A 63,495-nucleotide genomic window follows, 5' to 3' on the forward strand; every position below is an offset into this window, starting at 1 on the left:
TTATTATTATTATTATTATAATACAGCGAGCACTGCTGGGGGCGGAGAGGCCAGTCGGAGGAGGGCTGGACGCTGGACGCTGGACGGCGGGCGGGAGGGGTGGACTTACGACGCCTCGCCGGGCCCGGGTCCTGCTGCGACCGCGCACGGCCGTGCGGCATCTCTGTCGGTCCATCGTCCTGCCGAGACAAGCAGAGTCACAGAGGGGAGGGGAGGGGGCGGAGCCACACAGCTGGGCGGCTTGTTCCCCACCCCCGCCCCCCTCTGTGTATAGAAGAGCCTCCTGTCCTGACTGGAGGACCTCACCCAGCTGTGGCTGGAGAGAAGCCAGGGTATCGGCTTCAACCACAGGGCTGGGCGGCTTGTTCCCCACCCCCACCACCCTCTGTGTACAGTAGAGCCTCCTGTCCTGACAGGAGGAGCTCACCCAGCTGTGTCTGGAGAGGAGCCAGGTTATCAGCTTTGTTCCACAGCCCCGCCACCCTCTGTGTAGAGAAGAGCCTCCTGTCCTGACTGGAGGAGCTCACCCAGCTCTGTCTGGAGAGGAGCCAGGGTATCAGCTTTGTTCCACACCCCCGCCACCCTCTGTGTACAGAAGAGCCTCCTGTCCTGACTGGAGGAGCTCACCCAGCTGTGTCTGGAGAGAAGCCAGGGTATCGGCTTCAACCACAGGGCTGGGCAGCTTGTTCCCCACCCCCACCACTCTCTGAGTAGAGGTGCACCTCCTCTCAATATCTTTTTACAGCACGATCACACCCATAAGAGTTGAGTAACGGTAAAAAAAACAACTTATTTCTCCACTTATTTTGTTATTTCTCACTTTTGACTGACTTACCGATTTCACGGGGATTATGAAGAGCGTTTCTGAAGATGAAACTAACGATCTAAGTCGAAGTAACTTTATTGGAAGAAACACGTGTTTAGAAAGGACTATATAGCGCTTTCCTCCTCTTCTCTCTTCACTCCTCTGAGCTCATGGGGCTCCGGCGCCGCCCCCGCTAGAATCCGCCGCTCTGTGACGTCAGGCGGCTCATTGTGACGCCACCGTGACGTCACCCCCGACGCACTCACGGCTCGGCCGCGAAACAAAAATGGCCGCCATTTTTCACGGTTGTTGTTTTTTTTGGGTGGACATTTTATTTTTCCCAACTCTCGGCGGCCAGCCGGGTGTCCCTGTACGACCCCGGTAGTCGCCACCTCGGACAGGCAGGGGAAACGGGTCCAGCTGTTTCCGGCCCAAGGCTTACAAAAGCTGCACTTGAATTTAAAGACAAAATCACGTCGAGGGCGCATTCAGCACCCCCACGTCCAACACGGGTTTCCGTGGGGTTTGGTTCAGTGAAATTAGACCCCCCCCGCCGACCCCCAAATCAAAGAAAGACCAAACTCCACCCCCCTCTAGCGCCCAAGGGCGGAAATTTCGGGCCACGCCACGTCCAAAAAAAAAAAAACGGGCTTCGCAGACGAGGAAAACCGGGCACGTCGACCTCTCTACAACACCACCCGGCTGTTTCTGTTTCAAACCGTGAGAAAAAAATAAATTAAATTTCGCCCCTCACCGACCGCCGCGCAAAAAAACACAACTTCACGCTACAGAAACGGCCTGTGTGAGGGGGGGCACGGGAAAAAAATAAAACCTGCGTGTTTTCGGCAGAGTAAGCTCAGCGGGGAAACTCCCTGAATCTCGGGGTTGCTTCTTGAACCCCGAAAACGACCTTTTTTCTCTCTCTCGTTTTCTTGGTGTCTGGGACGTACATAACCCCCCCGTGGAGCCACAGCGCCCCCGTGTGGCTTAGAGGACCACCACTCGCAGGGCTGAGCTTTTACTGCCGTGTCCCGCTTTCACTCTGGCGATGAAGGAGGGAATCAAGGAGGAGAATTAATATTGTGATCCACCAGTCCATCACAGGACACACACACACCCTGGACAGGACACCAGTCTTTCACAGGATACCAGTCCATCACAGTACACACACACCCTGGACAGGACACCAGTCCTTCACAGGATACCAGTCCATCACAGGACACACACACCCTGGACAGAACACCAGTCCATCAAAGGACACACACACCCTAGACAGAACACCAGTCCATCAAAGGACACACATACAAACCCTGGACAGGACAGAAGTCCATCACAGGACACACACACACTCACACACCCTGGACAGGACACCAGTCCATCACAGGACACACACACACCCTGGACAGGACAGCAGTCCATCACTGGACACACACACCCTCACACACCCTGGACAGGACACCAGTCCATCACAGGATGTTCAGTGCCTCTCTCTAATAAAGTAGAAATGCGACATTAAACTCCGTTCGAAACGGGAGAAATCACCAGGACACGATACACCTTGCTCCGGACGATGGGAGAAGACCTGTACCTTCACGAGTCCGGGTTGTGAAAACTTCTTCTGACAGTTCAAAACGTTTCGAAGAGACTACAGCGCTACCCTGTTTTCCATTTCTATCGTGTGTTATTATACAGTCATAAGTATCTGTACTGATCACAGAGTCCCCCTCTCACTGCCAGGACAGGAGCCCAGTGCAGCACGAATAATAATAATAATTAATTCGTCTGGACTCTCCCCTCAGAGCTCTTCCCAGGTCAGGGGGATCCCCTCCAGCCCCCCCAGTGTGCAGCCCCCACCTGGATGATGCTCCAGTCCGCTCAGCACACAGCAGAGGGAACAGAGGGATGGAGCCAGTTCAGAGAGGGGGGTGAGTAGGAGGCCATGATGGGTCAAGACCAGGGGGGGAATCAGGCCAGGACACTGGGGTAACACCCCTACTCTTCTCCAGAGACACCCCGGGATTGTTAACGAGCACAGAGAGTTGGTTTGACCTCCCATCCGAAGGACGGCGCCTGTTTACAGTCCAGTGTCCCCCGTCACTATACTGGGGCATCAGGACCCACACAGACCGCAGGGTGAGAGCGCCCCCTGCTGGCCCCACTCACACCTCTCCCAGCAGCAGCCTTGGGGGGGGGGAGGGAAAAAACCAAAAGCTAAACAGATTTAAAAAAAAAAAAATTTATTGATGCTTAACAAAAGAACAAAAATTACAAGCTTCAGTCCAGACTGGGGTCTGGGGTCCCTCAGCTTCAGTCCAGTCCAGTTTGGGGCCCCTCAGCTTCAGTCCAGTCCAGTCTGGGGCCCCTCAGCTCCAGTGCAGCACAGACTGGGTTCCCTCAGCTTCGGTCCAGCACAGTCTGGTGTCCCTCAGCTTCGGTCCAGCACAGTCTGGGGTCCCTCAGCTTCAGTCCAGACTGGGGTCCCTCAGCTTAGGTCCAGCACAGTCTGGGGTCCCTCAGCTCCAGTCCAGTCCAGTCTGGTGTCTCTCAGCTCCGGTGCAGTCCAGTCTGGTGTCTCTCAGCTCCGGTCCAGTCCAGTCTGGTGTCCCTAGGCTCCAGTCCAGTCCAGTCTGGTGTCCCTCAGCTCCTGTCCAGTTCAGTCTGGGGCCCCTCAGCTTCAGTGCAGTCCAGTCTGGCGTCCCTCAGCTCCACTCCAGTCCAGTCCAGTCCAGTCCAGATCTTAGCTGGCACAGAACCAGGAAAGGAATCTGGAAAGAATATTGTTATTGCAGGTGTGAGGGACACAGACACAGACGTCACCATGACATCAAACAGCAAGAGGAGACTCCTCCTTGAATCACAGACATGACCAGGCGGCGCCCCCCTGTCTGCTCACCTGCACCTCCTCTTCCTCTACTTGTCCTTCCCGGCATCCTGCTCCTCCTCTCCCTCGCTCTTCCTCTCCTGACCCACGGTCTCCGCCACCTCCATCAGCTCGTCCTGATCATCTGTCTCCACCGACACGCAGCTCAGGGACTTTAAAAAGACGCACCAGTGCTTCTGAAGCAGAGACAGGAGAGTCACGTTAAGAGTCGGACTGGACACTCCAGGACATGAACACTGCACTGAGAGAGAGAGAGGGGTTCATACAGACACATGACTGGACACTCCAGTACATGAACACTGCACTGAGAGAGAGAGGGGTTCATACAGACACACTGACTGGACACTCCAGTACATGAACACTGCACTGAGAGAGAGAGAGGGGTTCATACAGACACACTGACTGGACACTGACTGGACACTGGACAGGAGTAAAGAGAGGATCAGAGCATTACCCACCTTATTTTTCTTCTGTCTCACAGGAGGTGGTGATTGGACCTCCTCCAGCTGGAGTCCGAGGAGGGAGAGAGGGGGCAGGAGAGGGACAGCACAGGGAGAGAAAGAGAGAGACAGGTGAGTCAAGTGTCCCAAGAGTACAGAGACTCTGCTGAGATCACACTCGCAGTGAGTGACACCGACACTAACCAGCCTCAGGACAGCACTGCTAGAGCACCACAACCCAGACTCAACCACATCACAGCACAGATCAAACAGCAATATCTCACACACTGGGACACACACACACAAACACAACATAAACTGGAATGCTACAGAACCTTAAACAGAGAATACACACTAGCTGAATATTTGACCAAAATAAAAAATAACAAACAGAAACAGACCCTGACGAAGTACAGGCTCAGTGACCACAACCTGGCCATAGAAACTGGGCGACACAGGCAGACCTGGCTGCCCAGAGAGGACAGGCTGTGCTCCCACTGCCAGCGGGGAGAAATAGAGACAGAGGTGCACTTCCTACTGCACTGTGACAGATACTCTGGGATTAGAGAAACATTCTTCCCGAAATTCAGAAATCTAATCCCAGAGTTCCCACACCTGCCAGAATCACAACGGGTCCCAATCCTACTGGGAGAGGGAGGAGTGAACTGTTGATCTGGCAGCCCAGTATGTGATCTCCTGTCACAGCCTGAGGAACAGTGAGTCTGTCTCCCAATAATGCTCCAGCCGCCTACAGTATATGTCAATATTTTATAATATGTCTTTGTTGTAAATGTCTGTAACGTGTCTGCTTTACGCAGAGAGTGGCGGGGGTTGGATGTCAAGGCCTGACGATACCGTATTACGCAGAGAGTGGAGGGGTGGGATGTCAGGGCCATACGACACTTCTTTATTCAGAGAGTGGAGGGGGTGGGATGTCAGGGCTAGATGACACTGCTTTACACAGAGAGTGGAGAGGTGGGTGTCAAGGCTATACGACAGTGCTTTCCGCAGAGAGTGGTGGGGGTGTGATGTCAGGGCCATACAACAGTGCTTTACACAGAGAGTGGTGGGGGTGGGATGTCAGGGCAATATGACACTGCTTTACACAGAGAGTGGCGGGGCTAGGATGTCAGGGCCATATGACACTGCTTTACACAGAGAGTGGTGGGGGTGGGATGTCAGAGCTTGACGACACTGCTTTATGCAGAGAGTGGAGGGGTGGGATGTCAGGGCTATACGACAGTGCTTTCGACAGAGAGTGGTGGGGGTGTGATGTCAGGGCCATATGACACTTCTTTACGCAGGGAGTGGCAGGGGTGGGATGTCAGGCCCTGACGATACTACTTTACACAGTTAGTGGTGGGGGTGGGATTTCAGGGCCATACGACACTTCTTTACGCAGAGAGTGGCAGGGCTTGACGACACTGCTTTATGCAAAAAATGGAGGGGTGGGTGTCAGGGCTATATGACAGTGCTTTCCGCAGAGAGTGGTGGCGGTGTGATGTCAGGGCCATACAGCAGTGCTTTACACAGAGAGTGGTGGGGGTGGGATGTCAGGGCCATATGACACTGCTTTACACAGAGAGTGGCGGGGGTGGGATATCAGGGCCTGACAACACAGCTTAACGCAGAGTGTGGAGGGGTGGGTGTCAGGGTTATACGGCAGTGCTTTACGCAGAGAGTGGTGGGGGAGGGATGTCAGGGCTTGACAACACTGCTTTATGTAGAGAGTGGAGGGGAGGGTTTCAGGGCCATAAGACACTGCTTTATGCAGAGAGTGGAGGGATTGGTGTCAGGGCCATATGACACTACTTTACACAGAGAGTGGCGGGAGTGGGATGTCAGGCCCTGACGATACTACTTTACGTAGACAGTGGCGGGGGTGGGATGTCAGGGCCTGACGATACTTATTTACGCAGAGAGTGGCAGGGGTGGGATGTCAGGGCCTGAAGATACTGCTTTTCGCAGAGAGCGGAGGAGGTGGGATACAACCTCTCAGTGGAGCCAGCAGGGGGCACTCACCCTGCGCTCTGTGTGGGTCTTAATGCCCCAGTGTAGTGACGGGGGACACGATCTGGCCCACCAGCGACGAGCAGGTTACCAGATCTAGACAAAGGGGGCAACTCTTAGTCGTATGAGCTTAGTCACACATCGCAGCGATTAAAAAAACAAAACAAACATATTATGTCTGTTACTAACGACTTTTTTTTCCTACATTGAAAGTCTCTTTCCCGGGTGATTTTCTAGCGCGACTGGGGCTCTTCATTTCTCCTCGGTGTCTCATCGCGGGCGGATTTGAAACAGACCACAGAAGATGGTCACACACTATATTATTATTGAGAGACAGGCTCACTGTACCTCAGGCTGGGACAGTAGATCACACTGTATTATTATTATTAAGATTATTGAGAGTCTGGCTCACTGTTCCCCAGGCTGGGACAGGAGATCCCACACTGTATTATTATTATTGAGAGACAGGCTTACTCTCTGTTCCTCAAGCTCAGACAGGACATCACATACTGTATTATTATTGATTGACAGGCTCACTGTTCCTCAGGCTGGGACAGGAGATCACACACTGTATTATTATTATTTAGAGACAGGCTCACTGTCTGTTCCTCAGAGTTGGACAGGAGATCCCACACTGAATTATTATTTTAGAGAGACAGGCTCACTGTATGTTCCCCAGGCTGGGTCAGGAGCTCACACAGTATTATTATAATTATTGAGAGACAGTCTCACTGTCTGTTCCTCAGTCTGGGACAGGAGATCACACACTGTATTATTATTATTGAGAGACAGGCTCACTGTCTGTTCCCCAGGCTGGGACAGGAGATAACACTGTATTATTATTGAGAGACAAACTCACTGTCTGTTCCTCAGGCTGGGACAGTAGATCACACTGTATTATTATTATTGAGAGTCTGGCTCACTGTTCCCCAGGCTGGGACAAGAGATCCCACACTGTATTATTATTATTTAGAGACAGACTCACTGTCTTTTCCTCGGTCTGGGACAGATGGTCACACACTGTATAATTATTGAGACAGGCTCACTGTCTGTTCCTCAATCTGGGACAGTAGATCACATTGTATTATTATTATTAATATTATTGAGAGTCTGGCACACTGTTCCCCAGGCTGGGACAGGAGATCCCACACTGTATTATTATTATTTTGAGACAGGCTCACTGTTTGTTCCTCAGGCTGGGACAGGAGATCACACACTGTATTATTTTTATTGAGAGAGAGGCTCACTGTCTGTTCATCAGACTGAGACAGGAGATCCCACACTGAATTATTATTATTGAGAGACAGGCTTACTCTCTGTTCCTCAGGCGAAGACAGGACATCACATACTGTATTATTATTGATTGACAGGCTCATTGTTCCTCAGGCTGGGACAGGAGATCAGACACTGTATTATTATTATAGTGAGACAGGCTCACTGTATATTCCCCAGGCTGGGACAGGAGGTCATACATTATATTATTATAATAGAGAGACAGGCTCACTGTATGTTCCACAAGCTGAGACAGGAATTCACACTGTATTATTATTATTGAGAGACAGGCTCACTGTCTGTTCCTCAGGCTGGGACAGAGGATCACACACTGTATTATTATTGAGAGACAGGCTCACTCTCTGTTCCTCAGGCTGGGACAGGAGATCACACATTGGCTTGTTATTGAGAGGCAGGCTCACTGTCTGTTCCTCAGGCTGGGACAGGAGATCACACGCTGTATTATTATTATTGAGAGACAGGCTCACTGTCTGTTTCTCAGGCTGGGACAGGAGATCACACACTGTATTACTATTATTGACAGATAGGCTCACTGTGTCTTCACTTGGGCTTGAACAGGAGATCACACACTGGATTATTATTATTGAGAGAGGCTCACAGTCTGTTCCTCAGGCTGAGACAGGAAATCACACACTATTATTATTACTGAGAGACAGGCTCACAGTCTGTTCCTCAGGCTGGGACAGGAGATCACACACTCTATTATTATTATTGAGAGACAGGCTCACAGTCTGTTCCTCAGGCTGGGACAGTAAATCACACACTCTATTATTATTATTGAGAGACAGGCTCACTGTCTGTTCCTCAGGCTAGGGTAGGATATTACACACTGTATTATTAGTATTGAGAGAAAGCCTCAGTGTTCCCCAGGCCGGGAAAGGAGATAACACATTGTATTTTTATTATTGAGAGACAGGCTCACTGTTCCTCAGGCTGGGACAGGAGATCCCACACTGTATTATTATTATTGAGAGACAGGCTCACTGTCTGTTCCTCAGGCTGGGACAGGAGATCACAAACTGTATTATTATTATAGAGAGACTTGCTCTTTCCTGACTGTTCCTTAGGCTGGGACAGCAGATCATAATCTGCTTTATTATTATTGAGAGACTGGCTCACTCCTGTCTGTTCCTCAGGCTGGGACAGGAGATCACACACTGTATTATTATTATTGAGAGACGGGCTCACTGTCTGTTCCTCTGACTGGGGCAGGAAATGACACACTGTATAATTAGTATTGAGAGACAGGCTCAGTGTTCCCCAGGCTGAGACAGGAGATCACACACTGTATTATTATTATTGAGTATCTGGTTCACTGTTCCCCAGGCTGGGACAGGAAATCACACACTGTATTATTATTATTGAGAGACAGGCTCACTGTCTGTTCCTCAGGCTGGGGCAGGATATCACACACTGTATTATTAGTATTGAGATACAGACTCACTGTCTGTTCCTCCTGCTGGGACTGGAGAACACACACTGTTCTATTATAACTGAGGGACATGCTCACTGTTTGTCCTTCAGACTGGGACAGGACATTCCATACTAGGTTATCATTATTGAGAGACAGGCTCGCTGTCTGTTCCTCAGGCTAGTACAGGAGATCACGCACTGTATTATTATTATTTAGATACAGGCTCACTGTGTGTTCCTCTGGCTGGGACAGTAGATCACACTGTATTATAATTATTGAGAGGCTGACTCACTGTTTCCCAAGCTGGGACAGGGGATCACACACTGTATTATTATTGAGAGACAGGCTCACTGTCTGTTCCTCTGGCTGGGGCAGGGAATCACACACTGTATTATTATTATTGAGAGACAGGCTCACTGTCTGTTCCTCAGGCTGGGACAGGAGATCACACACTGTATTATTATTGAGAGACAGGCTCACTGTCTGTTCCTCTGGCTGGGGCAGGGAATCACACACTGTATTATTAGCATTATTAAGAGACAGGCTCGCTGTCTGCTCCTCAGGCTGGGACAGGATATCACACACTGTTGTAGTGTTCTCTCACGAGGCACCAGTTCTGTAGGGGTTTGGGCATTTACTGGGACAATTATTTTTGTGGCAGTAAATCACAAAATTGATTATTTTAATGGTTTAGAATCCAACCATGCGACATAACTCAAACAATGCACACACAGGTACTAATACACGAGGATACATTTGTTAATATATAGAATATGCATGCAAACCTAACAGATCTTATCGTAAGGCTTAACAGAATACAAAAGATATAAATTCATTCAGTTACAAAGAGTTACACATATCAAGAGGACATAAGTATATCATTCATTTAGACCGTTTCGTAATTGAACTTGTTTACAACGTCTACATGAGATACTCAAAACAAGAACATAACCCTTAGGAATTAAATTGATATCAACTGGTTGGGAGCAGTAATGCAATAAGGTTCAATACTCACTGCCAGTGGGTCCCTTTTCTCACCGTTTCCGTAGTGCAGCGGTTATCACGTTTGCCTCACACGCGAAAAATCCCCGGTTCGAAACCGGACGGGAACAGCCTCTTTCTGTACGCTCCTGTACTTCACAGAGGTCTTGAGCGACCGGTCACATGTTCCTTTCCTTCTGAGTGACGTTCCTGCAACACTCTCCCGCTCCTCTTGGTGCGCTCATGCCGCAACACAGGAAGGCTGGAGCAGGTGGCTGTGGGCTTTGCGCACTGCCGAAATAGCTCAGCTGGGAGAGCGTTAGACTGAAGCTCTGAAGGTCCCTGGTTTGATCCCAGGTTTCGGCATTTTGTTTCATCGCGCCCTTTGTTCCTCTCTCCAGCGCCCCCTGCCTACAGTGACGCGTCCCTTTCTCAGCCCGAAACGCAAGCGAGACACCAGCAGCAGTCCCTGCAGGTTTCCGTAGTGTAGAGGCTATCACGTTCACCTAACACGCGAAAGGTCCCCGGTTCGAGACCGGGCGGAAACAGACATCTTTTGTCGCCAGGCACAAAAGGGGATTGGGGATTCGCCTAGCGCTGTGATCGAACAGACCCACTGGACCCACCTCTTAGTGTGGCGGGATCTGCACAGTGCATGTCATAGCGCATCCTGCTTTCACTTCAAGGCGCGTCCTGATGCACCCCAGTCTCCCGCGTGACAGGTGGGGACAGGTGACAGGTCCTATACTAACGAGGAAGACATCGCTCTCTCCGACCCCCGGCATCGTGTCCCGACCCACCGTGCTGGAAGCCGACGCGTGCTGTGATTCCTTTACGGAGCAGAAATGACAACCGAGGAGCCGAGAGATCATTTCAGCATTTCGCGTCTGAACGGAAAACACAAACGACCAACTCGGAATGACTTGCCTTTGACGCTTCTCAAAGCGTTCTTTGTGCATCGAACAGACCCACTCACCTCTTAGTGTGGCGGGATCTGCACAGTGCATGTCGCAGCGCTTCCTGCTTTCACTTCAATGTGCTTCCTGATGTCGAGTCGACTGCCGTGCGGAGGCTCTGAAAGCGAGAGCAATGAAAAGGTGCACGACGCTGTGAAAGAAAACAGAGAAGTGAAAGGCAGTCATTTCTCTAAGGAGGTGAAAGAAAAGCTACTCCCCGTCGGGGAATCGAACCCCGGTCTCCCGCGTGACAGGCGGGGATACTTGCCACTATACTAACGAGAAAGACATCGCTCTCTCCAACCCCCGGCATCGTGTCCCGACCCAGCATGCTGGAAGCCGACGCGTGCTGTGATCCCTTTACGGAGCAGAAATGACAACCGAGGAGCCGAGAGATCATGTCAGCATTTCGCGTCTGAACGGAAAACACAAACGACCAACTCGGAATGACTTGCCTTTGACGCTTTTCAAAGTGTTCTTTGTGCACGACGACTGCGCCGCCTAGCAGATACAAAGGGGTTGTACAACTTTGAACTAGCAAATGGAAGAGGGCTAAGCCCCCTCTCTTTTAGCCCAGGTTCGATCTGTCTCCCAGAATCACCAGGGCGCACACACACACACACCCGTGCCGTTGAAGTGCTCTGCTTCATTTCTAAGTGCAACTCAACATTCACTCCTACCCGAGTGCAGAAAAGACAGCATCCACAGCAACAACAGCTCAGGTCTCTGCACAGGAGCTAAGCTGCCCTCATCTCCTCTGCTCTGCGGCTCCTGCGGAGTGGAGTCCTGCCTGGAGCCGTGTTTGCAGGCGGCGGCTCCCCGCGCCCTGTCTGGGCGTCGTGTCCAAGAGCTCCTGGGAGGAAGAGCGAGCCCTCCCACTCGGGGGCTTTTCCACGGTCTGTGTGAGGAGGGGCGGGTGTGTCCAGTAGCTTATCGAGCGGAAGCCTGGGGCGGCGGAGAGCTGTGATCGTGCAGACCTTGAGGTGTCACCTCTTTGTCTGCTTTCCCGCCCCCCCTCCGCCCAAGCTCTGCTCCAAAGTAGCCCGGCAACCCCTCACACCTGCACGTGTCACAACCTAAGGTGCGGTCATGAGACACCCATGGCGTGTCGTTCTGTTCTTGCTAATTGTTTCAGGAGTCCATGCGAGGAAGATGCGCTGGACAGAGCTCAGAGGGCGCAGCTTGGTGGCTTTCCTTCTGAGTGACGTTCCTGCAACACTCTCCCGCTACTCTTGGTGCGCTCATGCCACAACACAGGAAGGCTGGAGCAGGTGGCTGTGGGCTTTGCGCACTGCCGAAATAGCTCAGTTGGGAGAGCGTTAGACTGAAGATCTAAAGGTCCCTGGTTCGATCCCGGGTTTCGGCATTTTGTTTCATCGCGCCCTTTGTTCCTCTCTCAAGCGCCACCTACCTAAAGTGACGCGTCCCTTTCTCAGCCCGAAACGCAAGCGAGACACCAGCAGCAGTCCCTACAGGTTTCCGTAGTGTAGCGGCTATCACGTTCACCTAACACGCGAAAGGTCCCCGGTTCGAGACCGGGTGGAAACAGCCTCGTTTTGCACGCTCCTGTACTTCACAGAGGTCTTGAGCGACCGGTCATTTGTTCCCAATGTATTTCCGGTGCCTTCGTGCACTCTTGTACCAAACGCACGTTCCTTCTGTACGCGGAGCCGATCATTTGCAATTGGGCTGTGCCGGCAAACCAGGACGAGCTCTGTCGGCTCAAAAGCAGCGCAGGACCTGCAAGAACAACAGAAAGATTAGCATCCAGCGGTGGCCTCTTAGTGAGCCTAAGAGCTCATCAAGAATCGGCTCCAGCAACAGGGCTGGGCGCATTGTTCCATTCTCCGCCCACTCTCGGTGTAAACAAGTCCCTCCTGGTCTCTGCTTGAAATGCACTTTCCTGCGTTTGCTTTGGTGTAACTGGCTTCCCCTGCATGGGCGAATGTGAAGAAGATCCTTAGTAAGTCATTGAAGAAAACCGAGAAGAGGTCGGAGTGGCCTCTGTCGTTCATGAACGATCAGTCAGGCAGTACTCCTCTGTAAAGCGCCGTTCGTTCACATCGATTGGCTTTTTTTTGCCTTCATTTGTGCGAGTAGAAAAGCAGACGCCCCTAATCTGCCGTGATCCGAATTCGAACCGGGATTGTTGCGGCCACAACGCAAAGTACTGACCACTATACGATCACAGCGAGTTACCGAGACACACGCGGCAGGGCGGAAAGGGCTGTGCTCTCTTCGTGTGACATAATTCGTCCTGACGTTGCATTTCAACTGATCCCCAGTATACATCGACCCTTCGACACTCTGAGTGACAACTCTCTTGCGTGTTTTCTCATATTTATGTAGTTTGCTTGGTGGCGCAGTCGTCGTGCACAAAGAACGCTTTGAAAAGCGTCAAAAGCAAGTCATTCCAAGTTGGTCGTTTGTGTTTTCCGTTCAGACGCGAAATGCTGAAATAATCTCTCGGCTCCTCGGTTGTCATTTCTGCTACATAGAGGAATCACAGCACGCGTGTTAAAAGAAGACTGTGATATTCGGTGCGTCTTGGATTAGACGAGATTAAAGAGTGAGTAGTTTTGTTTTTCTGTGATGTAATGGGACCAATGAAGAATGTGGCATTCAGACTAATGTGGAGTATTTGTTTCCTTAGGGAAATTGGCACTACCATATACTGGGGCATTAGGACCCGTATGGACCGCAGGGTGAGCGCCCAGCGACAGAAACCAGACGGTACAGTGTGTCGGGCTCGGCCGCGAGCAGGACAATGACTTCACTGAAATGTTTAACTGATAAAACCCAAATGAACCAAACCTGTATAAATTAGTGGTGGAAAGGAGTCTTTTTATATAGCAAAAGGTCCCTGATCCTTTGGTAAGAACGATGGGTATATAACCCATTGTCCTCAATATTAGAAATGAATCCTTGAGCACTGCTGTTGTACCAACGGTCCATAAAAGCCTAACATTACCCTTTCTTGCATAAATTGTAGAACATGCCGTCACATTTCAGTTGCACCTCAGTAGCAGTTTGATCTATTATCACCCTACTCCCCACCTCATAACCTTCACTCTTCTAATTCTGGTCTCCTAATTGTCCCCAAAGCCCGTCTACACTGTATGAGTGACAAGGCCTTCTCCTGTTATGCCCCCAAGCTCTGGAACTCTCTCCCCAAGGATAGCAGAGTCACCTTCCCTAAACTCCTTCAAATTCAGACTCAACACCTTCTTCTGTAGAAGAGCCTTTACTGAACTGGTTCCATTCTTTACCCCTCTGCTTCTACTTTCCTTAGTACCACCATCCATGGTCTCCTCTGTCTATTGGAATTGTTTTATCCTGTGTATTCTTATTGTAATTCTGTCAAGTGCTTTGAGAAGCCACCTTTGGAACCATTATATAAAATAGTTTAGCCTAAATCCTTGAAGCTTTAATAGGGCAGTGCAGTAGGGCTAATAATTGACAGTGTTAGTGGGCCAGCAGGATTTGTGCAAATTATAGGTAGTCACAACGGGAGACTAGAATTCACTTGAAATTCATGACATGGGACACTGAAACAGTGGAGAGGCTTTGTGTAGTAAGCGTTCAGTCTCAATCTACACAGTCTGTACTGCTGGTAGAGGTGGTTGTGAACACTTGTCTTCCGGATCAAGTACTGGGATCTCCAGTTTCAATCCTAATACTTCCCGTGACTGTCCAATACTGTGAAACCAATACCCATAAGACAAGACCTCCAAGATTCTAACGGTACCTTTATTCACTGATGTTTGGGCACCAGAATTGTTCCTCTGCTAAGGAAGGGAAGGCCTACTTTACACCAAGCCCCTGTTGACAATCCCTTCCTTGTGTTTCTTTTAGTCAGTTTGTGCAGCCTAGAATAGGACATCAGATCTCACTCTTACGGGGCACTACAGTAGCAACTCACACTCCATAAGCACTACCCCTCTAGGAAACAGGAGGACTGCCAGTATATTGAACACCTCTGTCTCTCCCCCAGTAAAAAAGTCACAATGACCTGCCCAAGGAATAGTGCGGCTATCTTCCCCCAGTACAATGCTTTATTACTCCAGCCATTTTCAGTCCTCATTGGCAGCAATATGGGAAGCATTCTTGAAAGGGGAACCCCCACAAATACTTCCCTTGAATTCCTCCACCCCATTCAAACCTATAAACCATAAAGAAACAAGGGCAGGCAGAAGGGTCTTTCACAGCTTTATTGAGATGTTGCCATTACAAGGCAGGTGGAGGCAGGAGAGTCACAAGGGCCAGGCTGGAGCCTTCATTCAGGCACCTGGGGAGGAAGGAGAACAATCCAGCTACACTGCAGGACACCACCCCTACAGGAGCTCCTCCTGCCAGACCCTACCTGTCCACTGGCCAACATCTCCAAAGTCATCTGCTCCCTCCACATCCTCACTGGTGCTCTCAGCATCTTCACTGGAGCTCCGAGGGTCTCCTTCCTCATCCTCAGTCCAGTCAGCTCCCACATCCAGAGGAGCTTCTACTGGTGCCACAGCCACCCGACTGCTGGTCACCAGGCTCCTGGTACCTGTGGACAAGCAGCACCCAGGAGTGAGGGATCTGCTATACCCAGAGACCCACAGTGATGCTACTCATCTAAACAGTCCCTTTGTCCAGCACAGGATCATTCCTCAGTTGTCCAAGCATGGTTGTCTCTTGGGCAGAGATGCATCCACAAGGGATAGAGAACCAGACCCACCTTCATTCCGACTGCCAGCACACCTGGACTCACAGCAGGCACAGACCTCATGGTCACCATACAGCTCCTCCCACCTGGAGGAGAGGAGGAGGACAGGTGAGGCCTAAACCTGGCATGTCCCAGAGCACCCTCAGCAGGCTCCTTGCAGAAGTACCTCTTAGCCTCCCTGTTGTAGGTGCAGGACTTGGTTCCTGGTGTTGCTTTAGCAGGAGCCACAGCCATGACACAGTGCATGTACAGCTCAGTCACTTCATGCTGCAAGAGGGAAGGTCACAGCATTAAGGGATCAAGGCCAATAGAGGGACAGAGAAGGACCTTCTGCCATCAGTGAAGGCAAGCTGGCAGCTCTAGGCACTACAGCTGCCACAGTCTGGTTCACATCTAGATCATGGATGGAAAAGCAGACAATGGATCAGTAGAGCAAGAAGGCTGAGCAGCCTTTGAGAGCAGTACCTTCCTGGACAGCTTCTTCTGGAAGAGGAAGGCATCAATTGTGAAGCGGAGCACATCCTTCTGCTTGGAGGGGACAAACCTGGACAGGCAGCCATCTGCCTTGCTGTCCACCATGCACCTGGGGACAAGGACAAGGATGAACCCCTGCAGGCTCTCAGGGCTCCTGCCCACCTCCCCTCCCAGAAGGGGCCGTACCCCAAGTTGTCGATCACGGGGAAACGGGGCTGGGAGTGCTGGTCTGGTTTCTCCGTTACGTAACACGAGTGGATGTACAGCCTCTGCTCTGCTGTGGCAAAGTAGGCAGTGGCCTGGAAGTACATGGGCTGACCCAGGAAGTACTCATCCTTAGGAGAGAGCCGGACCCAGCGGGCTGGAGAGAGAGAGAGGCAGCATTACACCTGCACACAGCACCCCCTGCAGGCAGGAGGAGCCACTCACTCAAGGAGCTTATAGTTGGTGGTGAGCAGCACAAAGCTGTGTTTGTTCTTCAGGTCCTTGAAGAAGGTCCTTCTCCTGGCCCACGTGGGGACATAGCCAACCTTGTAGGAGTAGTGGAACCTGCAGAACAGAGGGGATGAGGGGCATCTGGACACTTTCCTAGCGGCTTCTCAGCAGCAGAGCCCTGCCTACCTGTTGTAGGAGCACTTGACCGGCACAGAGAAGGGAATGAAGCGATGCACAGGTGCACTGGAGGAGGGCGGGGCATAGCGGAGAGTGTTGGAGTACACCAGGCGGCCCTGGACAACCTGCAGGGTCACAGAGGAAGGGATATTCCCAGGAAAGGCAACCCCGACACTGGCCCTACAGCTCACGTCGATACACTGCCTGTAGATGAAGACCCCCTTACCGATCGCTCGGTGCTGCACTCGTGAAGCCCGTAGATGAAGTAGAAGTAACGGCGTGTGGTTCGGCTGACGCTGCAGTTGCCCAAGGTCACCTCCGATGGCCGACAGCTGAAGCCGAACAGGAGCCGACTGACCCTCACGTACATCCTGCTGGAGTCGCACCACACGGCCACTCCTCGGGTGCCCCCGATGGCCGGGCGAGCCGGCTGCCGCCCTCGCTGGGGAGGAAACAGAACGCTCTTGATATAGGCGGGTAAGGGGCGGCTGCCGGCTTCGGGCTTCATCTTCTCCTTGTCGAAGTAGGGCGAGTACGCGTCTCTGGACACGGGAAGGCGGCGAAAGTCGGGAGCCAAGGACTGCGAGTCGTTCTCGCTTGCAGACAGGTCTTCGGAGGGCGCATCTGCCAGGTTCAAGTCCTCCAACTGGGCTGCGTCTTCAGGAGCCGGGAGGTCGGCCTGGAGCGCCAATTCCCGAGAGTCCCAGCCAGCCGGCCCGGCGGAGACCAGTGCGGGGAGCCCGGCCCCTGCGCACAGGCACAGCACAAAAAGAAAAGAGCGCATCACCAAATTAACGTCCCGCTAAATTGCTACAGGAGTAAAATAAATAAACCACCAAACTGTGTTGAAGCAAGAGAGCATAAAGTATGAACGCGGTGACTAGGTTTTTATACTGGCAGGACCTGCTACCACACCTGGTCACACTACCGCTCAATCAACACAATCAATTACATACAGAGACCCGGATTGTTCTCAGCGTCTAATTAAAACCTGCTTCCAGTCTGAGGCGGGACTCCGTGAAGCAGCCTGCACACTTTCCCGTGTGTATCTGAGCTCAGCGGAAGAGTTCCACGTAATTTCGACAGAATTAAATCACCCACAGGTGTAAAATTTGCTCAGATTAATTTATTGTTCAATTAGTTTCTAATTTACGAGGACAGTGTGTTAAACTCGCTGTCAGACAGAGTACGGAACATGCGACACGTCCGTCCACACTTTCTTTTATCGAGGGGGCTGATCTATCAACACGTACCGCAATGAAAATAATTTTACTATTTTTCATGTGTAATTGCATGTCATATTAAAATGTGTAATACAAGCATTTCTTTGTTTTTCAGTAAAGAAATACTGATCAGCTTTTGACATGATCTGATAATAATTTGTCTGATTTTCCAGAGATTGCTTTTGCTTCGCAGCACTGAGAACCAATGGAAGCTCGTTTCCGCCAGGGAGTAAAAAAATGCACTATGGTATCTCAGAATTGTGACTTAATATCTCAGAATTGCGACCTAAAAACTCTAAAAACTTTGACTTTAGATCTCACATTTGCGACTTCGAAATAGCCCATATTTCATTGTCGAAGTTCTGAGTTACCAAGTCGCAATTTTGAGTTACTTAGTCGGAATTCTGCGATACCATAGCGCGTTTTTTTAACTCCCTGGCAGAAACGGGCTTTCATACATTTCAATTAGTCTGATCAGTGTAGGACAAGTTAATGTAGAACCATTGCTATGTCTGTCTCTTGTTTGTATATAAATGAATGTCTTTGACAACTTAATGTTAGTTTTTAATTTAGTTTTACGATGTAGGTCATGCGTTAACATATGCAGAAGCATACAAAATGTCTCCCTCCTGATTCAGCTCATGCTCCATAGGAGAGAAGTGATTCCTCCTGCTTCTCGTACAATCATATTGGAACAGAAGCCCGTGTCACCCGGCTCTGATTCAAGAGCGACTCGCATCTTCAGCCCTTTTTTTATTCGTGATCCTAATTTTCTTTAGTTATGATCAATATTGAACTTTTTCTAAATAAAACGACAATAATCAAACATACAAAGTATTAGGAGTTGACAGGGTGCCCCTTTGGAATAGTCGTCAGAAAATTTGAGAAAAGGAAAGTTACCTAAGCTCTCACACACAGCATTAGAGATTGGAATCTGATTGTAAAAAAAAAAACTACCTGTCTCCCCTTCATTTAACGGTGCTGTTGTTTTTATTTTACATGTTGTTAGCATTTTAATGAATTGTTAAAAGATTGATACACAAATCGCTAAATAAGACCATTCATATTCCTGAATTTTAAATCCTTGTGTTTATCTGTGTCCAAGTGCCTGGTGCAGCTATTTTGAAAGCAGAGTCTATGATTTATTGCGGAAGCGCATTTTTGCCACCCAGGAAAAAAATCTTAATTAATAAATACCAAATTATCTCCTAATTACGAGATAGCAACGATGTCATTTGTGTGTATGAACAACCTGTTACATTTGCAATGGCAGTACCTACAGGCTATCGAAAGGTTTGCTGGCACTGTGGGTTTAGTTTTCCTGACAATGTGCATGCTGAGAAATGCGCACGGACTGACTTTCTTCTCGCAATGAAAATGTTACCGTTTGTACCTCATGTAAACACAGTTCTAACCATTAGCACACTCATATATATCCTGAATCAAGAACGAATGTGACCTAGAATCCATTGTACCGCTTCAAACTGAAAGTCAGATATGTAGTCTCAAAACTACATAACTCAGGATTTTTTTCCCTTGATGGCAGCATTGGCTTCTGTTATTTAGATTCAACACTGAAGAGGTTGGTTTTGTGTTTTTAGCTATTGAACATAACTGGTAAGTTTAAGTCAGTTCTTGTAACTCTTTCCGCTCGAAAGCGCTGTATTAATACCGGCGCACCTGTCTCCACAGGAAATTTATTGCTGTTCCAAAACCAATGTACTGCAGCTTGTGGCCACGTGTTCCTGCTGTCAGCATGTGATACCATGTTCTTCCACCGCTATATATTACTGCTCTAGTACAGGAGTAAAAAAAGAAACAAATGCAAACACCGTTTAGAAAAAACACACACGTCTCAGGTCTTAACTATGACAAGGATGGGATATGAACCTAGACGCGCAGAGCACAGTGGATTAGCAATCCAAAAAGTGACTCCTGTTTAATTTTCTTTTCGCTTGCTCGATTTGTAGTACGCACCTCAATCCTTACAACCGGCAAACAAAAGGGCTTCATGTGCCACAGCATTCTGCTGCAGGTACGGTTTGCACCATGTATTGGGCGAACCCGAATGAAATATTTCAAATATGTGAAGAATTTCATGAAACCTGAAAAAAGAAGATCACAGCCAATGTCAACAATTCGGAGCCTGTAGGCAGCTTCAACAGAACAAAACGATCTGAAGCCGCAATTCTTTCATAGTGTATTGTGACACTCTACGCTGTTGCTATATCTGCTGCCGTTGCTTAAAACTCTACTCAGCGGGCAAATTAGTTGTACAAGGAATAGACTACTTTGAGCCGTCCAAATTCCATTATGTGAATTTAAGCTTTTTTTTATTAATAACAGCATTAGTAATACAATGCGTGCTCAGAAACGTTACTTATTAGCTTATGAAGCAATAGTGTTTCGACAATTTGCGGTCTTCAAAAAGTAAACGCTGAAGTTTTTATACTTCCTTGTGAGCAGATCACCTTTGATTTAGAAAAGGAAAACTTACTCCCCTGTTGCTTTCATTGCAATATCTGAATCGAGACCCAAGCGCTAAGAAAGCTGAAAAACGCAGAAGTCATAAACCCGATTTTAATTTAGATACACATTTTCTAATGCAGCCTTCATTACAAGACACTCTATTTCTCGAAAGCGTGTTATGTAAAAAAGAGGAAAACGAAAATATATGGATGACAATATTTAAAAGATGAAGATTTTACTTTTGAGAAATTGTCATTTTATGTATCTAGACGCTTTTCACCGCTGTTTTTAGAACTTTGCTGTGCTTCCTGAATCCTTTTCAGTGTTATAAACCGGGTCTGGAGATAGCGATCACTTTGTAGAGCAGTTGATAGGCTGGAGCTGTTCAGACTACTCTTGTTATTTCTCAAACGCTTCCATCATTTTTCTTTCATGCTAGGACGCGAGTGTGTACATGTGTCTGGTTTTCGTTTCACTGATTCTCATTGAAGATTTGGGAATTAACGAAGAAAGAATCAGTAACCAGGAAGGCAGAAGCTTTGGTTCTCAACGATCTTGAAGACACGCCCATGTAGAGCAGCGTGTGATGATTTGTACTACAAAAGACCAAGTGCTCAGTGACGTCTGCGTTTACCGTTGAAACTTTTCATCTCAGGTGCAAAAGCAGTTGTGTTAAACATAGCTGAGTGGCGCAGCAGAAGCGTGCTGGGTCCATAACCCAAAGATCGATGGATCAAAGCCATCCTCTGCTATACACGTTTAATGCATGACTGATAAGCACACCATCAGTTTAATGATGTGCATTGAAACTGATTTCTTCTCTCGTGTGTGCAAACTTCACACTTACGGTGCTCTTTAATCTTTACAAATATGCAGATGCCCAAATGTTTCTTTGGTTGTTCTGACATCTTTTATAGATTCCTCAAATCCTTCAAATGAACATCCATATCAGCACAGTTATGTTTATATCTTTTAAAATTAAAGTACATACAACAAAAATATCAATGTTCATTTGTACTGTGCTCATTTAATAATGATTGTCAAGTTCTCCAACAACTCTGTGTTATAATTTTAAAATATTTTTGCTAAGGATACAGAACGGGTGTATAAGGCATTCTAACTACAGCCAGCTGAAGATAAAATTCCACACGTGAAAATGGTTTCACGCACATTTCCTGCAAAGTTCAAGAGGGCTTTTATGAGGGATTATGTTTACATCGAAACAATCCGAAGCGCGTCCCTGATCACCAGCCCTTTGTATAACAGCTGTACAAAGACACATGCATAAGGAAATGTTGTGCATAAGGAAATGTTGTGTTTAGCAGAAGTGAGTTAACATGATCCGTGACCTAATTTACCAGAACAAATACTCACCCAGCAAGGTCTGCTTTACTACAAGAGAGAAGTAGAGTGAAAGACGTGATCATTTCACGCCGTTGTGGAACAAAACGCTTTTTTCTTGGAATTCTAAATCAATTAGAAATTCAGAGCGACACATAAAGGCTTTGTCTGCTTAAAAGTGATGATTTTTAAAAACTGATAAAAATGTAGAAAACACGTTTCTCACGTAGAAATTTAAGATGGGGGTGGGGTATTACTAGGAGCGGCGCTGAACTCACCATGGTGCAATTCATTTACGTGACGGGCTGGTGGTTTAATGGATAACGCGTCTGATTTCGGTTTATTAGATTGTCGATTCGACTTCTACCGGGGTTGTGTGATTTAAATCAGGCTCCTCAGAAATAGATGTCTGTTATGTAAATGAACCGCACCTGAAAGCAAACGTTGGGTCTGGTTTCCTTTCTTTCCTGTATGAAATAGCAAATCGTTACAAAAAAAAAAAACACCAACTAATGTCCAATGGCGTTAGTCATTTAAGTAAACATGAATATACTGTAAGGTCTTGGTACATGGGAGTGGATTTCAACCACAATTAAAAAAGGGCAAATTATAATTACAGGCTTCAGACACTTTTTCAAACAAAAGAGACCAAACACTCCCTAACTTTCAGGTTTGCTTGAACCTGTAACAAGAAGGAGGTCTGAAACTTCCATTCTCTGATGTCACTGTCTCTAAAGCCGGGCGTGATGTTTCGCGGATATGCAGTGTGCCTTTTCTCTTGTCGTGTTCATGATGATTCGCTGCATAAGCTCCTGATTGGGTGTTCTGTACTGCGCTGTTATTTCGTTCAGATTACCTATGTGGTGTACAGATAAAACCCGACTGCGTGGTGTAATTTCCGGGTTCGGCACCAGCAGCACCTGCAAACTCCTCAGCTGACCTCGACGTGATTTGAACACGCAACCTTCTGATCTGGAGTCAGACGCGCTACCATTGCGCCACGAGGTCACTTGCGATAAGTGCTTTTAATTCCCCCAAAGAGAACAATCAGCGTCCCTGAAAAAGATTTTTTTTATTCTCTCCTGTGAGGAGCGCCGCTCTTCCAACGAGAGACTCTTCTTCCCAGACCACAGAATATTCTTTCCGCCCGGCTCTCTCACAGAGAGCAGACACACCGTCTCCACTGATGTGTTTACTACATCTATAGATCTGACCCCCTACAGTCCCGATATTCCTGGACAGGATATTTACCACCAGCCTCGTGAACGTCTCATCTTGACCTCTCCCAGGAGGAGCACAATTAACACAGAATCCTCTCTCCATTTAGCAAAAAACACAAAACACTGTTTACCTGTCAAGACAGAAAACCGGGCTGTTCCAGGTGAGGCTTGAACTCACAACCGCAGCATAACTCCACTGATCACGTCATTTTACAAAGCCTGAACCGGGAAAGCGACTGGAAATCGAGCACTTATGGCGTTGTTTTAATACTTGCCTACTCTTTCAATTTTTCGGTCAAATCTTTTATTTGGGAGTACTTTCAATTGATGTTAATCCTTGTCCTGATGCACGATTCTGGGCCATGGTGCATCTTGAATAATGTTCTTATAGGCTTCAGTTTGGAAAAGTGCGCTCTTCAGAAGCTACAGAAACCGCTAATGGTTACATAACACAATGCAAAAGGAACGTCCGGGTTTGAAAAAGAATATTACTTGCTATGAATACAAACACTGTTACAGCAGGCGTGTTAGGGCTATTTTAGCTTAGATCATCAATTCATCTTACATTTCTTCTCCATCTATATCAACAGCGTCATCGCTACTGAGCGCTAAAGGCAGGTCCTGGCAATACAATCTTCTTTAGAAAACATTTTTAAAACTATTTCCACTATCATACGGAAAGATTCCGATTGCACGCAACTAATAAATTATCTTTTCCAGGGACGTTGTAGCTAGATGCAAATTACAATCGAAAATATCAGTATCAGCTTTCATATTTTCTTTTGGATCTACAGGACGATCAGCATGAGCCATCAAAGAGCCTGTAGCGGCAAGAAGTTTAAAAGCGCACAAGTGGTCTGTCTTTGGTCAAAGGAATTGCTGGAGCAGTAGGACACAGAGCAATATCTAGCAGCTGTAGACGATGTTCGGGGAAGAGATAATTCTGTTTTCAGCACAGGGAGTGAGAATGAGCTCAGTCCGGCTCCCAGCAGAATCCATTCTGGTTTGGTTACTGTCAGACTGTGCGTCTGAGGCTCTTTGGATCACAACGTGAAAAAAAAGAACAAAAAACATTTGCTCACATCTTGTGATTTCCACGAGAGGACGAGAAGATATCACTTTAAAAAAATCAGACCTGAAGATTTGGATCCGGGACCTCATACTTGTCAAATGATTAAAATAATATTTATGAAAATATCAGGTTGTGTTTCTGCAACATATCGTGCACAGTATGCCATTTTGTTTCTAAAAATACAGTAGATTGTACTTAATAAAAATGTACAATTCACCGCTGGTATAAACAGATGTGTGCTGTGTTTGCCTTTGTAAGCATTTGTTTAAAAAATAAGTTCACAATACGATAAAAAAACACAGAAAGCACAAACGTAATAATATCATGATACAAAATCAATACCAAATCATAAAGCCAATTAAGTACCTATCCTTTGAAAACAGTGACATTTGTATCTACTTTTGAATTACAAATCAGACAGCGTAGTCCCTTAATTCAAAGATAAGATATTTGCCAAAACAAGACAACCAGATGTTAGCTGAATTCGGAACAAGAGCCTCTGCTTCATCGTTTATTGAGCTTTTGATCAACGTCTGAGTGAAAAAGATTAGCTATTTTAACTATTTGATTAAAGTTCACAAAAGCACCTTTCTTCGAGCTGGAGTCGAAACAGCGACTTAAGGATTCCTAACTGTTTCTAATACAGTCAGCTGCGCTACCAACTGAGCTATCGAAGGGATTTAAAATGGTCCTCTCTGGCACATATTGCCCAATGTAGTGAAACATTCCGGGTACTTAAATTCCAGTTCGACATCGTTTCCTTAGTCTTGTTTACCTTGCATTTAAGCCACAAACCAGGATTCTACTGTATAATCTTCCGGGGATGTTACAAAATGTTTGATGGGGCATCAATCATTACAGGCGGAAATTCACTCCTTTTTTTTTCTCGAGGCATCATATTAAACATTTCATTTGGATCGAGAAGAGGATCACCATGAGAGACAGAACAAACTGTTTGATTCCGTCTTTATTGGGAACTGTATCACAGCTAATGCATGTAAAGCCTTCAGTATGCGATAGTGAGAGCTCAGTTATGCCAGGGAGTGGGAGTGAAGAGAACTGAACTGAAATTTATTAAATTCATATTTAAATAGAGTGTAAATCATCAAAATGTTCTGTCACTTAAAACTTATTACAACACTACCAGGAGTGGGGATTGAACCCACGTGGACATTTGTCCATTGGATCTTAAGTCCAACGCCTTAACCACTCGGCCATCCTGGTCTACAGCGATATGCTCTTCAGTTGTTTAACATTTAAATATGATTCAACAATTAAAAAACATTAAACCACGAAACCTCTTAGAGTTGCGAGAATACTTCCTCCGGTTTTTCATCGATGCGTAATTACGCACTTACTGGAACCCGGAGGACCGCTGTGTACAGACGTTCACAACGCAAAAAATACTGTTCAATACGGCTTCGTGCGAATAACCCGCCTATGACCATAGGAAGCAGAACAGCGCAGTCTCCAATTACCCAGACTGTAAGCACAGGAATAAAGCTTTGTTTGATTTCTGAAACCCTTCCTTTACGCCCTGTTTTCATTCAGGTAAGGGTCAACTATATTCACAATACTACTGACAGCAGGAAGATTAAAATATTCTTTACTCAGCAGCTCATTAAAAACAGCTCCCATGATGTTCAAACCGATTTTTTACAGAGAACACTGACACAGCTTTGCGTTCTGAATCTCTTTTTCTCGTGCTTTTATTTAATATGGCACAATGCACTGGGATAGGGGTATTCTGTTCACAAGCCAATAGCATTTAAATCACAGCACCCACAATGCTGCAAGTAAGTGTTTTGCACACCAAGCAGGTCTTCTGACTTTTCCCAGCTTTGTTTTGGGTTGTGGAACCTTTATTTTTTATGATTTTCTGAAGATAACACTACAGGTATACACTGGGATAGGTGGGTCTTTTTCATGGCTCAATAGTAATTCAAATACAACAGCCACACTGCTGAAACCATATGTTTTACACACCAGACAGGGCCCCTAACCTCATACAACCTTGCTGTGGCTGTGGCCTCTTTCTTTATTTTTTTATGATTTTCTGAAAGTAACACTACAGGTAATACACTGGGACAGGTGGGTCTTCTTCATGGCTCAATAGTGTAATGGTTTGATGGGTTTACTGAGACAATTATTAATTGTAACAGTAATCACGAGGTTGTTCGTTGTAGCTTTTAGAAAATCAATCGTCAGAACAACTAACAATGCACACACACGGGTTCAATACACGAGATACATTAATTAAAATAAATTGTGCACCAAAGATATACTAGTCTGCCTGGATACGAACCAGTGTTATTACCCACTGTTACTCTAAACTCGGAAGTAAATACATTACTCATGAATTAAATTGATAACATCTTGTGTTGAGGTACAATTGAATTCTCGAGACACAATGTAGAACATGGGGTTTACTTATCCACTGTGTATGGATTTGGAATCTCCCGGCACGAACACCAAACCAGCTGACAGGCTCTGTTGCAGCCTCTGTTGCAGCGGTTGTCCAATGGGCGTTGTGTCGGCGTCCTCTGGCTACCAGCCAACCAGTCAAGGTGCAGCTCGTTGCTCCGAGGGGATCTACCAGGAGTCCGGCTGGCTAGTAGAAAGTCTCTATGCACAGAGTGTGACCGCGAGTCCTCACAAGTCACTCTTTTGCCTGGGAAGAAGCTGGTTCGTTCCCGGTCCAGTGCTGCTTCTGAATAATCTATTCAGGTTGTCGACAAGGGTCCAACTGTAGGCTGCCATTGATCAAGCGGAGCGTTCACGTTGGTAGAATTCTGAGTACGTACGGGATCCTCGGCCTCGCGCTTAGAACAAAGTCCAAGTCCTTTTGCAGACAACAGCAGTTGTCAGGTGATTGTCTCTGAGGATGCGCGAAAATGACCAAGGAGAGCCCCGATCTGAGCTTACACTCCCTTTTTGACCAAGACCCAGATGTGTGCTGATTGGTTGAGAGTTTGGCGGGCATTGGAGACCCACGTGGTATTACCACGCCCTGCCAGTCCCTGATTGGTTGGTCAAGATGAGATATAAGTCACTTACTCTTGACACTTAGGAATGCAGTCCAGATGTCCATTCGGCACTCCCTAGACTGATAGGCGCCAATGGATGACCATTGATCATGATAGCCAGGCTTAGCTAAGCGCATCCCCGTCTGGGAGCTTGTTCCTTATCAAAAGAAAACATCTTAAATCAGCCTGCATAAATACTTTCTCTGTGGCAGCACCACAGAGATGGAGGGTGAGATGGGGCCTCCTTTAGGACAGCATACCAACGCTTAATTCTGTGTTATTAACAAGAATTGCCGCTACATATCCCCCCTTTTTGAAGGTCACGAGGTCCTGAGGCGTTGTTGCCTTCAAAACAAAAACAGAGTTAAGTGATGTCTGTTGTACCACGGTGGATTCTACCACCCAATATTCACATTACCTCTCGAGAATTTGTACAGGAAATAGTGTTGGAAAGAACATTGCGTATACCTGCTCTCAGTTATAAGGTACATAGAAATGAGGCATCGGGCATCATCATTAGCCCTAGACCTTAAACTTCCGGCAGTTCACTATCAGTATCGGATAGCTCTGCAGCAGGCAGACGTTTGGGAGTGGTTACCTGATTTCGGTGATACACCATTGCTCCCTTTGTCTCATTCAAACTACCCCGCAAGGCTTTGATACAAGAGAACAGCATCCAACACATTACCCCAGCCATGATCCAGCTACCCAGCAGCAGTGTCAAGATGACCACGTTTACTGTTCCCAGCGCCCCAGAGGATCCACAACGACTGTGCTTGGGACCTACCAGCGTAATTTTTAAGTTTGTGTCGTTGAGAACAAATTCGAGTAACTGTACACCCTCAAGGCTTACTGTCTCTTGGATTCTCTCATCCAAGTCAACGCTGTGTCCTCTGAAAGCGTCCACAATCTCGAGTTCCGTTTCATACAGTTCTGACTCCAGATGATATAGTGCTAAATCGTTGAGATGCACTATAGCTCCTTCAGGAACTTGTAGAAAAACTGTTTTGTTGGGTAGTTGCACTTCGGTAGCTGTGTCATGTCTGTCATAGGTTCTTGTAACAGTTAACTGTGGTGTGCTGACCAGCCATATCTTTCCCACCTGCTCAACCTGGGGTTCATTAACCTCACTTTTGCTCGTCACTGTGGCTTTACACTTTTCAGTGGCAGCCCCCTTTCTGATACCACACAACCTCTGAGTTGTGTCCCTAAGGAATGGCTTACTTGGGCATACCCAGTGGATATCCTTGGTTGACACAGTTCCAGGTTTGGAACAAGGTACAAATTTGGATCATCCTCCTGGTAAGCTACGAGCGGTGGGGTGGTCAACTTCACATGCATGTCCCCCCTCCAGAAGCCAACGTTCAATTTATAGACTTGAGTCTATAGATATCCTTGCTACTCACGATGGGAAGGTTCAACAGGAAACCTATTTCCTTGGCTTCGGGGTTGACATGTATGGGAATGGCACTGCCTAGACTGTATGCAAGATGTACTTGCACTGGCTGCACCATCTCGGAAGTGGTGGTCCTCAGTACTTCTTCTACCAAGGACAGTGGAACCAAGTAGGTTGGAATCTGTCCCATGGCTAGGCTAGTTACCGTGGCACTAAGCTCCCTAAGCAAATCCTGCATCAGCATTCTGACCTGTTGCACGTAAGCATAATCCCACTGTAACACGTCGACAATCCTGCCCACGGTGTGGAGGGTGTTATTTAACACTGCTGCATGAAGGTTTACTGCTAATATTGTGCCCTGTAAGGTTTTCCCTAGGCTTTCCAGCCGCTGCTTCTGTTGTTACAGTCTTTCACTACCCTCTGGCATTTCTGACACCTGCCTTCTTGGGGCAGTCAGGGTGAGAATGCCGGTAACAAACAAACCTACCAAAAAGAGCAAATGCACAACAGTGGCGGCAGCAATCAGTCCTCCCAAAAGTTTTTAAGGGTGGCTGATCCCAGTCATCTCCTTCTGAGTGACTGTCGCCTTTCTAAGCTGGCGCAGCGTGTACATGGTGTCTTTCTCAGTATGCCATGTGGCATCCTGGGCACCAACATCCTGGAAATCTGGGGAGATCTGACGCAGCTGCTGATGCTGCTCCTCCATTTCCAGGGCATCTGCTTTTTTGATTTGTTCTTGCCTGTGCTCTAGGAACCCTGCAGGGGGCGGTGCAGCAGTGGAGCATGCCTGACCCTCGGCTGAGTGGTCATCTGGAGCACCTGAGTGATCTGGGATTGTTACCCCATTCTCACTGTTCAGGTCCACCCTGCACCCCTCCTGATTGAGGAAGCCCTCTATCGGCATGTTTACAATTGTTCGCTGGGCGTGGGTGTACGACACCTGCTCGCTCCCCTCTTCCCTCGCTAGGGGTTCAGGGAGCTGCCCCAGCACTGGGATAGCTAGTTCACTGTCTTTGAACTCGCTATCACCCACCAGGCCCATGTCAGTGCAGGCGGGGATTCTGACACCCCTCTTTGCGATGTCCTGCGCTGGCAGGCGGGTGGCTTGAACATCCAGCTCCAGTATGGCTGAACCACTGTTGGTCAGACTCAGACTGACAGACTGAGCTGGTGGCTGTAAGAAACCCGGCTCGGCTTTCATTCCCTGTCCCTTCTTGGGGACTGGGTGTGTTGGAAACCCTGCCGTTGAGGCAGGAACAATCAGGTTGGTCTCTCTCACTACCTGGTAGTTGTGAGAAATAATGTTACCTGACTGCAGGTTCCCTAGATCACAGCAGAGGGAATCGGCATCTGGGATCAGGTGTGTCCACAGGGCAGTAGTCCCAGTGTCCAGCTGGACCTCCTGTCTAACCTGTGAATGTTGCACCAGGGGCACCTGGCGGTGGCCCTGTGACAGCTGCTCAAGCAGATCCTCACTAATAGCCCCTGCGGGGTGGTGGTCCTGACCCCTCTTGGGTGCCAGGGTGCACAGGGAAAGCTCCTTTTCATCACCAAGTGGGGAGATCCGCTCCTCTTTAGGGATGTGAAAGGGGTTTGCTTTACCTGGTGGATCAGGCGGCTGCTCGGAGCACCGCTCCTGTGGCATGGAGGCTGTTGGGACCTTGGCCAGGGCACGACTTCCCTGTAGTTTTGGAAAGCAAGAAGAGACATTTATTTCTCGTCCAGAGGAACCAGGAGGAACCTCCAACTCAGCTATAGTGTTCAGTGGGCACTGTGTGATCACAGCATAACCACTGAACCCCCCTTTTTGCTGTGTGACAGGCTTAGGGTTTTTGACCTGAGCCCACAATTTTCCACGCTGGCAGTCCACCAGAGTCTCCAGCCTGTCAAGCAGGTCTTGGCCAATGAGTAGTGGCTCTGTTTTAAACCTAGAGATATAAACAGGATGCACCACGTTCATTGGCCCGAACCTAAGTGCCACCCACACTCGGTGTGTGATCCTGGCATGATCCTGGGTATAGCTGGAAATATCTATCTTACACGGTTCTACCTTAAGTCTGATGCCTTTTCCTTTCGCTACTCGTTTGAGTTCGCTGAGTAGATCGGCTGACATCAAACTAATTTCAGCACCAGTGTCAATCAGTGCTTCTCTATCTAAGACGTTTTCAAGAGAAACCTTGATATAAATAAGCCTTGCTTTGCCTTTCTGGCTAAGATTCCCTAAGAATTGTTTGAAGCCTGCCTTTTCTTTGACTTCAGGGGCGGGGTCAGCGCCCAACTCAGAGTCGCAGCCTTCTTCCAGGCAGGAACCCTCCCACCCAATCAGATAGACTAAGGGAGGGGTTTGGGATGGATCCCCGCCTCCTCCAGTGAGAAGGGGCGTGGTCCCCTTCAGCTCATTCACGCTTCCGGCATTCGGTGCGGAAGGTTTACCCTGTCCTGATCTCTCAAGCAGGGCTTGTTCAAGCCGGGCCAGGCGGGCTGCAGTCGACTCCCTTCGTCCAGCCTTATGATAAGCTCTGCCTGAGCCCTTGCATTCCCCGTAGCGCTCACGGCGGCTCTGACGCTTAGTGCGGTCCTGCCTGCCTATTTTGCGCCGGGGCTTAGGGGGCTCAGGAACCTCAGCTCCCTCGAGCTGAGGCGAGTCGTCAACCCTGATGGCTTTAGTGGCGAACACGGCCGTTTTAGCAGGTTTTCGCTCTGAGGAAGCAGAGACTTCAGCTCCCCAGGCTTTTTGAGCCAACCTTCTAATGTCAGCCATTTTCATCGCTTTTGCATCAGTGTGCATCACAATCATTTTCCTGACTGAGGGATGCAGATTAGCAATGAATAAACCTTTGAAATTCACGTTCTCTTCGCAACCCTCTTCATTCCGCCCTGCAAAATAAGTGCAGGCGACTCATAATAGTCGCGAGGGGCTTCAGCTTTTTCGTGCTTAATATGGTGCGCAGCGGCCACAGCAGCTATGGGATCAATAAAAGCCGAAAATTCTCCGATCATTGCCTGACACAGCTCCTCAAAGCTATTACAGACCTCCGGTCCTTGTCTAGACATCCACTGGTGGACCGCTCGGCTGGTAGTTTTCCTTACTAACATAGCCTTTTCCTGTTCGGACGCTCCGGGCATAAACTGCAAAGTATATCTCAGCTCATCGATGTAGGTTTCCACATTATTCCCTGAGACTGACGGGTCAAACCTTTCTACATCTTTGGCTAACTGCCTCAGGGAGTGGAGGTTAATTTTTACGGTTTCTCCGCGGGCAGGAGGACGGCCATAATCAGGAGCAGGGGTCTATGCCTGAATTGCATCGCCCTTGCGTCTCGCGCAGGACTCGGCGATCTCCCCTATGCCGATCCGACCACAGACCCTGGCCGGGAGAAACCCCCTCCCGGCGCGCTGGGTGAGCGCTCCGGGCTGCTAGGTGGGCTGGCATGCAAGTGGGATCTAGCCTGTTTTGCTTCCAGTACGGCAGCATCTAACTCCTTTTGCCTTTCCTGGCTGAGCTCATTTAAACTCTCTATTTCTTTTTCTTTTTCTTTCAAGCTCGCTTCCAGGTCTCTCCTACCTACCTCAGCCGCAGTTTCTCTAGTAGACAGGTCATCTAATTTACCTAAAACTTCCCTGAGTCTGTCTTCACTTTCCTCATTTTTCACTCTCTTTTCTCTGATTATATCCAACAACTCAACTCGCTCCGCCTTATATCTTTCTAGCTTTCCCTGAAGCTTTTGAAACTTTGTCAGCTCAGACAAAGACAGTTCCAGCTGTTTAGCTAGATTTAAGGCGAAACTCGATAGGACCTGAACTGCATTCACAGACCCTCCTGTGTTAAGCTGGTTCGCTACCTTAGTTACAAGATTTACTTGCAGCTTCTCAATATCATCAAAGTTCAACTTTTCGATACCGCTCCAGTAACCAGGATTGTCGTCACTAGAAATAGTACTTATAAGCGACTCCACTTCAGACATTTTAGCAGCCATTGTCATTACGTCAGATAAACTTTAAGAGTATTACTTTTTTTCCTTTTTACCAAAATACAGTATGGAATCTAAACACCCGAGCAGATGGATTTCCAATCAGCACACGTTACACTAAATGCTAGAAAACAGGGGGATTTCTTTACGCAGTTATCAGCACACCTGGTATTCGCGTATAGAAGCTGCGGTGCTGTGCTGAACTTGAACTCACAGCAACATCAGTTATTCTGTGCGATTGATTCTCATTTCATTCTAAACTCGCCCGCACAGGGACTCCATTAAATGTAGTGGTTTGATGGGTTTACAAAGACAATTATTAATTGTAACAGTAATCACGAGGTTGTTCATTGTAGCTTTTAGAAAATCAATCGTCAGAACAACTAACAACGCACACACACGGGTTCAATACACGAGATACATTTATTAATATAAATTGTGCACCAAAGATATACTAGTCTGCCTGGATACGAGCGGCAGACCTTACTGTGAGGGTTATCAATATACAAGGTATATAATCTCGAAGAGATGCAAACACAAAGAGATACACAACAGAGAATGTATGTCAATATATATCGTTCAGTTACCAAATTGCTAATCAGTGTTATTACCCACTGTTACTCTAAACTCGGAAGTAAATACATTACTCATGAATTAAATTGATAACAACTTGTGTTGAAGTACAATTGAATTCTCGAGACGCAATGTAGAACATGGGGTTTACTTATCCACTGTGTATGGATTTGGAATCTCCCGGCACGAACACCAAACCAGCTGACAGGCTCTGTTGCAGCCTCTGTTGCAGCGGTTGTCCAATGGGCGTTGTGTCGGCGTCCTCTGGCTACCAGCCAACCAGTCAAGGTGCAGCTCGGAGTAGAACGGGCGGAGAAATCTGACTGCGGCGCGCAGGGCAGTCGTTGCTCCGAGGGGATCTACCAGCAGTCCGGCTGGCTAGTAGAAAGTCTCTATGCACAGAGTGTGACCGCGAGTCCTCACAAGTCACTCTTTTGCCTGGGAAGAAGCTGGTTCATTCCCGGTCCAGCGCTGCTTCTGAATAAGCTATTCAGGTTGTTGACAAGGGTCCAACTGTAGGCTGCCATTGATCAAGCGGAGCATTCACGTTGGTAGAATTCTGAGTACGTACGGGATCCTCGGCCTCGCGCTTAGAACAAAGTCCAAGTCCTTTTGCAGACAACAGCAGTTGTCACGTGATTGTCTCTGAGGATGCGCGAAAATGACCAAGGAGAGCCCCGATCTGAGCTTGCGCTCCCTTTTTGACCAAGACCCAGATGTGTGCTGATTGGTTGAGAGTTTGGCGGGCATTGGAGACCCACATGGTATTACCACGCCCTGCCAGTCCCTGATTGGTTGGTCAAGATGAGATATAAGTCACTTACTCTTGACACTTAGGAATGCAGTCCAGATGTCCATTCGGCACTCTCTAGACTGATAGGCGCCAATGGATGACCATTGATCATGATAGCCAGGCTTAGCTAAGTGCATCCCCGTCTGGGAGCTTGTTCCTTATCAAAACAAAACATCTTAAATCAGCCTGCATGAATACTTTCTCTGTGGCTGCACCACAGAGATGGAGGGTGAGATGGGGCCTCCTTTAGGACAGCATACCAACGCTTAATTCTGTCTTATTAACAAGCATTGCCACTACAATAGCAATTCAAATACAACAGCCACACTGCTGAAACCATATGTTTTACACACCAGACAGGCCCCCTAACCTCATACAACCTTGCTGTGGCTGTGACCCCTTTCTTTATTTTTTTATGATTTTCTGAAGGTAACACTACAGGTAATACATTGGGATAGGTGGGTCTTCTTCATGGCTCAATAGCAATTCAAATACAACAGCCACACTGCTGAAACCATATGTTTTACACACCAGACAGGCCCCCTAACCTTATACAACCTTGCTGTGCCTGTGGCCCCTTTATTTATTTTGTAATGATTTTTTCAATATGGCACCATTAGACAGCCGGTACATGGGGATAGGGGGGTGGTATTCATGAGTCAATAGCTCTTCAAGCACAACAGCCAAAGTGCTGCAACCAGGTGTTTTACACACCAGACAGGCCACCTAACCTTATACAATCTTGCTGTGGCTGTGTCCCTTTCTTTATTTTTTTATGATGTTTTCAATATGGCACCATTAGACAGGCGGTACATGGTGATCGGAGGGTGCTATTCACGAGTCAATAGCTCTTCAAGCACAACAGCCACAGTGCTGCAACCAGGTGTTTTACACATCAGACAGCTCCCCTAACCTTATACAACCTTGCTTTGAGTTGTGGAACATTTCTTTATTTTTTAATGATTTTTTTACTGTAATCAAGTGTTGTGCTCATTAATAATAATAATAATAATTGCTTACACTTATGTAGCACTTTTCTGGACACTCCACTCAAAGCGCTTTACAGGTAATGGGGACTCCCCTCCACCACCACCAATGTGCAGCATCCACCTGGATGATGCGACGGCAGCCATAGTGCGCCAGAACACTCACCACTATCAGTGAGGAGGAGAGAAGAGAAATGTAGATTAGAGATATCAAGTACATACAAGTCATTTTTTAAATGTTGTAGTTCGTCTTGAAAAAATGTTACGAGTACATCATCTATCAACAATTACACAGGTTCTGTTTCCATATTGCGGATTTTGGTTATTTATTTTATATATTAAATATATTTTATATATTATTTTCTAGATTTCACGTTGTGAATATATGATTTGGGCAAACAGAGCCGCAAAAAAGTACATTATAGGTTGTTGTTGTTTTTTTTTGCAGTTTTATCTAGAACAAGCGATGCTTAAACCTTTGTCTGATTCTTGTGAAACTATCCACACGACAGTTACAGTACCTAGGAGTTGACTTCAGTGATGTCACTGATGGGATGTTTCTAAAAATCCATCCTCTGTAAAACGTCTTCTCTAGTTGTCCTGCATATGTATTCGCTAATGAAGCTGTGTGTTCTGAGCCTGGATCTCTACATTTCTGTATGAACCAGCTTAGAGGGCTAAAGACAGCTTGTGTTTAAATTGAGTGTAAGACAATTTATGCTTCTAAAGTCATGGTCAGCATTTATTATTGTACTGTGCTGTAAACTTGTTCTGTGCCAAGTCACATTATTTTATAGCGTTTTTATAGCGTTATCGAATCCGGTGGCGCTGTGTGTTATTTTCCTGACTCCCATGTCACATGGTCTGTGATTGAAACCTGTGAAACCGGTTTAATTCGTCACAGCCAGCACTCCGGTTGTAAAGTAGAAGCAGGCGAGATTTCTAGCGAAAAACACCTCCCCCTTCTTCAGGTGTGAGGGTCTTCTGCTCAGAATGAAACGCTAAAATGTAATGTAGGCTCTGAATGGGTTCAGTTATGATTTAGGCTTGATTAAGGTCGCTGCCTTTCATCTAAAACCCTACTTGAATCCTTCTAAACTAAAAATCAGTGTTAGTGAGTTCTAAATAAAGAGGTATCCAGGTAACAGTGAAACGGGCGGACAGTCTGGGGAGATCGCCCGTTTTCCATGTAAATAGTTCCGCACCCCTTGGTGTTTCTCTCTCTCTCTCTCGGGTCACCTGATCATTAGCTCAAAAGATTTGAGTGCTTTGTGTATATTCTAATGGTAGTGGGGGCAGGGTGTGTGGGAACAGGTTTGGTTGAAATTGCATTGGAGATCTATGTTCTTCACACCTGAAACATTTTCTCTGAAAGCATTTTCTTCGCAGTTTAACCGATCTTGTTACAGCATGTTACAGTTTACTATTATTAACCATATTAATTTTAAGTGCTTAATGTAAAATCTTGTAAAAATATATTTTCATTGTTCAAATATACATTAAGTCTGACTATCATATAATATGTTAAATACAAACTTAAAGAAAAAATAGGGTTAAATATAATTCAAAATATTTTGCTAACAATGTTAACTGTTTATGAATAATAAAATGTATTAACTAAGGAGTAGGATAGCACAGTTGTTAGTATGTTTTTTGTTTTGTTTCTTTTTCATAAATACAACAGTAGTACCTGATGTCTCAGTGGCTTTCAAAATTAAATTATGCATGCAAACCTGTGAACTAGAAAGATAACTAAGATATCCATTTATAATAGTGGCAAAGTGGTTAGCATTGCTATCTTGCAGCACTGGGGTCCTAGGTTCAATTCCTGCCATCCTGTGTGTGTGGGGTTTACATGTTCTCTCTCGGTTACATGGTTTTTCTCCATATGTGTGATATGACTCCCTCTCGCACTCCAAAATATACTGGTAAGTTAATTGGTTTATGGGAAAACTGGCCCTGGTGTGTGTGTGTTTGTGTCTGTCTGTCCTGTGATGGACTGGCGCTATGTCCAGGGTGTATTCTGCCTTGTGTCCGTTGCTTACTGGGATAGGCTCCAAATCCTCTGTACTGGATAAAGAGATTAGAAATGGAAGTAAAGGCACTGTGTGGATGGAACCATACAGAGTGTTAGAAACCCACTATGAAATGGCAGCATCTCACTGAGAATAAAACATTTTATAGTGCTGGCTTAAGGAAACAGCCTTTCCACCTCTCTTGCACATCAGTATCCATACCTAGTTATTTAAACAAATTGCCTCTAATTATAAACATCTTAATATGCTGGCTCTGTGGATCCGCATCAGCTATGTTTGCCCATTCCTTCAATTCATGTGCATCCAACACACAGTTCAATGCCAGCAACTACACATAATCTAAAATACAATCCTTATTTCAGTATCTATGTAAACATATAGTCTGTTAACTTCATTATCTTCATCAAAAGGTTATGCCTAACCCCATTAGGAAGTGTTCTTGTTATAAGTGTATTCCTCAGCTTTCCCCAGATTATCTTCTTCTTACCAACATCTCGAGTCTTTTATCCTGCAATAACTCAGCCAACACTTAAATCTCCAAAAGCTGCTTGTGTTAATTTCTTTAAATCACAAATATCATGTGTAAATACTGGCCATGTAATACTCTGCATTGTGGAATAATAGTTTATTTTAAAGGGAACTAGAGAAACTAAGAACTAGAGAAATCAAGAAAGGCTTTTTTTTCTAGAATTAATAAATGCACATCCTGTTCACTGGGGAAATTGAATCCACACTGAGCAATCTTCAATATGTTCAGAATATGACAGCAAGAATCCTATCAGGGATGCATTACACCTGTTTTCAAGTCCTTGCACTGGTTACCTATCAGATTTCGAGTCAACTTCAAAATCCTTATCCTCCTTATATACTGTCCTACAACTGTTATTATTGATCACCGAATTATTGTACTTGACATGACTTCATTCAGCCTTTCCTTGTAACGGACACGGACTGGAATCCGTGTCGGATCTTGTAGAGGACCCTATGGGATGCGGTAAGAGCTGGAGAAAACAGGAGGCGTGGTAAAAAGGAACACACAGGGGTTTAATAGTGCACAAAATAATAGTGACAGTCCGTGAGACGGTGTACAGGGAAGACAAAGCGGCTTCCAAATCCAAACGGGTCCAAGGGCAGGTCAAAGCACGGTCCGAAAGTCCATAAACTGGAAATCCATCCTGGAACGCGACAAAGTTAAAATCCCCGGGAGGGGGGAGCACACAGACAAACGAAACATGGAGGTCCAAGGGTGACGGGCGAGATCCTCCAGACCCCGGGCTCAGGAAACGGGAGGTGTCGGGGATGAGGCCTATGCCCTCAGGAGATGGACGTAGGGTTTCCTGGTGCTAGGCGGGCCTCGCGACAACTTAACCTAATGATGAGCCCCGAGGACTGGAGGAGCTGGTCTTTAAATAAGAATACTAAAAGGGTACACCTGAAGAGCTAAATGACACGAACAATAATGAGAGCAGTGGAGCGCCCTCTAAGGAGGGATGTCGGGCGTGACATTCCTGAACGTCTATGACAGGCAGAGAGAGTGCTGTTTCTGGTGCGATCTTTTTCAGCTGACATTTCACTGTTTTAAACGAACAAGAAATTAGATTGCTCATAAATCACTTATTCTATATAAACACAGCGTAATTGCCCTCCGAAAATCCTCTTTTTCTTGTTCGTTTTAGAGACCTTGATCGAAACTGATTTTAGATGTCAGAAAGGATTTATTTTCTCTGTATTTCCTACATTGCTTTGTCGAGATTTTAACTTTATATCTAACTTTATATCTAGGCTCAGATTTCAACTATAAATCGTACAGTAATTAATAGCAGTAAATACTGATGTTTATACATAAAAAAGTCATGCCTTGGAGTATAGACCCCCAAAGGAATGCCATAGACTCAAACTGCAAATATAAACACATACAGAAAGAAAGTATTTATATTGTAATTGCAAATCCTGGTACTGTATGAGTGATTGGTATGACTTTCCTCATTACAAATCTCTTATTAGAATTTAAATTTCTCTGTAACTCCAGGTCAGAACAGAGAAAATGTAACTGCCTTAAGGAGTTTACGATTATGAAAAATAGAAGGATAAGCATGATACGTATGTCTTCTGTCATTTTCTAAGTCATGTTACTGAGCACCAAATCTTATTGAGAATATGAATCCGTTTAAGGTTTATACCATTAAAGTAAAGGTTTATTCCATGCTGAAAATGTTTGTACCAGACTTTTTTGAGGCCTGCTTAATTGTGTCTGAAGTCTGATGTTGTAAATTTTATTGTTAAAAAGATCCATGAAAATGTCACTACTAAAGTTAACTGGTACTGTTGGTATTGTAAGTGGCAAGTAGAGCTCATATTTTAGATTTTGTGTAGTTGCTAGCGTTGAACTGTGTGTTGGATGCACATGAATTGAAGGAATGGGCAAACATAGCTGATGCGGATCCACAGAGCCAGCATATTAAGATGTTTATAATTAGAGGCAATTTGTTTAAATAACTAGGTATGGATACTGATGTGCAAGAGAGGTGGAAAGGCTGTTTCCTTATGCCAGCACTATAAAATGTTTTATTGTCAGTGAGATGCTGCCATTTCATAGTGGCTTTCTGGGTTTCTTCAGTGCCTTTACTTCCATCCATTTCTAATCTCTTTATCCAGTACAGAGGATTTGGAGCCTATCCCAGTAAGTGACGGACACAAGGCAGAATACACCCTGGACATAGCGCCAGTCCATCACAGGACAGACAGACACAAACACACACACACCAGGGCCAGTTTAAATCTAACCTCAGAACATTTCTTTTCAGAAGACTTAGTGTCTGTATCTGCTTCATTTTCTAATTTTGGTAGCACCTCTAACTGCTTGTCTTTCTTATATGCATTTACTTTGTAATCTGTGGTCCTTTTATCTGTTTTTACATCTACTGTATTGCTTTGAGATGCCACCTTTAATGGTGATATATCAAATAAAGTTTTTTATTATTGTTATAGGGAAACATGATCAGATTTTCCCTGGTTCAGAAAAAAAGATCTAAAGTATACTAGTTTGTCACTCTTCTCATTCCCTTTGCTAAATGACTTTTCATACTAATCTGATCAATCTAACTGCCAGTTTTCTGTGCTTTCTCTATCCTGCTAGATTTGCAATTATTCTGAAAATTTTCATCTTGAAATAACTCATTTCTAAATACCTTTTTCACTGTTAACATCTTGCAGCAACTCTGCGACAAAATATACACTCTGACAGTTCATCCTGCTACCAACATTAAATAAAACAAATCTTAAGATTTCTATATTTATGTCTTTATTTAGTGGTTTCATTAGTGACAAAGGCTAATCTTTCTTGGAAAAATGTATTTTATGTGTTGCGGAAAAAACTGACTTGCTTTAACAAAATATGTTTACAAATCCTTTCACCTGGCATTTTCGTAGTTAGAAATTATGGAATGCTCTGTTAAAAGCAAGGGAGTTTTTATGTCCTTTGCAGTTCTTTTGCAACATGAATATAATTATATCGTTATTAATTTCTTGAGATACACGATTCCATATTATATTCCCTTTTAATCAAATTCTAAAAGTATGCTTGTTGACTTTGGTATCGCGTTAGTTAAAGACTTTGATGCTTAAAATGTTTAGGGAGAAATGGAATACTGGTGTGTATGTTTTCTTTAAAGTACCGAGACCAGCCATATACTGTATATTTAAGTTCCAAAATTAATATCGTTTATGGACTTCACACGTGTTGCAGTATGCACCTATTCTTTTTATGCTCAGGCACTAAGTAAAAGGAGATGCTTCATATTGCTTGACTAATTTTAAAAACTAAGTTAGAAATGCAGACGCTCCCTCGGTGCGCTGCTCTGGTGCGCTGGCTCTTACACAGTGCCTGTCTGCCGTAAGCGTTACAATATACATACCCAACACTGCTTTTACCCATCTGTCATGCAAATAAAACATCTTGACTTGAATTGAATTGAGGGGAGAGGGGGGGAATACTAAAGCCAATACTGGCGACGTGCTAATGCGTTGGTTTAACAGTCCGGGTGTGGCAGGCTTCCAATGTCAACTCGACTCGATTGGAAGACAATGGACGTATTTTAGCCCTAAATGAATTAATAGCAAACATGGTTTACATAAAATACATTTTTCCAAGAAAGTTTATAATAATACGATCTATAGTTGAAATCTGAGCCTACTTTAAAAATAAAGGAAAAGCATTTTCAGAGAGCAATCACGCTGTGTTTATGTAGAAAAAGCGATTAGGTTTATGAGCAATCTAATTACCTATTCGCCTAAAACGCTATATAAAATAAAGTTTATTTAGAGATGAATGATCAGTGTCGCAGTTTAAATAATGGGAGTCAGGAAACTAACACACAGTGCCACCGGATTTAATAACGCAATAAAAACTCTATAAAATAATATGACTAGGCACAGAAAAAGTTTACAGCACAGTACAATAATAAATGCTGACCATGACTTTAGAAGCATAAATTACCTTACACTCAATTTAAACACAAGCTGTCTTTCTGTATGAACCTCTAAGCTGGTTCATACAGAAAATGTAGAAATGCATTAGCCTGATTATGATTAAAAAACACATATAATTAAACACGCGTTTGCGATTTAAATCAGAACACGATTTAAATCAATATAAATATTTATATTGTAACGCATACTGTCCAGCCTCCATTTCTCTATAAAAATTTACTCTGTTGCACACACACACACAATAGAAGCAGGAACCGCTGTCAGAAGGGAAGAAGGTGACTATTCATTGTTATCAAAAATGACTTAGAATCGATCATGTTGCGATATTTTGAAATATAAAAGTCAATTGATTGTCCATAATATCGCTATTCTATTTTTTCGAAGAAATGTTTGTTAAAAGAAAAGTCCAGCACAGGCTGGATTTGAACACACAACCTGTGCATTGGTAGTCACGCACCTAGACCAGTAGGCTACAGGGGAACTCACATGAACAGGCAGGCGAAACAGTCCTACACAGCCCTGTCGCAGCACACGACTATAATCATACCGTTATTAAATTCTTTAGATACGCGATTTCATATTATATTCCCTTTTAATCAAATTCTAAAAGTATGCTTGTTGACTCTGGTATCACGTTAGTTAAAGACTTCGAAGCTTAAAATGTTTAGGGAGAAATGGAATACTGGTGTGTATTTTTTTCTTTAAAGTACCAAGACCAGCTATATACTGTATGTTTATGTTCCAAAATTAATATCGTTTATGACCTTCAGATGCGTTATGCTCCTCTTCTTTTTATGCTCAGCTACTAAAATTTCCCTTTAGTGGTAAAATTCCATATAAATATTCAAAACTAAGCGGATTGAAATGTGCACAGTCCAAAGACATTAAATGATTAAATCTTTTCACTACCAACCAATGCACCACGAGTGCCCCTGTCGGTCATTTTGGCCAGCCAATCACTTACCGCGGTGCCCTGCGGGTTGGTTACTGTACCGTGGGTTTTTACCGCTCATTTTGAATGGCTGCATCTGTACCAGATTCACACTCACCTTTTTTCTATACATACATTGTCATTGATCTCTGCAGTACTAAACACATCATACTGAATTAAAGGTCCGGAAATATATGTTTCTTGTCTTCTTACACAGCTGGACTATAACAAAGCAGATTTACACTCACCTGTTTTTATACAAACGGGATGTTTACAGTGTTAATTACAGTCCAGATTCAGAGCGGAGTTTTACAAACCGACAGAAACCGAATCTTCTGTAGAAGATTGACACTGCTTTGCGTTGTGAATCTCTTTCTCTATTGGTTTTATTGAATGTGGCACTATTAGACAGGCAATGCACTGGGATAGGGGGATGCTGTTCATGAGCCAATAGCATTTAAACACCCACACTGCTGCAACTAAGTGTGTTGGGTAGCGCACACACAAATCTTCATTTACAGAGCTCCTGTAGCCTTTTTTCAGTGTTGGCCAGTACTCAGGGAAGAGACATTTACAACCCATTCGACAAGGGTTAAACACACACAAGGGCAATAAAATGTATGACATTACATGGACAGATCTGAATGAAATTTCAGGCTATCGAAAAAAGTAAATAATTAAATAGCCCATAGCCCAGGACAGAAGACAAGACTGACAAGTAGCCCAAGTTTCTGTCCGTGAAGAAAAAAACTTGCCGCTGCCACCAAACAGATGTAAAATCTTGGGTTCAGTTTAGTGTTTTGGGCTTTCATATGAAGGTAAACAGAGCTTTCACTGGGCTATTATATCAATTTATTGGGAACTAAACATCTTACAAACTACAACTCCCATAAACACCCTTAGCCACTGTAGGAAAACCGTAGCCGTGGGATGCCAAATATGTAATGTTAGTGGCTCTCTGAAGGCACCAGTTCTGTAGGGTTTGGGCATTTACTGAGACAATTATTAATTGTAGCAGTAAATCACAAAGTTGATTCTTTTGATGGCTTTAGAATCCAACCATGCGACATAACTCAAACAACGCGCACACACAGGTACTAATACACGAGGATACATTTATTAATACATAGAATATGCATATAAACCTAACAGATCTTATCGAGAGAGTTATCAGAATACAAAAGGTATATATTCAATCAGTTACAAAGAGTTACATATATCAAGAGGACATACGTTCAGTATATCATTCATTAAGACCGTTTCATAAATTAACTTGGTTACAACTTCTACATTAGATACTCAAACAAGTACATAACTCTTAGGAATTAAATTGATATCAACTGGTTTGGATAACAATTGAATTCTCGAGCTGTAATGCATTGAAGTTGAATACTCATCCAATCTCTGGGGATTCAGATCTCCTGCGGGCACAAAGAAACAATTGCAGGCTTGTTGCTGTCCAATCCGCACTCTCTGGCTCCGTGCCAGGCTGTGCTGTGCGGCTTGCGACGGTGCGCTGCTGATGCTCACTGTTGGCTTTAACTAGCAAATTTTGTGCACAGGAGAAAAGATGACTGTGGGTCCCAGCAAGTCAGGAAGAGGACCGGTTCGTTCCTGATGAAGAGCTAGTTCTGAATAGTGATTCAGCTGTCCACAGTTCCGACCTGTTCACGAGGCCTGCTGCTGATTACTCTCTGGCAACCTCCACTCTAGACTCTTAGAACAAAGGAAAGTTCTGGCACTCAGACACACTGGCCGTTCCGTGGTTGTCCGGGCTGAGTCTCAGGATGGTCAGGAGGCGCGCTGCGAGAATGTCCTGCCCTTGGGAGCCTTCTGCTCCTGGGCCGTCCTGCCCTGGAATTCTCCTTTGAATTCCCTTTAGAACAGTCCACAGAATCCTCTCCAGAATCTTACTGAATCTCTCTGAAACTCCCCTTCTGAATCTTGTTGAATCTGAATCTCCCAGGCTCTCTGTGTTGCCTGTTTTTACCTGGAGGAACTTCAGCTCATTGATTGGCTGAAAGTTCCATGGGCATCAGAGTCCCACATGGGTTACTCAGCCCTACCAGTCCCTGATTGGTTGATCAAGGTGAGATATGAGTCACTTAGTCCTGACACTTAGTAATGCAGTCCAGATGTCCAACTGGCACTCCCTAGACAGATAGGCGCCAATGGATGACCATTGATCATGATAGCCAGGCTTAGCTAAGTGCATCCCCCTTTGGGAGCTGTCCCTTATCAGAGGAAACCTTAAATCACCCTGCACTAATGGTCTCTCTGTGGCTCCAAATGGGGCCTCATTTGGGAAGCTCAGAACACTTAATTCTTTCTTATTAATAAGCCTCGCCGCTACACCACTTTCTGATGGCATCACAGTGCCTATTCTGCCTGGCTGATGACGTCAGCTGGACTCCCAGTTCAGGCAGCTTTACAGTCACCGGCACGTGCAGGAGAGACTCACACAGGATTTCATTTTTAATTCATTTCAGTTTATTTTCTCAAAATTCGAAAAAAAAAAACACGAGAGGGTTTCCAGAGATATTTACAAGTCAGGAGTACAGCAGGCTGGTAGCGAGGAATATCTCCCTCTCTCGTATATGTTATTTTCCTGTTTTAATCTTTTACTGTAATATAACATGTTTAAACATGACACAACATCGACATCATCTAAAATTACTATTAGATTTTTGACATCATCTCACTACCCGCCGTTAAACCCATCTCCCAGTATGAGCAGTGGGACAGAGAGCTGGGAGAGAGTCAGCCTGTGTTCATGAGTCAGTGACTGGTTTAATCTCCACACTGACAGCAGGCAGCAGCTCAAGGTCTTTGTTACGATCCACAGTCCTGAAGACAGGATAGATCTTCTCTCCCTGAGTGAAGACCATGTCAGTGAAAGTATAGAGATGAGCTCTGGACTCCACTGTGTAAAAGGAGACCTTCCTCTCCTCAATATCCACACACACCCCCAGCTTTCTGGGCTGCAGACTGTGGGGAAGATGAGTCACAGGGTCAGTGAGAGCAGATAAAACAGAGAGGTAAGAGCTCAGACACCAGTAACCCTGCTGGGGAGAGAAGCTGAACCCCCCTTGCCTCTCTGCAGACTCTCTGGTCACTCCTATTGTCCACCAGTCGTTCACCTCCACCTCCCAGTAGTGTCTCCCTGAGGTGAAGGCCTCCCTGCTCACGACACAGGACCAGTGATCAAATCTGTGAGGATTGTCAGAGAGACTCTTCCCCTGTCCCTGTCTCACTCTCTTCCCATCCTCAGACAGGCTGAGAACACAGTGAGCTGTATCAGGGTCCAGAGTCACAGCAGCTGGGGAATAAAACAGCAAACATCACAACAGGCTCCTGCCGATTACATTCCAACTTAACTCCATTATACTGTGAAATGTCTTTATTTAGGAGTGCTGGGTCTTCAAAGGAGAAGTCTAATATACCTCAATCGTATATATATATGGTACTACAAAATATCGATGGCAACTAAAGAGAAAAGTGTAGCAGCTGGAGGGGACGTGGAAAGAGTACTGGAGATGCGCCTGTCTGTTAAAACGGTTTATTTCAAATCCCAGTTTAGCAGCTCGTTCATCTTCTCTAAGACCATTTTCCTGATGACGCAGAATAAAACAGTGCTGAATTCAAAGACGACTGTATAATGCCCGTTTTTACACAAAAACAATATAATTACAAAACCAAAATCTTGCTTAAATATAAGAAAACCTTCACACTTACTTTGAAAATGTGAAGAAATGTCCAAAGTATTCAATTTAAACCAGAAATAACACATCCAGAAACCCAGAGAGAAACAGAGGCGCAGCATTCAAGATGGCATTCAGGTGGGAGGTAACGTTTAGAGGCTGAGGAGTTGTTTTGAGTTTTTCATGACCTGAATGTTATTTTTTTGCTTTTTTTGACTACAGAAAAATAAGGACATTGTTGCAACAGTGAAGAGTATCTGTAAAAGGACCCTGCCGGACCAGGAGGGCATGATATCAGCCATCAACACTGTTCACAGGCTCGGGAGAGCTAACATGTCTGGGCAAGTGCGCCCTAGAATGATTATAATACAGTTCACCAAGAGGACGGTGAGGGATATGCTGTGGCCAGCGGCGAGGGGGAATGAGTATTTGAATGAGAACAAACTGAGATTTGCAGAGGACCTGTCCGCCCCAGACAGGAGCACCAGGAACCAGCTGTGGCCCAAGGTTGAAGCTGCCAGAAGAGAGGGGAGAAGAGCCTACTTTGTGGGAGCGAGGGCCTCTGTGGACAGGAAGGAGATTCGCTCCCAGTGACTGCTCAGGTAATGATTATGTTTGGTTTAATTTGTTATAGCAGTATATACTAATGTTTATTTAGTGTTAGTTTGGAATGTTGTAGTTATGTATTAAGGACTGTTATAGTTCTGGTTCTTGAAAAACTCAATAATTTAGACAATTTAAGAGTAAGTTATCTGCTTTTGTGTATGTATTTTTCATGAATGCCAGAGGTACTCGAAGTGTTTAAAAAGAAAAGTGTTTTTATTTGTTTTCTAAAAAAGTGAGTGCTGATTTTTATTTTATACAGGAAACGCATGCATGTTGAAACACTATTTAAATTCTATATATAATTGAGAAATAATAAAGCAAGGGAAACATGATATATGTAAAAAATACAATTTGATCACATAATTTACTTCATTACCTCTGGTGGTTAAATGTTTTTTTCTGTTGTGTTTTTTTTCTCTTGTACCTGTTTCTGATCCTCTGGTTGTAGTTGTATTTGTAAATTCTATTCGTTTAATAAAAAAAAAACTTTTGTGACTGTGGCGCTCATACTGACTTCAGACTGTTCGCGCTTAGCTGTCTGCCTCTCTGATAGGAGACACCAGCTGTCAATCAGTGAGCTCTGACCACTGAGAGACGGGGGGCGGGGCTTATACATGTTCATTGTGAATGGGGGTTTTGATCAATTCAATTCAAGAGGCTTTATTCGCATGACCAATGAACACTGACTTAATACTCTCCTGATATTTAATACTTAAATACAAACTCTTAATAATTAATAAAAACTCTCCTTCTATTGTCTGCTGGTCAGTCCAGTGAAGATCAAAGAGATTCTTCTCAGTTCTTATGTTTTTATTCCTGGAGAATAGAAAGGCTGTAAAAAAGAGCCTATCCAGTATAAATAATAGACATATATTGGGCACGGCCTGGAACAATAGGTATCAATAGGTATCTATATGTGCTATAATTTAAATAATCATTTTTGAAGAAATGAAATGTGTTTTTTCGGGGTGGCGGATATTTCTTCCTAGAGTGTGTACTGAGTAAGATATATATAAATCTGATGTTTCAGACTTGATGTCAAGATGGTTCCTTGAATTCAGACCCTGAACCAGGCCTGGACTTGCTATACTGTCCAAGATATTGCAAGATGTTCAGGCCACAAACACTCCAGGTGGAAATGACCTTTGAGGAGCTGGGGGTTAAAGAGGTTCAACATCCTGACTGTATCATGATTTTAAACACAAAAAGCAACAACATGAGCTGTTTAGCAATAACGTTTATCTGCCTGATAATGTTTATTATTCCCTCAGCCTGAACGTACTCTATATAGAAGCCCATCCTGCCTGTACTGTGTTTGTATGAACATCCTGATAACACAGTCAGAGGAAATAGGGAAACAGACGAAGAAAAGGTGATTTTATAAATATAAACTCTCATTTGTTTCTTCTTGCTGACCCATCAGCCTGGTTGACATGTGAAGAGAAGCAGCCATTTCTCAGACAAGAGAGAGGCCTACAGGCCCCAGAGGAGCCCCTGTACCAGAGTCCCACTGCTGCCTCTCACAAGAGGCTGTGTGTCTGTGAAACTTCAGGGGAAGAATACTGTCATTATACCATCCTTTTTTCCACAACCTTTAACAGTGTTTCTCCTTAGGATTTGAACAGCTTGTTATTATGAGACTGGCTCTGCTCCTGAATTCTCCTGATATTCCACAGTTTTTCCAGTCACTGGTTCTGCCACATTCAGTCTGTAGACCCTCATTCAGGAGTTAGCAGAGACCAGAGCACGTGGCCTTTGGGGAAAATGAGTTTTCTATACTGTCAGTCCTGGAGAGACTCATACTGGCCATTAGATTGAAACACAGGACGGAGATAGAAATTCCCACCATGAAACTTAGATTGATCTTCACAGCCCACATGTAGGATGTTACAGAAACATGAGATTGAAATACATCTCCTTCTGTTTACAGATCATATCACACTAAAGAGACCTTCTGGACTCAAGACCTCAATAACCTCAGACACTAGGGCTTAAAACAACACCTCTGTCTTCAAGAAGAGACAGACCTACCTGCAGCACTGCACAACCACTGCCATTCTGAAACACAGATATACAGACACTGTTAATCACAGTCTCACACTGGAACACAGAGACACAGATACTGTTAATCACAGTCACACACTGGGACACAGAGATACAGACACTGTTAATCACAGTCACACACTGGGACACAGAGATACAGACACTGTTAATCACAGACACACACTGGGACACAAAGATACAGACACTGTAATCACAGTCGCTCACTGGTAATAACACGTCAGTAAAGTCAGTACTGTCTGTCAGCAGAGTTTCACACAGTGTACATACGTGATTTAGGGATAGGAGCTCGCTTCACAGGATCTGCAGAGAGAGAGAGAGAGTAGATCTTTATTGTACTAAAGACTGTTATTGCTTCATACCTGTTATTATACCAGAGTTTATACTACAGTCTGCAGTCAGTTTATTTCAGGATCCCCGGTCTCCACTCCAGTGTGGATCAGAGTCAGTGAGGGTGAGCAGCAGTGGCTGTAAGACTGGAGTCTCACTCAATAAGACTGAGCAGCACAAGGCAATAAGACACACAGACACATCACAGGACACCCTGGAGTCCGGTGCTTGAGCCATTGAGAACGATAAGAAACACAGTCTGTCCACAGCAGTGAGCAGTGATTTCATAAAGAACCAGCAGTGATACTGAGAACTGATCAATGCTCAGTCAAATGCTTCTCATTGTTGTGTGATCTCTCACAGCATGAGTGACCTTTACCAACAGTGACCAGTAACATTGTCTGAGTGACCTGTTCCCACAGTAACCAGTATCACTGACTGAGTGACCTGTACCCACAGTGACCAGTATCACTGACTGAGATACAGAGATGTCCTGCTCACTGGACACACTGCCTGATCTCTGGACATCAGCTAGACAGTGAGAGGTGTCAATAATCCTGTCCAAGCTACTAGCCAGCAGACTGAGGACCATCCTGCCCCACATCATCAATAGCGACCAGACGTGTGGGGTGGAACAGCGATCCGTCAGCTGGAACCTCCAGCTCACGAAGCATAACGGAGGCATGTAGGATGAAGCTATTTAACTAGGTAGCCTGGTGGGGATTCTCCACGGAAAAGTGCACTGGACAGGACAGAGAGCTCTGTACAGGGACTGAAGAAAGCTCAGAAAACCTGTTCCTTAGTGCTCCTGTTGAGAAATGGACAATCGCAGTTTCAGAGCCAGGACTGCAGCCAGTGGTAACACCCAGGAGGCTTGGAGGGGCTCTTTTTGTGTGAACCAGCCTCACTGACCACTTGCGAAATGGAAAGTTTGATAATGAACAATCACTCTCTTAGAGACGATTTAAATTCTGTTGAAGTGTTGTTGTTATAATTGTATTTTTTGTAAGAAGTGTGCTGTACACATTGTTGTAATAAAGTGCATTTTCTTAAAAAATGACCCCCACTGGATTTTCTGTCTCTGTCCATCTGTGTGTTTCTTACACAGTGTGACTCTGATCCACACAGAGTGACTGTCTGCAAGCTTGACTTTCTGAATTCAGACGTGTATCAGCAAGTATCAGAGTGTGAACCAGTGTGTGTGTCAGAGTGTGTATCAGTTTTTGTATCACTGTTTCTGCTTTGTGTTTGAGCTCCAGGTATATTTCAAGGGGGAGCTGTTGTGAAAACAGACTCACAGTGTAAAAGCTCTGCTCTGGACCCGGGTTCTGGAGTCAGCAGACTATAGACTTCAGTAACTGGGGAGACACACAGAGAAATGTTTCATCAGGGCTGCAGTAACAGATTAACAGGAATAACAGAGCTATTCTGCTTCACTTGGGCTGTAGATCCTATTGTAACAGGACTGTTCTACTGTACTGGGACTGTAGCTCCTATTGTAACAGGACTGATCTACTGGACTGAGACTGTGCCCCCTATTCTCACGATTATAGTCCCCTTTCCTTAAGGGTGCTCCAGCCCTTTCACTTTAGACTTAATTGTGTGCACCTGATCCCTTTTCCCAGCCCACCTTAAAAGCCAGGCGCTGATGCTCATCCTGGCTCTGCATCTGGTTTCCGCACCGTGCGAGTCCGGGACCTGGAAGGGCCTGGTCCCGTTAAGGTTTTAATCTTTGTTCCTGTTCCCTGTCCGCCGGTTCCGACCCGGTTTCTGGTTTTAATTCTTTGTTTGGATGGATCACCTGCCAATGGTCTTATTCTTGTGTTTTGGATTGCCTCTATGGATTGTTTTTTGGATTGTTTGCCTCGGCCACACCTTCCCCGTGCACCAGCGCACTTTGGACACGCCCCCTGTTTTCAGCCCCGTATCCCTGCATGACGTTTTCCTAGTGTTTCCTACTTCTTCGGATTGTGTCGTCTGCATAAGGTCCGGAAAGAACTGTTCATTACACCTATGGTTCTACTATACAGGGACTGTCGCTCCTATTAAAACATTCCTGTTAAACTACATACAGCACAATATAACAATACAGTTACTGTCATAAAGATTTGTGAGACTAAAACTTTAAAGATATTTCACCTAGAATTTGAATCATTGACTGGTAAGCTGCTCTGATAAATACAATCACTGAACAGAAAATCCATTAACAATATAAGAGAAATTCATAGTCTATCCAGAAAGACATCAGTGTGTTTCACCACCAACCTGTCATGGAAATCTTTATTGATTCCTTCTTGCAGATGTCCTCCAGTCGTTCTTTCAGTCCAGAGACAGCTCTCCTCACTGCCTCAGGAGAGAAATCTGGACGGACAGGGATGCTGGGTGAGTGTCCATCTCCAGGAGGGACACAGACAGACTGGAAATTCTGAAGAGAAGAGAAGAGAAAGAGGAGTTTCCAGTCAAACACAACACACAATCCTTGGGAGAAGCCAGGAGCAGCTCTGTGTGAGAGACACCCTTCTGTACTGCAGAATCACAGAGCAGTGATGTTACCTGGAGGAAATGGATGTGATCCTCTGTGTGTGAGAGCTGGTTCAGCTCAGCATCTCTCCTCTTCAGCTCAGTGATCTCCTTCTCCAGTCGCTCTAGAAGTCCTTCAGCCTGACTCACAGCAGCCCTCTCTTGAGCTCTGATCAGCTCTGTAACCTCAGAGCGTGTTCTTTCAATGGAGCGGATCAGCTCAGTAAAGATCCTGTCAGTGTCCTGTACCGCTGTGTGTGCAGAGCTCTGAGGGAGGAGACACACAGTAGATTATTACACAGGAAAACTCTCAAACTACATTATGCAGTATGTTGTGTTTCCAAAGGGTACTGTCCAGTGTTCAGCTTTGGAAATGTGTGTCAGTATGTCCACTTCTCTGGTCAATACCCACTCCGAGTGACTCCACAGCCTGTGTCAGCTCCTGAAGCTCCTTCTCTCTCTTCTGTAGTCTCTGCTGGGTTTGTGTCTGTGTCACCCCTAGCTGGTTCTGTGAGAAACAGAGACATTCAGGGCATTTCTGCTGTAAGAGAATCACATCACAGAGATGCCCCTTAGAGTCACCCAGGACAATTGACACTCTGTATCTCTGATGTCTTATCCACACGAGCTTTGTTTCCTGGTCCTGTCTGACACACTCCTGTTTCGTGTCTAATCTACACCGGCAGCATGTGCAGCGCAGCAGACCACGAGTCTCCACCTCCTGCTCGACTTTTACTCCTCGCACCTGGGTCTGCACATCTGTATGTGAAGTGAAAACACAGAAATTATATCTGAAACACAATCTAGAGACTTCGCTTTTCATTCTTACAGCTCAATACTGTGTCCTAACTGCTCTCTGCTCCTCACAACAAGGGATTTCAGCAGTGCTGATGAGCCCAGTGGCTGCAAGTTTCAGGATGGCCCCGGGGCCAAGATGTATACCGTGTCCCGTGTTGAAGATATAAAGTCCAGCTTTAAATTGTTTCTGCCAAGGGCTATTGAAAGGACAGCCCTAGATGTGACAAACCTGGAGGGGAGACTTGTGCATAGCGATAGCTGGAGGGAGGTGGACTGAATAGACTCTCAAGCATACGTGGGTCTGTTGATTCTGTCTGGGGTATACAGATCAAGGAATGAGGCCACCACCAGCTTTTGGCATGCCGAGTCTGGTTGGGCCATATTTTAGGCTAATGTGTCAATCCTTTCATATTCTCTCAGGAGCCATTTGCTTTGACAAGCGGGACACAAGACCTGCCCGATGTCAACAAGACGAATTCGCTGCACTGGAGATGTCTGGGACAAGCGCCTGCCACTCATCTACAGTCTCGGCCTGGAAGTCACTGTGGATGAGCACCTGGTCCCCCTGAGAAGTCGCTGTTGTCATGACCACAAGTCATCAGAGATCGATCCACAAACCACAGACCAGTTCCAGCAGCAGACTAATCACAACAAGCACAACCGCCGCTGCATGTGTTAAACCATCACCACCCGCTGTACCGTTCTGCACTCAGCTCTATTTAAACCCTCTAAACTGGCTATTCACTGCGCGCTATTGACTTCTCTCCTAGCGAGCTCCTACCTCGCTCCTTTTCTGGAAACCTCTCTTGTACGACTACTTTCAGCTTTTTGAACTTACCTTTGCTCTTGACCATGAACTCGCCTGTCGATTCAGATTGGACACCTGTGTTGTTTCTGCCTCTACTCTCTCTCGTCATCATAGGATTCTACTAATTCATCACTTGAACTTGTTACAACTGTCCTTCCCAACAATACATGCCGAGTAAACCAGGCAAATATGGCATAAAGATCTGGGCTACCTCCCCAGCAGCTGCCCCCGACGGAAGAACAGACAGCTCTGTGTCCCAAGGGATGTAAAAACCAGCATCGTAAACCACAAAAACACGCCATCATTACCACCCGCTGCACTCATGTGCGTGAACACACGCACACACAAACACACATAAAAAAGGGACTGTTCATTTTATCTGAAAGGCTAGTTGAATTTGTGATGTTTGCAAAATAAAGTGTCATTTGAACACAATTTTTTACTCACTGTCTTTTCTTTGGAGATAAAATCATAAGGTCAGTTTTGACTGGAAACGTAACAGAAGTAAATATGTGGCAACTTGCAAAATTTGAAATGGTTTCAAAACTAGTATCTTGGCTAAATACATACCAGTCTTTGATAATCACTCAACATGTTTGGAGGAGGAGGAGGAGATAATAAACAACAGACAGAAGAACAGGAGACACTTCAGAGACACAACCAGTGTGGATCACAGCTGAGTACATGAGCAGGACTCACCAGTGGAGAGATATAGCATTACAGAAACAGTAAATACAGTCCAGAGATCAGTTAGAGCCCGAGATATCCTAAATATCAATTTTACATCTTGTACTAGAAAATAAATACAGACTCAAAGTCCTCACCTGTTTCTCAGTCCTTACTGCTGCAGCTGAGACAGTATCATGGTCTCTGTGTTCATCCATTACACAAGCATAACAAACACACTTCTGGTCAGTACGGCAATAGAACTCCAGCAGTTTGTGATGAGTGGAGCAGATCTTCTCCTGCGGTTGCCCTGTGGCATCAGCCAGCTTGTGTCTCTTCAATGGAACAGCTTCATAGTGAGGCTGGAGGTGAGTCTGACAGTAAGAGGCCAGACACACCAGACAGGATTTCACAGCTCCCCTCTTTCTCCCAGTGCAGACATCACACAGCACATCTCCAGGGCAAGCAGGACTGTGAGCAGGAGGAGGACCACTGAGTTCCTTCTTCTTCAGTTTCTCCACCACTTCAGCCAGGATGGTGTTTCTGTGAAGATCAGGTCTTGGGGTGAAGGTCTGTCTGCACTGGGGGCACCTGTAGATCCCAGTCTGATCTTCCTGATCCCAGCAGTTATTAATACAGCCCATACAGTAACTGTGTCCACAGAGCAGAGTCACTGGATCCTTCAGCAAATCCAGACACACTGAGCAACTGAACTGGTCCTGAGAAACTGAAATATTGCCTTCTGCCATTTTTCTGACAAGTAAAAACTGCACAGAGAGGAGCAGTAGAGACGGAGCTGCAGTGAGGCTGTTTCAAGTGAAACGAAACTGATCTCTGAGTTTCACTTCCTGGATCTGCACAGAGCTGCGGGGCTGTGAGTGCTAGGGGGTGTCGTTGTTAGGGGTGTGATTAAGATTATTAGGGGGAGTGGTTTAGAAACAGCTGTGATTTCTTTGGTGGTTGTTGTTTAAAAGAAGGAGGTGGTGTTGTAGGGGAGGTGACTTTTGGTGTCATTTTGGACTCAGGCTGACAGAGAGAAGTTTTTTATGATTTTTTAAGATGTCAGTAGCTGCTCATGTACAGAGATTAATGTGAAGTCAATCTAGTGGTTTGTGTTCCCAATAATTAAAACAATAAAATACTAACTCACTCACACAGCATGAGAAGATCAGACCCTGATGGGGACAGACAAGAGGAGGCCAGTTGGCCCATCCAGCTGTTGTAACAAACCCCTGATCTCTGTGTGAGATTGACAACATCCTGTGTGTCTGATTATTATTAGAAGCTAATTAATCTAACTATCCCATCTCATGTTACTCTGAAATGTTGTGGAACCTGTTTCACACTCCCACCACTGTTTGTGTAAAGTAGTAATCCTGTGCTGTGATGGAAACCCACTTTCTTGTCAACACCTCTGAGAAGTTAATCAGTCTGGATACAGTAAGTCCCTCCTGAATCTCCTACAGCTGAGATTCACTGGTGTTCAGTGTGACATTTTCAGAGGTTGTCTGGTCACAACCAACTAGAATCTCAAGGCTGTACTTCTGGAGGAAAGCCAGGATTTTGTCCTTAAGTCTTTTACAACAAAGGCATCCAAAAACACAAGCAAGCTCCCTCTTTTAAGAAGAAAAATACAATCAAAACTTCCTTCATCTTAACTGTGTCAAGACTGAAGTCATGCTTATTGGTACCCCCCATCAACTTCGTAAAGCCAGTCCTGTAACCCTGTCTGTAGATGGCTCTGTACTTGAGCTCCAATCAAAATTGAAAAACCTTGGGGTTATATTCGATTCTGGCTTAACATTCGACCCACATGTACAGCATACTGTCAAAACATCTTTTTTTCACCTTAGAAATATCGCAAGACTACGCCCTATGCTATCATTAACTGTGGCTGAAAAGCTGATCAACATATTTGTATTCTCTCGAATTGACTACTGCAATGCTCTGCTCCCTGGGGTATCTAAATCTACTCTGAACAAGCTGCAGTATGTCCAAAATTCAGCAGCCAGAATCCTGACCAGATCTAGTGCAAGTGTTCACATTACTCCTATCCTGGAGTCCTTGCACTGGCTTCCGGTCAAATTCCGCGTAGACTTTAAAATCCTCATGCTCACCTACAAGGCTTTACATGGCTTGGCACCTCAATACCTGTCTGAACTTTTATCGCCCTACTCCCCACCTCGCAACCTCCGCTCTTCAAATTCTGCCCTCCTTACTGTCCCCCAAGCCCGTCTACATTGTATGGGCGACAGGGCCTTCTCCTGCTATGCCCCCAAGCTCTGGAACTCTTTGCCCAAGGATATTAGAGAGTCACCTTCTCTAAACTCCTTCAAATCCAGACTCAAAACCCTCCTTTTCAGAAAAGCCTTTACTTAACTGGTTCCATTCTTCACCCCTCTGCTCTTCTTAATACCATCTTCCACGGTCTCCTCTATTGTTATTGTTGTATTGTTGTAATTATAATTGTGTCCTGTCTTGTGAAATTTTCTTATTTATTGTTGTAGTCTTCTTATTTATTGTTATTGTCATCCTGTAAAGCGCTTTGAGAAGCCACCTTTAAAGGCGCTATATAAAATAAAGTTTATTATTATTATTATTAATAAAATTGAATCTTTAATACAAACACCAAACTGCAGGATTACTCACTTTGTCCTTTTTAAGAGTCCAAGACAAGTCATCACAAAAACCAGACTTTCAAATCTCAGACAAAAGACCCCTGACTCCAGATGCAGGCACTTAAAACGTGCAGTATTTCTTCCTAATACAGTAAAGGTCGTGTGGTGTATTGCGGTATGCATTTAGCTGGCCAAAGATGATCAATAAGTGGCACTTGTGCTGCATTAGATGTTAGTGAAACGATTTTGTCATTTAATCTGTATCTCTACTGTGCATATGGAATATTAATGTGGAATTTACAATTTAAGGGAAATTTTGGTGGATGAAAATAAAAAGTATAACATAATATATACCTAATGTAATGCAAATTTCAGCAACAAGTAATCAGGAAACAATTTAACTTTACATTTTTATTATAAAAATCAATTTCACACATACTGTACTGTAGTGGCTCTAAAGCCATACAGTCTCATATGTAATATATAGACAGCATGGTGGACTGTGACGACATAGACAACATGGTGGACTGTGTCACTGACTACGACACAGACAGCATGGTGGACTGTGTCACTGACTACATTAACTTCTGCGTAGACAACACCATCCCCACCAAAGACGTACACTGCTTTTCCAATACCAAACCCTGGATCACCAGCAACCTGAAGGCTCTTCTGAATGACAAGAAGAGAGCCTTAAGGAGGTGGCGTCAAGGAAAAGGTCAAGCGTGTACAGAGGGAACTAAAGCAGAAGTTAAGAGAGAGCAAGGACGCCTACAGGAAGAAGGTGGAGGACAAGCTGCAAAGGAACAGGGTGAGAGATGTATGGAGCAGCATGAGAGAGATCACTGGCTTCAAACAGGCTGGCGGTGCAATGGAGGGGAACCTGGAGATGGCCAACAAGCCCTCTGTGGCTCAACACCCATCCCCCCACAGCCACACGCTCCCTAACCCTTCACAGCTGCGACTGCCCAACACCTCCTCCATCCCCCCACAATCATGGCCGCCTACAGCTACGACCCCCAACAGCTACTCACCCCCCAATCCCCCACAGCTGCCATTCCCCAACACCTCCACCATTAACACCTGCAGCACTGACAGTGCTATGAGCACCATCCCCCAGGCCAGGCTGACCATCACAGCTGACCAGGTAAAGAAGGAGCTGAAGAGGCTGCACCAGGGTAAGGCCACAGGACCAGACGACATCTGTCCCAGAGTTCTGAGGGCCTGTGCTGATCAGCTCAGCGGAGTGCTCCAGCGACTGTTCAACCTGAGCCTGCAATTGGAGAGAGTCCCTGTGCTCTGGAAGACATCATGCCTGGTCCCGGTACCAAAGAAAGGGCGCCCCTCTGTCCTCAACGACTACAGACCAGTTGCACTGACTTCTCACGTCATGAAGACACTGGAGAGGCTGGTCTTATCCCACCTGAGACCCCTGGTCAGCTCATCACTGGACACCCTACAGTTTGCCTACCAGCCCAGTGTTGGTGTGGAGGATGCGATCATCTACATGCTGCAAAGGGCCTACTCACACCTGGACAGGGCTGGCAACACTGGTGGTAGATTTCAGGAGGAAAAAGGTCAAACCTACTCCTGTCTACATCCATGGGAGTGGCGTGGAGATGGTGAACTCGTACAAGTACCTGGGAGTGCACATCGACGATAGACTGGAATGGTCTAAGAACATCAAGGCCATCTATAAGAAGGGACAGAGCCTACTTTACTTCTTGAGGAGGCTCAGGTCCTTCAATGTGTGTAGTAAGATGCTACACATGTTCTATCAGTCAGTGGTAGCGAGTGCCATTTTCTACGCAGTGGTGTGCTGGGGCTCTGGGATTAGAGCAGTGGATTCTAAAAGGCTGAACAAGCTCAACAGGAGAGCAAGCTCTGTCATTGGGTCTGACCTGGACCACTTGGAGGTAGTGGCTGAGAGGAGAATGATGTCCAAACTAGAGGCCATCATGGACAACTTCTCCCATCCCCTCTATGACAGGCTTGCAGGAATGAAGAGCACGCTCAGCAATAGACTGATTCATCCACGGTGCGACAGGAAGCGCTACAGGAGGTCATTCTTGCCTTCTGCCATAAGACTGTACAACGCATCCACCTTGCGTCTTGGCAGAGGCAACATCGACAGTGACCTGTTTCTGGACTAAACGCATCTACACATCTACTGCTACATCTGTTCTCTTTCTTTTTCTTTTTCTTTTTCCCGTTTACAACCATTTTTTGTGCAATATATGCCAGGGACCTGTGCAATACATTTATATGTATATCTATATTTACATCTATATTTATATTCATATGTGTGATACGATTTTTCTGTGTACTGTTCTGTTCTAGTTTGTTCTTCTGTGTCCGGACTGTGAGTAACTCTTGTATTGTATTGTATGTATTGTACTATTATTATATAATTCGTTACACTGTGGCTGTGTTGTGTGTGTTAAGCTGCTGTTGCACTGCAATTTCCCTCACGGGATCAATAAAGTATCTATCTTTGTCTCATTACTTGCCCGGAGGAAGCCGGGTGGGTTTTGCTGTTGTCGCCCGACTTAGTGGCGTTATGACTGTGGAACCGACTGCACCTGCTTTTTCTGAGATGCTTCCCCTCTCATGGCGAGATCTCTACTTCTTTAACACCTCTTGATAAAGATCTTCTGTGGAGAAGGTTTCAGACCTCTGCGTACAGCACCCTTGATGTCATTTTATTTTTACAGCAGCCAAATCCGGAAAATTGTGTCTTTTACGTTTTATTTGAACAACAAAACTACATACAATACAAACAAGCACATAAACCTTATCAAGAAAATCGTCAGGGGTTCATGCTATAATATTGTACTGTTTTCAGGTTCCCTCAGGAAAAGGACAAGTGGCGACGTGATAGTAAACCAAGCGACAGCTTTATTCTTTTATCGAAACCACACAAAACCAAACACAGGACATACAGACACATGAGGAGACTGATGGAACACGTTCACATCGTTAGGGTGGTAATTACTTAACAACAGGCTATACACTTATAAGGCTACACAGGACATTAAATCTACTATAACACTATTTACATATGCAGGGTTAGCTGCTGGTCATCGAGCTGACCCTCAAACTCTCCCCGGCTACAACTCCCAGCCTGCTCCGTGGTACCATGAGTGCCTAGGTGCGCTTCCTCCTCACCACCGGGCCAGGGGGGTTACACTGTCCCCACCTGAAGCGTCTGGCGTCCCACTGACATCGAACACCCCCCTCAGGCTATACTCATACTAGGCTAAAGGCTGTGGAACTCTGCGTGAGCAGCTGTTATGAAGCGGTGGTGGCCGGCGGCCCGCGGTCACCCCATTGTCGGCCGGCTCTGGCCCTGGCTGCTCCTCCGGAGCCTCCCCGCGGGGCTCCTCCCCCCGGTCCCGGTAGGGGGCCAGGCGGTCTCGGTGCAGAACCATCACTCTCCCCCGGTAGCAGACCTTGCCTACCACCCCGAGGACCTCAGTGGCCCCCTCCCACAAAGGCACCAGCTTAGGGCTGAGGCCTTTGCGGCGGCGCGGGCTGTACACCCAAACCAACTCCCAGGGCTGGAAGGCAGGCCCCCTGCAGCGCAGGTCGTAGTTCTGCCGGACTCCCGCCTGAGTCAGATGGGTCTGGGTAAAGCTGTGCACCCGCCGCATCCACTGCTGCAGGTCCTACTCGTAGTCCGGTCCAGCTGGTGGTGCCGACTCGTCTCTGGGCGGCGGGCCGAAGACCAGGTCCACCAGGGTTCGCATTTCCCGGCCCAGCATGAGTGAGGCCAGGGTACACCCGGTAGATTCCTGGACTGTGGTCAGAGCTCGAGGGGGAGGTGGTGGTCCCAATCCCGTTGGTGCCAGGACACCAGGGTTGGCCAGCTGGGTGGCGAGCATCCAATTAAACCGCTTCACAGACCCGTCGCTCTGGGGATGCAGCGGGGTGGTCTGAATCTTAGAGATCCCCAGGCGCTGGCAAACTCTGACGAAGACCTGGGACTCGAAGTTACGCCCCTGGTCACTGTGTAACTCCTCCGGCACCCCCAGCCTGGCAAACATCCCCTCCAGTAGTGCATCGGCCACCGTGGGGGCACTCTGGTCCGGGAGGGCATAGGCCTCTGGCCACTTCATGAAATAGTCCATTGCTACCAGGACATAGCGGTTTCTGGCCTCGGCCCAAAACGTCCACCCACACCCGCCCCATAGGAGCCCCTACCTGGTGTTGTTGGAGAGGGGACCTTTCTGCGCCATGCACACCGCACACGTTCGGCAATACCGCTCCACGTCCCGGTGGCAAAGACCCCAATAAAAATGGCCTCGGAGACGCTACTCGTCTACTGTTTTTTTACAGCCAAAATGCCCCACTCCCGGCTGGCCATGCACCGCTCGGAGCACAGCCGCGCGGAGCGACTGTGGCACCACCAGCTGTCACTGTATCTCGCCACTGGAGGGTGCCTGCCACCCCCGTCGCAGCACCCCATCCTTTACTTCCAAGGCCTCCCACAAGGCACAGAGGGACTCGACGGACTTTGGGTGTGGGGCAAGCTCCTCTTGCATAGGCCGCGCTCCTGCTGCCTTCCAGGGGAGCACCGGCCCCACATCCGGATCAGCTGCCTGTCGCTGCACCACGTCTGACAGACCCACCCCCAGGGGCCCCTCCAGGGCCGTGGCCACGGCGCTTGACTCGGTGCGGACGGCCCCCTCACACTGCTCCTGCTGGGCGCAGTAGCAGCAGTCCACGGCCTCACAGGGGTGCCGTGAGAGAGCGTCGGCATTGAGATGGCGAGACCCCGCACGGTGCACGACAGTGAAGTTGTATTCCTGCAGGACCTCAATCCATCGCACCATCTAACCCTCCGGATCCTTAAAGTGGAGCAACCAGGTGAGGGACGCATGGTCGGTCAACCGGAATCGGGTCCTGAACAGGTACGGCCTGAAGTGGCGGACCGCCACCATCACCGCCAGCAGCTCGCGACGGGTCACGCAGTAGTTCCGTTCAGCCTTATTCAAAGCCCGACTGTAGTAGGCAACTACCCGCTCCCCATCTGGCCCCTCCTGTGCCAACACCGCGCCCACCTCTGAGACACTCACGTTGGTATCTAGGATATACTGTAACCACGGATCGGGGTAGTCTAGCACGGGGGCCCCCACCAGAGCTTCACGTAACCGACCGAAAGCCGTCTCGCAGTCCGAGTCAAAACGGCGGCCCTTGTCGGTGAGGCAGTGCAGCGGGGGAGAGATGCTGGCAAAATCCCGGACGAACCTCCGATAATACAACGCCAACCCCAGAATGCAGCTCTGCGACGGTGCGGGGAGTCGGCCATCCCCTCACTGCAGCAACCTTACCTGGGTCTGTAGCCACCCCTCGCGGTCCAACAACATGTCCCAGGAAGGTCCCCGCCCGCAGCAGGAGCTCTCACTTGTGGGCGTTGAGCCTCAGGACAGCACAGCAGATGCAGGCCAGCACCGCCTGGAGGTTCGTCAAGGCCTGGAACCAGCAGGTCGTCCAGATACAGCACACACTGGTTCCGGGGGACCAATGCCAGCACCCTCTCCATCAGCCTCTCGAAAGTCGCCAGGGCATTGCACAGGCCAAAGGGCATGACAGTAAACTGCCAGAGGCCCTGGCCGATGGAAAAGGCCGTCTTCGGTCGAGCATCGGGAGCAAGCGGTACCTGCCAGTAGCTGCAGCGGAGGTCAAAGGAGCTGAAGCAGGTCGACCCTGTGATGTAGTCCAAGGCGTCGTCTATCCTCGGCAGGGGGTAGGAATCTTTCCAGGTGACCTCATTCTGCTTGCGGTAGTTCACGCAGAACCTCCATGAGCCGTCTTTTTTTCGGAGCAGTATAGCTGGCGCCGACCACAGGCTCGCGGAGGGCTCAATCACTCCCACTGCGGGCATCTCTCGGATTTTTTCCTCAGCGGGAGTATGCTTGGCATGAGTCCCGGTTGGATGCAGATGGGCCTAGTGTCGCCAGTGTTGATGTCGTGTTGGACCAGGGCGGCGCGGGTGCAGTCCTCATCCCTTGCCGCAAAGAGGTCCTCTTTTTGGGCGAGTAGTTCCTGGAGCCGCTGCCGGTGGTCCCAATCGAGGCCCTCGCAGCTTCACTGGTAGAGGTCCTCAATGGCGCGCCTCGCTTCCACGCAATGCTCGGCCCCCGCCACCGCCACGGCCGCCTTGTCAGACCCCCCGGGTGATTCAGGGGCAGGATCCGGCACACTCGCTCCCCGGCTCGCAGGCCCGGTCCGCCCCGGCGACTGCCACCGCCACTGCCTCTTTTTCCCCCGGCTCCGGCAAGCCAGCGTCCCTCGGCCTTCGCCGGGCCTGCCCTCCACCAGGTGAAGTCGCTCTCCCTGCCACACCAACTCCTGCCGGCCCAAGTCCAATCCGGTCCCCACTCCCTGCAGCAGGTCCAGCCCCAGGATGCAGTCCTCCTGGATGGGTGCAAGGTAGCAGGCGCACCGTCGCTGTACCCAGACGGAAGGCAAGCACCTGTTTCCCTGTTTCGGCACGGCCCCTCGGGTAAGAGGGCCTTGAGAAAGGCCTGAAGAGCCATCTCCCGCTGTGCCTCCCGGGGGAAAACCGGGTATCCTCAGCGGGCGAGGAACATGACATCAGTGGCGACCGGGCCCAGCCGGAGAGCTGCTGCCAGCGCCGCGTATTCACCTTAGTCCTCCTCTGGGACATCCAGGAGAACCTGGCAGGCCACTCCTTCCAGCGCCGCTGCCAGGTGGCCGGCCATCTCTGCCCGGTTCCAGCCATTTGTCCGGGCCGCGAGCTGGAACTGCGCCTCGTAGGTTTCCCATGCGCTTCCCCGTCGTAGCGACTGGGTAGCACCCGCGCTGGCGGGTGTGGGAATAGCTGGCCGACTCCGGCAGGGAGGGCATCTTCTCTCTTGGGCATCCACTGGGCAGGAGTAGTGGGCAGTCGCCCCAATTCTACTAGCGGGACCACTACTGGGTAGCCCTGGTAAGGGCTGTGGCCACCTGTCGCACCCAGGAGTTGCTCAGGCTCTGTATGTGCGCTGCCGGTGGGTTCAGTCTCTTTTAGGGTTAGCCGGCGCTTGACAAAATCAGTGAATATCTGCCATGGTCTGTCCATCCTGCCCGCTTCTGACACCAATGTAACATTTTTCAGGTTCCCTCAGGACAAAGGACAAGTGGAGACATGATCGTAAACCAAGCGACGGCTTTATTCTCCAAACAAAACCACGCAAAAACCAAACACAGGCTATACACACATGAGGAGACCGACAGAAAACTTACACATGGTTAGGGTGGTAACTCGTTAACTTCGGGCTATACA

At 46.6% G+C, this 63,495-nt stretch overlaps 3 protein-coding genes and 7 non-coding genes across 12 annotated transcripts; 4 read left to right on the forward strand and 6 right to left on the reverse strand.

The window, feature by feature from the left end:
- The first annotated feature begins 10,117 nt into the window (after positions 1 to 10,117).
- trnaf-gaa (transfer RNA phenylalanine (anticodon GAA)) lies at positions 10,118 to 10,190 on the forward strand. The gene has a single exon. It is a non-coding gene; the product is annotated as a tRNA-Phe (tRNA).
- Positions 10,191 to 10,299: 109 nt separating this feature from the next.
- Positions 10,300 to 10,372, forward strand: trnav-aac (transfer RNA valine (anticodon AAC)). Its single transcript has one exon. It is a non-coding gene; the product is annotated as a tRNA-Val (tRNA).
- A 621-nt stretch (positions 10,373 to 10,993) lies between these two features.
- On the reverse strand, positions 10,994 to 11,065 carry trnad-guc (transfer RNA aspartic acid (anticodon GUC)). The gene has a single exon. It is a non-coding gene; the product is annotated as a tRNA-Asp (tRNA).
- A 1,008-nt stretch (positions 11,066 to 12,073) lies between these two features.
- On the forward strand, positions 12,074 to 12,146 carry trnaf-gaa (transfer RNA phenylalanine (anticodon GAA)). The gene has a single exon. It is a non-coding gene; the product is annotated as a tRNA-Phe (tRNA).
- Positions 12,147 to 12,255: 109 nt separating this feature from the next.
- Positions 12,256 to 12,328, forward strand: trnav-aac (transfer RNA valine (anticodon AAC)). Its single transcript has one exon. It is a non-coding gene; the product is annotated as a tRNA-Val (tRNA).
- Positions 12,329 to 14,993: 2,665 nt separating this feature from the next.
- On the reverse strand, positions 14,994 to 16,314 carry LOC138243400 (zona pellucida sperm-binding protein 3-like). Its single transcript, XM_069198968.1, has 6 exons — positions 16,146 to 16,314; positions 15,951 to 16,068; positions 15,652 to 15,752; positions 15,498 to 15,571; positions 15,144 to 15,326; positions 14,994 to 15,068 (listed from the first exon to the last, which is right to left on the reverse strand). Exons 1-6 carry the CDS (start codon positions 16,268 to 16,270, stop codon positions 15,061 to 15,063), a joined length of 609 nt encoding a protein of 202 aa, XP_069055069.1. The 5' UTR covers positions 16,271 to 16,314; the 3' UTR covers positions 14,994 to 15,060.
- Positions 16,315 to 16,384: 70 nt separating this feature from the next.
- On the reverse strand, positions 16,385 to 17,441 carry LOC138242651 (zona pellucida sperm-binding protein 3-like). The gene is made up of 3 exons (XM_069198204.1): positions 16,798 to 17,441; positions 16,581 to 16,696; positions 16,385 to 16,508 (listed from the first exon to the last, which is right to left on the reverse strand). The coding sequence occupies exons 1-3, from the start codon at positions 17,353 to 17,355 to the stop codon at positions 16,385 to 16,387; spliced, it is 798 nt and encodes a 265-aa protein (XP_069054305.1). The 5' UTR covers positions 17,356 to 17,441.
- Positions 17,442 to 22,540: 5,099 nt separating this feature from the next.
- trnaw-cca (transfer RNA tryptophan (anticodon CCA)) lies at positions 22,541 to 22,612 on the reverse strand. Its single transcript has one exon. It is a non-coding gene; the product is annotated as a tRNA-Trp (tRNA).
- A 2,425-nt stretch (positions 22,613 to 25,037) lies between these two features.
- trnal-uaa (transfer RNA leucine (anticodon UAA)) lies at positions 25,038 to 25,120 on the reverse strand. Its single transcript has one exon. It is a non-coding gene; the product is annotated as a tRNA-Leu (tRNA).
- Positions 25,121 to 43,919: 18,799 nt separating this feature from the next.
- On the reverse strand, positions 43,920 to 54,425 carry LOC138243398 (E3 ubiquitin-protein ligase TRIM39-like). Of its 3 annotated transcripts, XM_069198963.1 has the most exons (8): positions 53,745 to 54,425; positions 51,727 to 51,822; positions 51,348 to 51,581; positions 51,060 to 51,219; positions 50,093 to 50,152; positions 48,735 to 48,767; positions 48,435 to 48,461; positions 43,921 to 45,415 (listed from the first exon to the last, which is right to left on the reverse strand). In XM_069198963.1, exons 1-8 carry the CDS (start codon positions 54,333 to 54,335, stop codon positions 44,868 to 44,870), a joined length of 1,749 nt encoding a protein of 582 aa, XP_069055064.1. In that variant the 5' UTR covers positions 54,336 to 54,425; the 3' UTR covers positions 43,921 to 44,867. The 3 variants fall into 3 exon arrangements, with proteins under 3 accessions (XP_069055066.1, XP_069055065.1, XP_069055064.1); XM_069198965.1 differs by lacking the exon at positions 50,093 to 50,152 and having other exon boundaries at positions 43,920 to 45,415; XM_069198964.1 differs by lacking the exon at positions 48,435 to 48,461 and having other exon boundaries at positions 43,920 to 45,415.
- Between the last annotated feature and the right edge of the window lie 9,070 nt (positions 54,426 to 63,495).

The sequence above is a fragment of the Lepisosteus oculatus genome, chromosome 14, assembly GCF_040954835.1.
Source record: "Lepisosteus oculatus isolate fLepOcu1 chromosome 14, fLepOcu1.hap2, whole genome shotgun sequence".
Taxonomy (NCBI): Eukaryota; Metazoa; Chordata; class Actinopteri; order Semionotiformes; family Lepisosteidae; genus Lepisosteus; species Lepisosteus oculatus.

Excerpts from the sequence above, each read along its gene's own strand:
- LOC138243400 (XM_069198968.1), bottom strand. The coding sequence starts at position 16,270 with ATGTACTTCCAGGCCACTGCCTACTTTGCCACAGCAGAGCAGAGGCTG. Across the intron at positions 16,069-16,145 it reads CCCGTGATCGACAACTTGGG|GTGCATGGTGGACAGCAAGG; the intron begins GTACGGCCCCTT and ends CCTTGTCCCCAG. Across the intron at positions 15,572-15,651 it reads TACAACAGGGAGGCTAAGAG|GTGGGAGGAGCTGTATGGTG; the intron begins GTACTTCTGCAA and ends CCTCTCCTCCAG.
- LOC138242651 (XM_069198204.1), bottom strand. The coding sequence starts at position 17,355 with ATGCGCTCTTTTCTTTTTGTGCTGTGCCTGTGCGCAGGGGCCGGGCTC. Across the intron at positions 16,697-16,797 it reads AGTGCAGCACCGAGCGATCG|GTTGTCCAGGGCCGCCTGGT; the intron begins GTAAGGGGGTCT and ends GTGACCCTGCAG. Across the intron at positions 16,509-16,580 it reads GTCAAGTGCTCCTACAACAG|GTTCCACTACTCCTACAAGG; the intron begins GTAGGCAGGGCT and ends TCTGTTCTGCAG.
- LOC138243398 (XM_069198963.1), bottom strand. The coding sequence starts at position 54,335 with ATGGCAGAAGGCAATATTTCAGTTTCTCAGGACCAGTTCAGTTGCTCA. Across the intron at positions 51,582-51,726 it reads AGGCTGTGGAGTCACTCGGA|AGCTCTGCACACACAGCGGT; the intron begins GTGGGTATTGAC and ends CTCCTCCCTCAG. Across the intron at positions 51,220-51,347 it reads ATCACATCCATTTCCTCCAG|AATTTCCAGTCTGTCTGTGT; the intron begins GTAACATCACTG and ends TCTTCTCTTCAG.